We start from the raw sequence: 71,921 nt of genomic DNA, 5'->3' as shown, positions 1-71,921 counted from the left end.
GCGAACCAACACAATTAAAAGTGCCTCATGAGTGCATTAGAGGAATAAGTTGTGAATTAGGACTTTGAATACACAAGGCTGTTTTCACTCCCAAACCCATTCAGTCATTCAAGAATCGGAGGGGAAAAGGTCTTTTTGAAGTCAGCCGGTACTCTTTCTCTTTTTTCCCCTCTTTCCGGGCAAAAGAAGATTGAGTCAGCCTAATCTGCTCCTTGTACATTTAAATGTCTTCTGCAAAGAGCTCATCCTGGCTGCTTGATAAAGGCCCAGGTGCAGAGACAGTGGCCGTGCCTAACTTTGTCTCTGTGGGAGCTGTAAATCACAGAGGGAAGCCCAGCCTTTGAAGATACAAGCTTGCTTTCCCCACTGATTTGTGGCCACAAGGGCAACCCCTGTTCCAGCCCCCCCACCCCCACCCCAAAGAAGTGAGGATTTCAGAAAGAGGCAAACTCATAACTCTCTGATATGCTTGAGGGCCCTCAATCAAGTTGCACAACTACACACTTGATGCGGCAAGAAGCGGAGCTCCTGGCTGACAAAGGTCAAGTGGAGTGAGACTCGAACAACAGGATTGGGATTTACACACAGCCCGGAAGTCGTATGCAAACAGTGATGTTAACAAGAGATGGCTAGCTTGTTTGGCAGCTAACAGAAGCTTTTATTCACATCAGACACCGGTTTCCATTTCTAAGGCCTTTAGTAAAACATAAAGCAAAGGCTTTCAATCCCACCAGACCATCATGCTTTTTGATTTTTATGCCAGTTTACTGATTTATTTTGTGCTCAAATGTCCAACACTGACCAGTCTTCCTGTGCTGGGATTCCAAAAAAAAACCTTCTGCTTTGCTTTAATTCACCCTAAAACTGAAAACATTTTCATTTTAATCCTCATTTTTGTTGTCATTTCAAAATAAATGTCAATTTTTCTTTTTAAACCAAATTAAATGATCATGCACACACACAAGGCTTTTCATCTGTCTGCATCAGGGACACCTGATGATGCTAGAGACAGGGAATTAGCCGACCATCACAAGCTCCTCTTGACAAAGTCATTAGGCGATCGTGCAGACCTAAGGCCGGGCGGTATGAAGCTGACTGCGACTCTCGGGTCTGCATGCTTCTGTTTGTTATTTAGATCCGTATTTACACTTGTTGTTAAGCTGGAGACGCAGCAGTGGCTTCCTCTATGGGCCAAGCAACAATGACCTGAAGGGAGTGGCTCAACAAGGCATTCATCTGAGCCTGGCCCACTCATCAGAAGAAGTGGAGAGAAGTTTTTGAGAGACCCTGCATGAAGAGAAGCTTCTTATCTGTTTTATGTGTGCGCCAGTAGGAAGAAGGTTCGCTAACAAGCTGAAGCTTGATTTTGAATCAGAGATTGTGATTAATTTTTCAGTGCACCCATGTTTTACTGCTCATCCTAGTAGATAAACCACAGCCAGTCATTCACAAGAAGTTGTGGCTAATTTCTCCAATCTTGCTCCACTTTAACACATTTTAGCAAACAAAGACGAAGGCAGCAAGTCAGCAAGTGATGTTCATTTGTGCTTCTTAAAGTGCTGGCTTGGCTCTTTCATCACATTTCATCATTCTATATTTTTTCTAACGAGTTTAATGAGCACCAAAAAAGGAGCAAATGAGAAGACGAGTGCCACTTTTTCCATGCATCAAAAAAAAAACTGCCTCAAATTGGGGCTTCCTTGTGTGCAATTTTAAAATGCTGAACTTTATTTGAAGATAATTCAAGCTGAAATCAAGATCTGGAAATCATCTCATGTATCTTAGATCATTCAAAAGAAGCCCTTTTTTCATTTGATTTCTGCTCCTCGTAATTACATTAACGAAGTGTGCATGGAATGGTAAAAGGGCAGAGTTTAAAAGTGAGCCATGTGCGCCCATTGTGACCTTGTTGTTTGGCGACTTCCTGAGAAGACACGCTGAGTGCTGGACGATATCAGCAGCTGTGTGCTACATGCCTCTGATCTGGGGGCTATTGACTTCCTGAGATTTGAATTAATTACTTGCTTCACAAGAGAAACTGGATTGTGGTGGAACCCCCTAAGAAGTCCACTCATTCTTGGGAAACCGCCCCATGGACTTGCAGATGGTTTCACTGAGATGTGCTTTCCCGAAGAGAACAATTACACAGGGAATTGTGGGGCTGACATAAACCTGGAGCACACAGTCTCCATTCTGAACATTTCAAAACAGCCATAGGGGAGGTTTGTGACTTAACATAAATTAGACCACCAGGGAATGGGGAAATCTGAAGTGGTAGAAGGGCAATACTGCTGAGAAATGCACTTTGCCGAGTGTGTCTGCACCACAGAAGAAGAGAAATGGGACATGTTGGTGTTAAAGATTAAAATCCAAACGAAAGCCTCTCAGTATTTGATAAATAAAACCAATTTAGTCTCATCAGCGCAGTGCTAATTCCTTCTCTGTGTGTTTTCGCAGCATGAATGAAGACCACAAGAGCAATTAATGATGTGAAGAGACAATTACAGTTTGTAATTTTGAGCCTGCGTGTCAGCTCTAAAAGGGATTAACCGAGGGTTTGTTTCCCGCTCACTTATGACTAGCTCAAAGGCCTTGTGTTTGGTTTTGTCAGCGCCAGCAGCCCCGTCCTCATGTGAAGAGTTCACTTGAGCTGTGATGAAGGATCCAGGAACGCAGAGGTTACCAGTGGCTGCTAATTAACCTCATATTGTGCTCACCAACAAAGAAACAAAGGAACAAAGTGTAATTTGAATGTAAGAGATTAACACAGCCACAATGAGCATGGTGCTGGATCATGCACTTAATAGGGATTTTTCACACTGGTCATGACAACATGGGATAAGATCAAAGACAGATGAAGTTGCATTACCAAAACAATGCAGTCTTGTTATGCAGCAACAAGAAGCCATCTGGGCTCTCTTATGAGGAGCATTGACCGACGCAGCAGCACGATGGACTTCCTCAACAAATTCTGCAAGACTGAGTGTGATTGCATGAACTTTATTGCAGCTTAACTCCGTCTGAGAGGAGGTAGCATCCTTCTTCAAACATGCAAAGACAAAGAAGGACCAGGCTATGTGCTCTTCACTGGTTATTGTTGCCTCTGCTTCTGTTCTGAATGTGCTGAATGGCAATTACTGGCGACTTCCTACCCTGCACGGAGCCCGGGCCAGCTGAAGGGGCCCTGACCCTACAATATCCAGAGGGGAGAGATGGGAGCTGTCAAAACTTACACCTCTCCCTGCTCCCAAAGGGAGTTTCTCCTCCAGCTGCTTCCCCACGGGGCTTTGCCGCACACTCTCGCTAATCAGCTCCATTTCATCACTCCCAGGCCCCTGAGTGGATGCGGGCCCTTTTCTCACCTCTGCTACGCAGTGCACCTTTGAAGTTCTGTGTGAGCGTTAGTTTATGGCTGCAGAGGCTCAGATAAGACTTCAAGATATGCATTAGTTTCTCGTCCCGCGTTTAAAGAGGGGAAATAGGAGGCTGCAAGAATTCACAGAATCGGTTACACTTTTAACACCCAACAGCTAAAGCACTTTAGAAGCAAAAACATTGTCGTGTTAAATCTGTCAAGTACCTTCATTAAGCCTACTTATGTAAGTGAAGTTTTTCTCTGGCTTTTCAATTACTTGGTTTGCAAATTTTAACGTGAAATTTCTTTGTAAAAATATAGATTTTTAATGGAATGTGTTGGTCCATCTGCCTTTGACAGATGCCCTTTCTGCAATAAAGATAAATAAATAAAGTGAAATTACTACAATTTAATGCAGTAAAAACAGATTTTGTGTTTTCAAAATCAAGATTTTTTTTACTTCTTAACCCCATGCATATATCTTCTAGACTAGAGAAACATGTAGATCAGGTATGGCTCCAGGTTCTGGCCTACAGAGTCTAATGGATGGTTTTCCCTTTGAAGTCTATCCCACCTTGTCTCAACCCGCCCAGTACTTAAGCCAATTTAACTGCAGGCACACAGAGCAGTGTCACACGTGGGATGGGTGAATGTGAAAGTATGTCAGTGATGGCCGCTGCCCAGCTAGAAAATACAACATCCCAGAAAACAACATTTGCCAACATCGTTTATTTACACAGATAAAACCCACAAATTACAGATTTGACTCAAAATATTTTACAATCTTAACATGTACTGTACTATGCTTCAAATAATAAAAAAAGGTAATCTGCTGTATATTTTCCCATTTAATAAATTCTATGGTTACCTTTGGAGAATTTAAACAGTTTTTGTGCACAATTAGTTATTTTTTTGGAAGAAAAACTTACAGACTCGGATTCCCATTACTATATTTGATTAGTAATTCTTACTTTATTTTAAATCACCTCCTTAATAACATAGACTTTACTAAGAGAACTGATTTGCACCAAGTGGACCCCGATAGGTTTGGAAATTAAATTTCAATGTATTGATATCACAACAGCGTCAATTAAAAACCCTTGAGTTTTTTTGCTTTAAAAAAATCAACCTGCACATATGGCCTCCAAAAACGTTGCCGCCGCTGTCCGCCGCAGCTCAGTGGAATTTTGCTGCTGCCACCCACTGACATAATTTGTTTCACAGTCACCACCCTGCTGCATGAATCAGATGTTGACACTCTAATTTCATGCACACATGGGTGTTTGTCTGAGGCAGCTTTCAGTGAAGCTGCTGTTCCCCTGCTTCCCCTCCAGCTGCCCACTCTACCTGCCCTTTGCCCTCGACCACACCCGTGTAATGTATTTAGCCCAAGTGACACATTGGCACTGATGATTTGAGCATTTAGTGTATAATGATGGCATGCATTACCACAAATGGATATTATGATGATTGCAAATCACACATATTAAATACTTTTTTTCTGCTCTTCCTATTATTTATTTTATTTCAGGACAGGTCAAAACTTTAAACTCAAAGTTTTCTCTTTCCTTTTATCAGGAGAGTCTCGACTTTCTCTGTTTACCTGAATAACACGACTGTTTACCGTGGTAGGGCTTCATCTGAAAATATTTGCTTTCCTTTGTTGTTTGTTCAAGACTACAAGTGCTTGCATTTAAAAAAAAATCCCTAAAATCCATCCGCTAGCCATGTTTGAAAATGTCAAGTGCTTGTCAGGGATTGACACGTTTGCAGAGTATAATTAATGTGAATTTTGTCCAAAGCTGATTACTTTGCTAACTCTAAAAGTCAGCGCTGACAGGCCGCCGTGAGCTCCAAGCTACCTTGTGGTGTTCGTCCTCATTCTGTCAGCTCAGACAGGTAGCATAAACCATTTTCCCCTGAAAGTGGCCAGCTGGATAACCAAGAATACAAAAATACCAAATAAATAAATATATAAAAAGAAGAGGGGGGTGGTTGACAGTAATATCAGTATTTCTTTGTTCCCCCAAACAAATCAAGACAGCATTTTGTCTGAGTGAGCATAAATCTTTCAGATTTTCTCATATCTAAGAAGTTGTTTGTGCAGCCATGGTTTGGAAGGAACACTTGCTTGCGTACAACAAACAGCAAACACACAGTAAATAACAGCACCCTGTCCGTGTCAGTTCCCCACTCGAGGTTAAGTTGAGTTTACTGCGGAGGCCACTGCCTGCATGCATTAAGCAAATCATAAATTATACATGCTAATTACCTTGGGCTTCCACTTTAATGAATTATTTTAATTAAACCACAACAATGTTTTTCTTTTAGTTTTTTTTTGCATGTGGTATATATTTCATCCCCTGCCTGCTCAAGATGACCTTCTTCTTTGTCTAAGTATGATAGTTGACAGAGCCAGGACAGTGTATATAGGTTTAGTTTGCAAATTCATGCTGAATAAATAAAAGTGGATTTTTTTTTTTAATCAAGAAATGGTGGATCTTTCTTGTTTTTTTTTTATCATTATTTTAAAAGATTTGTTCCAAAAAGATTCTCTAGAAAAAAAGGAATATTTCTCTGGACAATTAGAAAAAAATCTTCACAAAAAATTATATTACCTAAATTTAAATTTTACTAAAAGATTTTTTTTACAAGTTATCATAAATGTTTTTCTTTTTAAACATTTTTTTTATTTAGGAATTAGGATCAAGGTAACTTTATATTAATAAAAACGTTTGGTCAATTTTTTTAAAGGCCACAATTCAAAATAAAATTCTGTAAATATGAAAAATTAAAAACAATTTTTTGCCCCTGATTTAATATATTTTGCCTTTAAAAAACTTACAGACATACAATAAAATTAAACAAACAATAGTATTTATAATATATTTAAATAAAACTATGTAAAAAAGTGTAAGCCCAAAGTTTTAAATACGTTTTTAAAATAAGAAGTTTTTTTTTAAATCTTATACAATATTATTGCAGGGATGTTAGAATTAAAGTTAAAACATGCACAAAGGGGGGGGGGTGCACTAACGCTGTTGTACAAATAGTCGTTCGGGGGGGAAGGGGGGGATTTAAATTCCAACAGGGTCCAGCAGCTCGTTTCCTAGTTCCCCAGTCAGCAATGTGTTTGTGAAAAATCAGCCTTTTTGTCTTGCTGAAAAAAGGCTAAATCTACATTGGTGGCCCAGTCGAAGTTTACCATTCTTTGCACTTTCAATACAAGTGAATGGGAGAGAATAAAGTGGCCCGAGTCCCCTTTATTTGATCTACCGGATTGTAGAAAGTGACGGAATCCCACTGTATTTGTTTAATGCCCCGAAAGAGGTTGTTGTTGTTGCTTTTTCTTTCTAAACCAACAATAAATCTTTAGGTTTTTTTAGTTTTTTATTTTAAAGTTTAGAAAAAAAAATCATTTAAGGGGAAAATTTTGATTTTCCGATCAACCTGTTGCGTAAAATTCATCAAAAAAACGAAACATTATAAACAGAATCAGCTCTTCATAGGACTAAAATGGGGGGGGGGGGGGGGGGGGGGCAATGTAAGAGTATAATTTAAGTTTGAAGTGTGTTTTCTCTGTGTGTTTGCTGTTTGGCCAACCCGAGTTTTACGCATGAATGAGGCTGCTTGTGTGCGCTGTGAGCAGAGCATCGCAGCTCCCTGCATCCTAATGAAAGACACATCTACAGCTCCCATTCATTCTGGCGTTCTCAAATTACATTATTACTATCAGGAGTTCATAATAATTATAGTTATTATTTTTTTTTTAAATCAAATCAACTATACAGAAACATTTGATTGCTTACGTCACTTTTAATGGAAAAAAATATTTCGATGACCATTTTTTTGTTCAATTGTTTTGCACACTTTTCGAAAGCACGCATGCTTGCAAAAGAACAAGATAAAGAAACAACATCAACATCAACAAGAAAAAAACAACAGCAATAGAACAACACAAAATTCCAAACGCATGCCTTACCTATAAAAAAGTACAAATGTACACTATCTGACACACGTGGTCACCACAGCTTCTTTTTTTTAAATTAAAACGCGTCACAGAACAATTTCGGCAAAATATATATCTAAAACATAAGAACTAAAAAGTGCATTTTACAACAGTTTGCAATATTATTCACATCTTGCATTATGAGGATGTCTCTCTAGTCTATTTTTTCCTTATTTTGAAAAATATTTAATAGGTGAGTTTGCATTTTTTTTAATACAGGATGAAAAATTGAAGTCCTATTTGGTATCATCACTCCAAACGCACACATGGAGTCGGGGGGTCCTGCAGAAACGGTGCAAGTGTTGCTGTTTATACTGAACACAACTGATCCCAAAGCTGCTGTTTTCTGGGTTGTGTGGCCGTGGAGTAATAAGGTGAAAATAGACAGATCCAAATAATTTATATTTTTCAAGAGCAATTCTTTCGCTGTGCCATTCTGTGCTGACCTTGACACCATTTAAAGCGACACATTCAACACAAATAAATCGAGAACGATAACAACTCGCCTTGATAATTTCCGGCGGAGGAAAGAAAATGAAAAAAGAAAGGAAAAACTTTGGGTTTTGGTTGGAGGAGGCGGCCTGCAGCGGGTCAATGCACGGCCACGGACTGCAGCGCGGAGGAGCTCGTCAGAGTCTCGCTCGGAGTTGCGGGGCTGCTTTGGCTGGTCGCTGTCTGTGGGGAGGTCGGGCTCAGAGACTGCGGGGAGTTCGATAGGAAGGTGGGAATGTGGGCAGGGAGCGCGGAGAATCCGGCCATGGATGTCGGCGTGGGCTTGATTGGCACGGGGATGGCCGGCAAGGACTGTCCTCCGTGACACAGGGACTTTATGGGCACGCCGTATGCACTGTAGTCGCTGCTCGCCATGGAGATCGGGGCCGCCGTGTCAATCACGCTGCTGTTGTACATGTGGGGCCAGGCTGTCGTCAGCTGGTTGTGCAGCGGGTAGCCGGCGGACATGGACTGCATGGTGGAGAACGCCAGACTCCCTGGGACCTTGTATTCTCTGGCGATGATGTTCTCGATGGCGAACGGGTGCTTGAAGGTGGTCGACTGGGAAACTCCGAGGTTGTAGGTTGACATCTGGGGCAGGTGTGTGCCAGTGGCTGCCAGGGCGCTCAGTCTCAGTTTGGCTTGCTGCTGTAGGTAATGCGCAGCATCCGACTGCTTGGTGGGGATCAAAGTGTCAGAGGCGGCCAACACCTTAAACCTTTTTCTGCGTCTTAGAAAACTTCCGTTCTCAAACATGTCCCCGCAGTTTGGGTGCAGAGCCCAGAAACTGCCCTTACCTGGCTGGTCTGGGCGCCGGGGGATCTTGATGAAACAGTCGTTAAAAGACAAATTGTGGCGCAAAGAGTTTTGCCACCGCTGAGTGTTTTCCCTATAATACGGGAATCGATCCATGATGAACTTGTAGATTTCACTGAGGGGAAGCATCTTCTCGGGACAGCTTTGGATCGCCATGGCCGTGAGGGAGATGTAGGAGTACGGAGGCTTCTGGTCGCTGTACGTGTTTCTCCCCGGACGAGGCATCCTCGGTACTGTTCAGATGAGAGGCGGCGAGAGGAACGGCGATCAAGTCTCCCTTAATTCCCTGTCAACAGTTTGCTGATCGACATGAAAACGCGCGCAGAGGGAAGTTTCAGACCTGCCGGCAGCTTGACTTGCGTCTTGCGTAAAACAGCCAGTGCGAGCGCCTCCGCAGTGTGCAGGCGAGCACATTTATGGAGCCACAGCTGCGCTAAATCTTTGTGGCAAAACAAGTCAGCTTGTCCCGCTTGCAGACTTGAATGGACTTCTTCTGGCGTCCTTGATACGACTAGCTAAGCGTACGCCTCCATGGCCTTCCTCTAACCATCTGATAGTTTTATGTAGTGACATTAGCAGAAAAGACCCCCGTAGAGGCGCTCCATTAATGTGCCACCTCTTTGCTATCACATGACAATTGCCATGGGAGAAAGGAGGGGAGGGGGGTGTAGGGGCGGGTGGGAGGAAGGCATAATCTGGTTTCATTTACACCTATTTACATGGACACCTTGGGCCAATGGAAATCATTTCCATTTGAAGACAGAAAAAGGGGCGAAAAGACTCGGTAACCGGAACTGAACTGCGATGGCACTCAGTGTGTGAAGGTATGCGCTTTTACGGACTTAAACGCAGAGATTTCACGAAAGGAGGCAGTTTTGGACACTCAGTTTTAGACTTTTGCGTAATGTGACGATTTAAATCAAATGTTTGTCTTAATTGTTTTTTTACGCGCTGAAATGTATATTTTGAGACTGAAATTCTGCGGAAAAGCGCGTTCCAGTGCGCGTTTTCCCGAAAAGCTAATTTTACGGATAAACTGCTGAGGAGGTGCATTTTGCTTCGACTAATTAAATTCTAATATATTGTGTACAGAATGCACACGACACGGAAAATAATTGGCCGTGGGCAAAGTTCGTTGATGAGCCGACTGTTAGTTTTTCTCGGCTAATTTGGCCCTGAGCTGTGCAAATAACGCAGATGATATGAAAACATCAACTCAAAAGCAAACAGTGCTGTCCAAACTGAAACTTCATGAGGCAACCGGCCTGCATTGTGTTTATGTAAAGAAGACTCAGAAGTACTTCAGAAATGCAAATACATCCTCCAGGATTGTGTGCGGAAAACTGTATAAAATATCCATAAGTCAATTATATGAATGTGAAAACCAAATGGGAAGCCTATTTTGAGCTTGTGCTATTCAAGCGTTTGGCCAGGGCCACCTTTCCGCTTGGAGGGTTTGTAAAGCCAGAGACCACACACACGCACACGCAGATTTACTCATAATTTATGCTAATTTACCCCCCCATAAAACCCACAGTGCACCCCATCACCAGTCTGATGGATTACGACAAGAATCGCATTGCGGGGAACACCGAGCCTCTTTCACAAAAAAAAAAAAAAAAAAAAAGCAAGAGCAGGCTGAAGAGAAGCGGTCTCTGGACCTCTTAAACCACTACTAATCAATTGTTTTCAATTACAAAATTAAATGAACACTTTAAATGTGTTATGTCTTTGTAACATCTGTGCAACTTTAGAATAAAGATTTATCGTTCACATGTCTCTTCCTTGCATTTTCCTTTTTCTTCCATTCTTTGCAGAGTGGCTTTAAACAGCTGTCATTTCTCATTAATGTTCGGCTGGAAATGTTTTGTTCAATAGGAAGTGGCCCTGTCGCCACAACTCAAACACCGCGGATAATGACAACATTCTGCCAAGTACCAAACATGTCCTGACACCAAGTCAGACTGCATGTTTAAAAAAAAAAACAGGCATTAAATGTCTGTTGGTCCCACAAAAATTTAAACATCAGTGCGTAAAGACGCACGATGCGCAAACTCTCCAGCGCGTATTTTACGAAGATCGAATTTCTGTTTTTTATATTTGTTTAAATTGAGAAGTCATATTAATTAGTATTTTACAGCTTAAAGAGAGACCTTTTTTTTTTACTCCTCTTCCACTAATACAGAGTGCCTTTTTGAGCTTCAGGGTTATGGGATATTGGTAGGCCTTTTGTCGAGTGTGCACACTGAAAATACCACCATGACTCTGAATCTGAATGGTTTTCTTTTTTGGGGCTGCTCCCAAACTCCTGAGTTCAAGCAGCAGTAGATCAAGTCTGCACTATGTTTGGTCATTTGTAGAAACCCGAACAAAGGCACGGATAAGCCAAATTGCATTGCACTTGTGAACCGTGCCTCGTTCTGAAGTATCCTTTATAGCGGGAGCAGGAGGGGGGGTTTGGGTGGAGGGGTGACCAAGAACAATTTTGTGTGAGCTTAAAAAAAGTGAAAACAAAGGGCACTTTCTGAAACATCTTAAAGTAGAGTAGTGAGGCGTGACATTCCCAGGGTGACGAGACACAAAAGCTGAGGTCATGGGGATGAAAAAGAGAATCAAACAGCCACTTTCACACGTCTGCCCTCCGCTGCTGCACCCCCTAACACAATAGGAAACAAATGTTGTTAAAAGAGGATCGATGCCATTCACCCTAAAGCAGCGAATGATAGCCAAACAATATTGTCACACTGAATGGAGTTGATATATGCTGCCACCCAAACCCACGGAGAGGGAAGGAGCTGCTATTCAGAGACCGATTAGGATCCACATATTCTTTGAGATAGTGCTTGTAACGCAGGAAAAATATTTAAGAATACACATATATATATATATATATATATATATATATATATATATATATATATATATATATATATATATATATATATATATATATATATATATATATATATATATATATATATATATATATATATATATATATATATATATATATATATATATATAAAACTTGTTTTTGTTTTATTTAAACTCTTTTTTTCTTTTTCAAAATGTTTTGATGTGTGACATTCTGCAGGTGCAGCTGCACTTTTGCATAAAACTCTAGACTCCAGGCGGAGTGGATTTAGGCGATTAAGCAGCCGACGAGTAAACAAATCGTTGCTAGAGGTGCAAAAAAAACGTTCATTCAAATACAAACATTTACAATCCTAAAGAGTGTGAATTATTTTCAATCGAGTAGTTGCAATTTCCCCACATATGTTCCCATTCGATGGCTTGTTTATATTTACAGATGTGTGTATCTGAAGACCTTTGGGTTAAACTTGATTGTGGAAAGAAAGAAAGAATTATTTTTCAAAAGAACGAAAGAAAGAAAAAAGCAGGTACGGGGTTTGTTGTCTGCGCAAACTAAACCCAACAGGCCCGCGCCTCTAATTAAGTCCACGGTGGTTTAAGCCCCCAGAGATGCTTTATGGTGCAATTAAGGACGCGCTGATGATAAGGTATGAATATTCAGCAGAGTGACAATTAATTAGCAGTACAGAGTGCTCTCACAAGAACGCCCTCCATGGGAAATCTGACTTATCTGACTTGAAATTCACTCTACTTGAGGCAATGAGATTTGACCAAAAGAAAAGGGATAAAAGAATAATCTGAAGACTCACCTTGATATTGTAACATGCGTGTTTTTCTTCTCCCCTCCTTTTTATTATTTATTTTTGAAGATCACGGTTGCAGATTTTCAAACATGAGATGCTTCTTGACGACATCAGAGTGGTACCTGCAGAACACCTCAGGGCATTCGCAGCATATGTTCGGATTAGGTTTAATGGTCTAATTACATAAATTAGGGATTCATTATACGGCACATCATCTGTATCAGACATCTCAATCGTGTGGAGGCGGGAACATGTAATTCAATTTGTTTGACTTTATCCAATTAAAAAAAATATTGAGACTTTAAGAGTGTGTTTTTTTTAAATTAATTCATATTTCTGAACTGATATTAAAATCATGTGTAACTATAAAAGAAATATCTGTCAATCAGAAAATATTCTGGAACAATTTAGGAAAATATTAAAAGCCCCCCCCCCCCCCCCCCCTTTCCACACCTCTCAGCTGTGTTACTGTGACATTGTCTCCAGGCACAGGCTTATTGTGTGTGCACTTGTGAGTGTGTGTAAGAGGGGTTTGTCAGTTCATTGACTCCATATGGCGAGAAACAGCAGGACTGATGATCACTCTACCTGAGGTCTATGTCTGTTCTGTCGACTGTAACCAAAACAAGAACCCCCCCAAACCACCTCCCTGATCAGCATCCTTCACTAAAGATATTACAACCCTGCTTTTGCTGTCACTTCATCCTTTAGCTTTTGGTAACAGATGTGATAACAAGTCATCCCGTTAAACCTGCCACTGACAGAAATTGAAGCCAACGAGAGGAGAGATGAGGAAGACTCCCACCGAAGACATGCAACAACATGCAAATGCGAGAAAGATAACGGAAAAGAGCATGAAGGAGTGCATATCAATATTGAAAGCAAAATGCAGAAGCCTTCACTCTGTTCTGAATTTCAATATAATACTTTCAGGAAGAATAATTATGGAAATGTTGGTGCTCCTTTATATCATAGAAAAATTAGGCAAAAATGCAATATTAACTAAAGTCAGATCATAATATATTAACAACAAACTCAAGAAAGACGTTTTGAAGGAAATAGATTAAAGGGGCTTTCAATGCAACTACAATGTGAATTATCATGTCACACACAAAAACCTAGGAAAAAGATGAGAAAGAAGGCTTTAAGATGTACAATGAGGAGGAAGATCACAGGATGAGGGAACATTAATGAAAGCAATCTAAGTTTAAAAAGGTCGAAGGTGAGAGCTTCAAAATCCTAGAATCATATTGCGTTCAAGAACGCCATAAAACACTGATCTGTTGCATTAGGCTGACATATGAGCAGAAGAGATCGATTTTCAGGGTCACTCTCAGTCAATTATATCCTCATGAGGTTAGACCTATACATTTAACCTTTAATGATTCTATTCTATAATCTTTATATCATGATATGTTCATCTGTAACCAATGTTTACAAATACGTAAATTAAAAGGTCTAATTTGACTAAGTTTACAAGTCCTTGGCAGAGTCAGCCAACCTCCTTTTTGGGGTCAGATCAGAGGCTTTGTGTCTAAGCCAGCTAACTGATGTAAATCCTTTATGTTGTGAGCCTGTGTGGTTAGAAGGCATGGTCCTTTGTGAGGCTCATGTTCATTTTAGACCTTGACAGTGATCGCAACGCACTTAACCAACTGGGACCAAATGAGGGGCATTTTGCTCGGTCTTTCATCTTACACATGAGGGAGAATGGTCTCAACGGACTGTCGGCACAGCTTAAGACCCGAGCTGCACATGTACAATGGCATTAACAGGGAGAGTTTACAAAACATGTAAACAAAAAAATACACGTCTCATCCCCACGGGGAAGGTCAACAACGTGCAACTTGGCAGAATTTTTTTAATTAGAAAAGTTGAGCCAGTGCAGCTTATCTATGGACAATAAAACACCCACATTTAGTTGTTTTTTTTCTTCTTTTTTGGTCTCTATTTTTTTTTCTTTCAAATATAAGCGGTAAAGCCCTTTTTCTATATTTTATTTGTGGCCATCTTGTTCAATCTTTGCTCTTGAGTTTCCAACACACAGACCAATCCCCATGTGTCTCTCCTATTAATGTTTTAATTGGTGGGTGATGTATGGGTTAGTAATGTTCAACATTTGCATTGCTGAGGAAAAACAAGTGCCACTGTAAATCACAGAGAGCGTAAAAAGAGAAGGAAAAATTGGTAAAGGCAACTCCTCCTCGCTCTTCATCATGGACTGGCTCAGTGGGCCTCCTGCTGACAGATAATATGCGTGACACATTTCCAGGCACTAATTCATTTGTTTAATAATAGAAGGGGATAACCTGTGCAGAAAAAGGGGCTTGCAGTTAGTAATCCACAGCTAATTAAAGGGGCACAGGAAACAGCCCCGCTATAGGATTGTGTCATATTAATTAAACGCAGACTTTAATACGTGCATCTGTAAAGTGGAGCTCATAAAGGCGAGGCTCAGGACGCATTTTGCATTATTAGACAGCGATATAACTCAAAGACCAAGAAAAATGCCTGATGCAATATATATTTATGTAATAGAAATACATTAGATTAACGCTTCTTTTAATAAGATGATAAAATATGTGGAGAAAGTCTTTTTTTTAAAGGGAACAGATGAATTATGAAGATGAATCGAAGACCCTCAAAGGTTTACATCTGAATATAATGTTGTTGACTTGTTAGGTGCACTTTGAGTGGAAAAGGTGTTTGAAATGGTGGAATACACACACACACACACACGCACACACACACACACGCACACACCCACACACACAAACAAAATAATGCAATTACTTTTCTATCAAACAGATTTCATCTGGAGTTGAGGTTTTAAGCTATTACAATGCACTAATGGAAAATCACAGGGAGAATCCAAAGAAATGTCAAGTGCTGCCGCACATCAAGAAAGCTCTTATTGTTCACAGCAACTGTAGGAACAGACAGAGTGTTAACAGGCTTATCGGCAAGGGAAATGTCCCATTCCCCTGCCTAAACCAAAGCTATTACAATCCCAAATAATTAACTTTCAGCAGAGCAGCCAGTTGTCGTGACAACGAGGATAAGAAGAGTTACATGCAGAATAATTTTGATCAAAAATAGCTGTTCCACACAGAAAAGCAAAAGCTCCTGAGCTTTGTTTCACACAGGATTTCTTTAGTTGAAAAGAAATACATTTAATCCACTGTTGCATAAGCTTCCCTTTATTGTGATTAATGTACATTTAAATTACAGCTCTCAATGTTTTGTATTTTATGTGTGAAGTTTGATTTACCAAAAGGGGTTTAAGTTTGGATTTGCCTGCAACTTTATTTTTGTCAGCCACCTCTGACAAACAGAAAAAGTACCTTAAACCAACTATAGTAAACTGGCCTTGTAAAAGAAGACCCATAAACAGTATTTATTTGAGAGTGTCAACATGATTAATTGAGCACTAAAAGCCATTTGAGACCACGCAGTCAGAGAGGCAGCGAAAAGACGTTTTCCGTTTTAACCATGACTGGCACAGGGACAAGCAGTTATGTGAGTCAATCCAATGGCACAAATATCAAATTAATAATTAGTCATATAATTTCTCCTCAGGAATTACTACGCCTCAAACTGGTTGGTGAATTTAATTATTGGCAGTCTTTTTGTTTCCATGTCGCTCTCATTACTATCAGGATTGATGTAACATAAACTTCATTAAAAATTAAAGCTGGACTCTTAATTATGAGACTACACTGACTGAAGTTAGAATTAGTCAACTCAGTGATGTGCAAATGAGAGCATTATTTAAGAAACATGCTGGAAGTAGTTATGCTAATTTTTAAGAGTTCACAGTAGCAGACCTTTTCACTTGCAGTTGCATATTCATTAAACACACTATGCAAATTTAATGTAGCAGTCTTAGTAATGCCTTGTTAATTTATTCAGATTTATTGAGAACAACTTGTAAAAAGTACCAATTTAATTACCCTATCTCCTTGGAAGGTAACAGATATGGCCGAGGTTTTAAACTGTGTAAATCAGGATTAGTGTGGTTTGATGGGGAAAATGGAATGAAAGGACACTGCTATTAATGGCTATGATGCAAAGACATCATAATTCAATGAAGACACGATCCAGGCAAAGTGCAGTCAAGCAGCCAAAAAAGGGAAAAAGCAAAAGTATGAATCTAATGAATCTTGATGTTTATTCTGTCCCCCCACCAGAAAAAAAAGAAAAAAACTTTTATTTTGTTACTCTATCAAATAATATTTTAGGTGCAATGCTGCAAAGTTTCTACAATTTCTATCATTACATTTTTACAGAAAAACATTTAACTTACTTTTTTATCATAGAAAATTAAGTTGATATTCTATATCTCTAAGTAAAAAAAAAAAAAACAGAAAGACACAAAGTATCAATTCCTAACTGAAAAGGTGTATATTTTTAAATTATATTTCACAGATGGAGTCATCCTGCCTTATGAAATATCACATGATTTATATGATCAAACATACAGCAACATAAATAAATATACTGGCAGTGTGGTTCCAAAATAAGCCCTACACAAACACAAAAGTTTAATCTAAAACAAGAAAAACAAAATGATGAAAACTAAGCTATAAATGCAATGGGGTCTTCAGAGAAGAGGCACAAAAAACCCTTTTTAGGTATGTATTTAAGGAGCTGTTTTAAAAAAGGTATAAACAACACTTAAATTCAGTTTATTTATAAAATCCCAGTATAACCAAGCTTTATTTGCCATGAATGCTGTATTTCACTTTCAGACAGATCTTTTAAAGATTATATTAAATATTATTTTTCTGTACCTGTTTTGATTAAGGGTGACCTGCCATGCCTTTTTGGTCACTGATCAAAGTTTGGACTTTTTGTTTAAGAATGTTTCATCCCTCATGAATTTTACTTGTGTCACTTAGTATATTTTCACTTGCATCACAATGTCAGATAGTAAAAGTCTTGAACCGTTCAGATGCATCCGCTTGTGGACAAATAGATCCATATAAATCTGTTTTTTCCTCATCTTAGCTGGTATCTGGCTCTAAACTGTACATATGGATAGTTCCAATGTTGCTCGCTATTTTGGTTGTACCGGTAATGTTAGGTTGGGGAGTGTGAGGGGCTGTAAGCTTGAAAGAGTGTGTAAACTAAGGAAAAAGGGGAAATGGAGGCACCAGTGGTCCTGGAGGGTGAAGTTTGAATGAACTCCTGCCGCTCTGCAGAAACTATGTCTTAGAAAAAGACATGTTGGTTGATTTTGGCTTAAAATGACATTATTATAAATAAAAGACCAGTGGGAACGCTTTGAAAATAGCTCAAAAGATGATCTAAATGGGACTTTAAGCTCCAATAATGTAGTTAATTCCTAATCCATATTTGCCAATGAATAGAGAAAATTATTGATATTTCTCTGTTATTGAAAGAAAAACCTGAAATGGTCACTAAAATATCTTGAAACTGACAAAAGTAATGATAGATTTAAAAAAAATCCTTTCAAAAAAATAGAAATGACTGATTCTACCATCCAGTCAGAAGGTCAAAAATGTGTCTGCAGTAGTTTCTCAGAATGAATTAGTAAGGGCAGCATGTTTCTTCCAGTAGATGTTCAAGAACCCTAATTTTAGGGTGGCTTTTTCTTAAATAGGGCAAGCAGGCGTAAGAAGGAAGTACAATTTGTATTAAGGTTGGTTGCCTCAGCTATCAAAAATTCTTACAAGGAGAAACATGGGAATCTTGGATTGATCTGTAGGATAAAGAAGTTGTAAAAGATTGCAGTCGTTTCTTGTTCCCAGAAGTCACCATACAGCAGTGAATGGATTTTTCCCAAACAAAAAGCAATTGTTGATGATTTTTCTGTTTACTCAAAATCTATTCAGACTGAAAAGGAACACAGATTGATGGTGTGATGTGACAGAAGCTGGGATATTTCAGTGCAAGACAGCTGATTCCATGTGTTTTACAGGTTATTGTCTTGATACCTTTTACAAAAAGCCCCACCTCAAACAGCTGCTTTGAGGTTTTCTTTTGTCACTCTCATAGACTCTAGACGGCTGATGGTGGTTCATGTTCAGGAATAGTTTCACCTGAAGTTGCAGAACCTTTCTTATACCTGTCTTCTGTTCTGTGTGTTCCAGAACTCAACGCAAACCAGGAAGTACCAAATATTGCAGTACCTCAAAAGAGCACAGGAGGTAGGTTTCAAAAGGGAGTAATTCTTTCTCAACTCAAATGTTAAAAAGTCCATCTTTACACCTTAAAAAAATATGTACATCCTAGTTTCTAAACCAGTGTTCTTCGACCGGTGTGCCGGAGATGGTCAGGTGTGGCTTGGGAAATTGCCCTCATTAACTGATCTAAAAAATTTTTCCATCTCCAGGATATCCGCTCTTATTTCATCCAAACAGGTCCTGATAAAACACTGAGTAGTTAGGGATGTGAAAGATCATAATTTACTTTTTTCTTTGTGTTTATTTGATTTTATTAAAGACATTTTGATAAGAATGACGGGACAGCTATTTAGCCGCAGCTTCAGCTCTGTTTTTTTGGAAAAGTCCCACCCCTTTAACTGTCTCTGTCAATCATTTTTGGACCCCTACTCATACATCATCAGTCTGACCAATCAAAAGTGGTTAAAGTCTTCACCTCCTTGTTCCGATTCTGCTCATAAAGTCTCTCAGTTCTAACAAAAATACCAGCTAAAGCTCGTCTTTAGCGGTGTAGCTTTCCACAGAATCCAGTGTCAGACCGTGGAACAAGTGAACAAAACAATGAAGCTCAGAGACACGAGTCTGTCTGCCCTCGGCGGCAGTTTGCACTACATCTCCCATGATGCATTGGATTAAAGTGACAGCGTCTCAGCCTACAATGAGTCTTCCCTGTTAAACGTCTAAAAACCACAACGAACATGCATCAAACAGTTTTTAAATCTTCTTGAGGTCAATGGTTTAGTTCTCCTTCAAAGTTTGTGTTTATTAACAGCCAAACATCCCAGAGTTTGGTCCAAATCATCCTTCTAACTGAAACACTTTTCTAATAATGTCTGGACTGAAGAACAAATTCAGTCTTCAGTCATTATTGAAAAATGAAAAGTTAAGCTTAAATAGAAGTAATAACAACATTTAGAGAAGAGGATTAAGATGAAGTGGCCAACAGACACAATTAAACTAAATTAAAACCATTTAATTATCTAAAAAGAAATAAAAAAAAATTGTTAAAGTTTTCAAAGACTTCATTTTTGATTTAGACAAAAGAAAAGCTAATAAAACTTCAACATGTTCAGTTTTTGTGTGGCTACAGAAAACATAAATATAATGTTAGTATTTTTGTGTAAAATTTGTTAAACAGTTGTGATCATATAATTGTTCAAAAATTACAGTTGCCTTTGCACTAACATTGAAATCAATATTTAAAAAATAAATCAGTATTTAGAAAGAATATGTTTTGTTTTTTGTGAGGTTCCATAAAATTGCATGTTATCAAACTGTAGGGAAAAAAACAACTACCAGGGTAAGATGTCAAAATATTTAGTTGAAAATTATTACGTAAAACTAACTTAACTTTTATTAAATCTTCTAGAAAAAACAGCTGCAACGTCCAGCTTTTTCTGCCGCAATTATCACAAAAATGCATGTAATACTGCAGAAGGACTGTACATCAATACAAATTATAGAGTTTCTCCCTTTTTTAATTTTTGGATGCTGGTGTGCCGTGGGATTTTGTAAAGGATAAAGTGTGCCTTGGCTTAAAAAAGGATGAAAACACTGTTCTAAACATCTGATGTATTAATTGTGTTTTTTTTTAATTATCCAAGGCGATTTTAGGGGTTGGTCAATGGTTTTTAAGATTGGGTAGATTTTTTTTAGAACTTATTTTATCAATATTTAGAGGTGTGTATTTTGCAGGTAAGTTGGTGGATATATGAGTGAAACTCACAGAGCTTTAAAATTTACTTTATCTTGTCCAGATGCTGCTTTTTGGAGGTCAAATGGTCAATGGGCCATCTCACTTCAGGTCTTTATTTTCCACAATTAAAATTCAATTCAAATTCAAAGCTTAATTCCAGAAATCAAAACACAATTCCAAAAAAATGAAAGGAAATAAAATGTAATTTTGCGGAAAACAAAAGTACTTTCCAGAAATCAAATGGAAATAAAAAAAAAACACAATGAGAAACCAGAAAAGGAAGGTACCATGGGGCATGGCTGATTGGATGATGATGTTTAAGTTTTGACATTTGTGTTTTTTAAATATATCTAGTGCGGGTTCTTCTTTTGTTTAATTTTTTGAAAAATTTTGACTTTAGGAAATGGCTTTTGTTTTCAAAACTTGTTTTTCTTTCTTGTTTATGGAAACCGGGAAAGGTACTACGTAACATCACTGACTGGATGATAACGTTTGTCCATCATTTCATCCCAAAGTTTTTTGGCATTATATAATACTAGATTTGCTCTACTCTAATCATTAAACTTTCATTATTATGCAAAGACTGAAGATGCATTTGAAAAAACTGCAACATTAAAACTCCAAGTCATCATCCAATCAGCAATGTCCCATAGCTTTTTACAGTTTCTTAGTGTTTCGCTTTTTAACACTTCATTTTGATTTCTGGAATTTAATTTTGTTTTCCAAAACGTTTAATTTTTATTATTTCATTTTATCTATTTGTAACTGTGTTTTTGATTCTGGAATTCAGCTTTGTTTTCTAAAGTGAAATGTTGTTTTTTAATTATTTCTTTTGCTTTTTTGACTCTCGTGATCTTTAACAATTTTTTTTTTTTTTATTGTTGAGTGATTTGTTGGGGTGATTTGCACTTCAGGGCTACAGTACACTTCAGTTGGTGATTGCAAAGTGTACATCTATGGTCTGATTACAGACCTGTGCTGTCCTCCTGTCCATTTATTTGGGCATGGTTGTGTCCAACCAGAACGTCCTGTATTTAATGAGCCAACACATTGTTTTGAGGTGATAAAAATTTGGTAATACAAACTTAAATTTATTTGAATAAAAATATTTTTTTATTTCATGAAATATTTAAGATTCATGTTTCTGACTGTGTCTGATGTATGGAGGCATATTAACAAGAGATGACATTTCAAACAACACAGCAATAAACATTTGCATCTGAAAGCATATTTACTGTATTGGACTGCTTCCAAACAAAGAGAGTTATAGCACAAAAACAGAAGTGTTAATTAGTTTGCATTTTTAGTTCAATATACAATCCCCTCATGACAAAAATAAAAACATGTTTGCACACACGGCTTGTTTATTGAAATAAACCTCCATTATATCGTGACATTTACTTATAAAGCAGTTTTTTATCTGCCCGTTTACAGTAAAAGTGTCCGCGCCAGTGTGTCCGAGATATATTTAAACAGATAATGTGGTAGTTAATACTCACTACAACAAGAACAACATCAAAAAAACAAAACAAAAAACAGATAGTTCTAAGTAGCATGGCCAGTTTCCACTGACTTCATGTTTGTCCCTGGGGACAGAGTTGAAAGGTTGAACTCCACAAACACATCCTCAGGGAATATAGTGGGGAAAAAAAAGGAAAAGCTGTTGACGGGCTCTGAAGGCCACCGAGATCGGTGGCAGGGCCGAGCTCTCCGACTGCATACACCACTTGAGGAGATAATTACACTGGCTGGGTGTCTATTGCTCGCGTCTGTTCAGGGCTCCCTGTTGTCCCTCAGGAGAGCCTTGAGGTGTGTGTGTGGCGGACTGTGTGTGCGTGTGTGAACATTACTGGATCCTTTCAACCATCTCATAGCTTTGCTTATCAAAAGACTCGTTCACTTGACACAGACTTCCAAACAAAGACACTAACCCCATTAAAAAGACAAAGGCCATCTCCACCAGTTAAAAAAATATTAATCATAATAAACCTTGCAATGAAATTACTCAAGATGCAAATGCAAGCCCACATTGATTTGCTCTACTATTCCTGTCATTTATTTAGATTTTTTTTGTAGTTTTAAAAATAAAATCAAAATGAAATCCTTAAAGAAAAAAAATCCTGCGTTATGTTCTATTTAGGTTTTGTGTTTTCCCATCAGTATCATTTAGACCAGGTTTTATTGGACAATTCCGCACAGCTTTTTTCTATTTTTCAACTAACCCTCAGCTCATTTAACAATCCATTCATTTGGTTCGTCTTTGTCAGGTTCTCTGTTTAACAGCCTTTAGTTGTCCTTCGTTTATAGTCATTACAATTTTTTTTGTTTAAATTCATTTTTGCTACCCCAACAAGTTCATGACTGTATTTAGATCCCTAAAGTCCCTTTCCAATCATTTTTTGATCTATTGTCAAAGTGTTCCCAGTGGTCTTTCAATTATGATTGTGCTGTTTTTAGCCAAAATCAAAAACGCTCTTTTTTTTAATGGCATTTTTGTCTTGTGCTTCTGATTCACACCAGTTAGAGAAAAGAAATGCTTTGAAATGTAATTTTAGCCTTAGTTTTCTTCATATATGTTTGCCACCATCAGAAAAATGCCACAAGAAAACGTTAAACACCCTAAAAACACAATTTTCATTAGAGTGAGCATTTTTTTATACCCAGTGGGCTTAGACAATTTTATATGGTTTCAGTTATTGTTTAATAAAAAAAAGATGTTTTGACATTTAAAGTTGTATCTTTATGACTTCATGTTCTGAACACAGCAATACACATCTGTGTTTGTGGTTATGGCCTTTTTCTGATGGCATTTAGTTACACGCCAACTCAAGAACAAGGTTAATAGCAACAGCATCCATCCACAAGCACACAATATTTAGATTTTAAAAGGCACATATTTACATACTGAGTGGTTTGTCATGTTGTTTGCTCATTTTTTATTTTAGCGTTTAATTTGTTTTAGTTCCACTGATCCTCCACATTATTCATTCACACATGACACTGAAGCCAAAATATGTATTGATGTCCATTCCTGCTACAGCTCAAACAAGGAGATGGCTTAATGCACACTCTTTATCATCTCGAGGGTTGTAACTTCAATTTTTCTAACCAAGAGTGACAGATGCGAACCATCCCGTTGAGCATAATTAATCTGTGTTTAAAGGAAGGGTCTGCCCATGGTGGAGACATAGCCCAAGGTTTGAAGGCCTGTGTCACAGGACTGCCTGTCTGGCCCCCATGCATCTCAGTGTAATTATCCCATTGCTGTGAATAATGGTACGAGGGGGATCCAAGAGATGCTTTGATAGAGATGAGATTAGTTTAATCAAGTGCATTGCGTGTGCTGGGCCACCAAATTTCATCATCGCCCCTCTCAAATGACCAGACCCTCACCCCACCTGCCGAAGCCCCGTTTACGCCTGCCACATTAGCCAGAAAAATTTATGACGTTGTTAGTTTTAAGTGCTGTCTCTGTTAGGACAATGCACATTCAAAGTAGAACAGTTTGGGGCAAAAGCATTTATATAAAACAATAAACCCTAATTCTTTAGGGTGAACTTTTTTTTGGTGGCCCATTCAGGATACCTTGTGCCATAATTCCAAATAAAACATGCTCAAATTTCTTTTTTTCCACTTTAGGACTGAAATTGATGCTTTTTGCACCCCACAAAAACTGAAACATTTTCAGATTCATTAAGAAGAAAAATTGTTGGTTAAGCAGCTTTGGTACCTCCCATCAGAAAGTCAAACAAGGGATCCATCATTGTTATGCGCGTTACCCCCTGTGAGGCACATTTTTATGTAAAGAGGGAAGAAAATCACAGGACACTCAGCTTTATATAAATAGAACTAAACATCTCAGGCGAAAGTGACAAACTCAGCATGCACCAAAGTTAACAGACTCCGGAGATGATTTTGGCCAAGTAAAATGGTAAACACAGGCGGAGAGCACGGCATCAGTTGCTGCAGCTGGTATGAGTCAGACGACAAAGCTCAGTGCCACCCGAGGACAGCAACTTTGCAAACAAAGCCTCAAGTCAAGTCCCTACTTTGACTTTCTCTAAGCTTAGTGTCAACACAGCTCTGTAGCCCCCTATATGCCAAAAGAAAATACCACTGTTGCAGCACAATTTGGAAGCCATTTATCAAGCAAGACACAGGATTAATTAAGCCTGAGGACTGAAATAGCCTCCCTTTTCACTCATCAAGGTGTACCCTTGGCATAGAGGTGGGGGCTCTGGTGTTGTTGGTAAGGTGTGCAGAGGGGGTGACAGTGATAGCACACCACAGGTTTACCCTGGGACACACCAAAAAGTGCCATGTAGATTATATCTTTAGGTTGGAAAGCAACTCCCGCTCATTTATTTTTGCTGTCTTGAAAAATAATCAGCAGGAAGGGAAACTTTACCGGAATATTTCACAAAAAACGTAAGTATTTGCAAACACTATTTGTCTATTTTACTATAAAACAACTTTTTCCCCCCCTGCAGATAGCCAACAGACATTACAGTTTTCTACTGTTGTTTTTAGCTAAGTACATTAATAATAAGACAAATTGCAACAGGGACACTAAAATGAAAGAACGTTCTCTTGTGTGTATTTTATATGTTATGATTGGCCTGCCAGAGATATGACACACATACGTTCATTAAACCACAACATCCTGTCCCTGACTGAAGAGGGTCATGCTTTTGATGAATGGACTGTGTAGCGCATGGCTTTAGGCTACAATTCAGCACCTCAAGAGGCAGAGGACGCAATTCTGGATGCGGAGAAGAAAGACAAGAAAGAGAGGTGGAAATGAGGAGGGGAGAGATGAATTTGGATTACCCTGGAGTTCTGTCTCCCCAGAGTCTTGCATCCAAGAAACATTATGAATCTAATGTGCCATTATTCTCTACCAACCCCCTAAGTCTAAAACATCTGTCCTTGGGGTGTCTCCGGTAATAGACAAGGGCTTTCGGACCCTTCGCTAAAACAAGATAGCAGCTTCTTCAAGAGCCCTTGACGTCCTGCCGACTTATTCTGCAAGTGTTTCCACAAAATCGACAATGCCTAGAGAGGATAGCAATCAGCAGGCAAGCTCCTGCAGAACATTTAAATTGCAGCGGTGGTGGCTTTTTCAGAAAAGTTTGACCTTTCCGAGAAGATTAGAGGAAGGCTTTACCTGACATAACAGTTACTAATGCAAAAAATCTAATGACCTTTGTTTTTTTATTACAAAAATTAGTTTATATTAGATATTACATAAATAGTGTATATATTAGAGTTCTAACATGTGAAAATAAGAAGACTGACTAATGACATGCCTATTTTATGTCTCATTTTTCTGTAATGCTAACAATTGAAAAGTTTTATGAAATTTAGAGTTATAAAAATGTGACAATTTTTCATTTTGTCTATAGACATAAATGGACAAGAAGGCAGAGATAGAACAAAATAAACTAGTGAAACATTCCTATCCATTTCAGACTTTTGCTTTTTCACAGTTTCGATAACAATAATGAAAACCTTTGCAGATAAGTGCTTGAAGGAGTTAATAATCTGACAAAAATTTGAATTTAGCCCTTGTGCGATCCTAGGCACTTTAACATTGGGAGTTGGGTCATCTAGACCCACTTGACAGTGCGCTGAACCTTTTTTCTTCAATGATTTGTGATCTTCACTGGTGTCCATGGATTACATGAAATCTTTCCACCTTTATCCACCTTTGTCATGGTAGGGAGAACACGTCAAAGTAAGGGTGGGGTCATCTAAGACAGTACAAGGGTTAACTTTTAAGGAAAAGCTAAAATAGAACCAAGAAACTAATTTAACCTCCTGACTATACAGAAAAAACATTTTGTCCAATCAAATCTTTTTTAAATCCACCAAAGAGCACAATTCCATAACCCCCCCCCCCACATTTGATATCACTGAAAAGCCCCAATTGTCCTCAGTAGATCCTAATAGATCCTAAAAGGATTTAATTCAGTAGAATGCAGTGGTTTGGAGATGTTCAGGTATAGAAATGTCCTCTATAGAAGACAAATTTACATTGCTGCTAGTCAGGAGGTAAAAAATTGGGAATTTTGTCTGATTATAAGACCTTTTCTTTTGAAACCTCACCTCAGGAACAATAATAACAAAAAATCTGTTAATATACAATTACACATGCAACATCTATTAATTTATTGTTATCATGAAATATCTACCGTCAATAGGTTGTAGTTAATGTGGTGTTTCTACTAATTGAATGATATTTCACCAAAGAAACAAAATATTTGTCTTTAGGGCTTTAAGGCCCAAAGCTCTGATTAGAAATGCATAATGCTCAATGAAAAGAATACATTTTGACTCATCAATTATTGAAAAGAGGAGGAAAAATTGTTATGAGCACTCATTAATTTAAGAGAAATAACAGCTCATTGGTATGCAGGACGGCATTGTAACAACTCTGCTATTAGAATCACCCTGGTCTTATCCCAAATGAGGCCATGCAGCCTTTTTGAGTAAAATATTTTGTCGCTACAAAGATTATATACGGAACAGATGGCTGAAGCTGCCCCTTTCAATTCAGTTTCTATTGAGCAATTAAAAGTTTCTTCCTGTTTTTCTCCTTCCTCCCCACCCCCAAAGTACAGATTGCAAACATGACAAGAGGTCAAATATCTGCAAGGGAAAAAGGAGAGGAACAACTGTTCCACCAAGCTGCTTTGGTCACAGCTGGTGTACACACGGACGAGTATTCACCTGAACGAGGACTGATAATCACCCCGCACCGAAAGTGAATAATTAGTGCAATAATTACCAGGCTTAAAAGAAGCTGCTCGCTGCCCTCTCTCGCAGTGCCATCCAGAATAACAGGTGTTCCCAGTGCCTCGAAGGGACAGAGATTAAAGATTATTTCGTTATCCTGGGTCTCCTTCGGGCACAACTGTCTTGTGTTTTATCCTGTCAACCGCAGCAAGACTCGTGTGGGGGCTCATTTTCCTCTGGCTTGGCAGTTTTGGGAGCCGGGCGTTTGACAAAGAGTGAATGTTGTTTAATCTGGGACTATGAGGTGTCCTTGAGCATCCTGGATGTTTTCACATGTCCTGCAGCTTCATGGAGTAAAGCAGCAATCATGTTTTTATTTTTTTGATACAATGTAAAGTGATGTTAAAAATATGTATTTTTATTTTTGCCAGATTTATTATAAACTTAAGAAATGTAATAGCCCCACTCCATCCATTCCTCCAATAGTGACCAACAAATTGATACCTCTAATTTTCTGTCAAATTCTGCTAAAAAAAATTAAACTGGTGGATGTGTTCTATGTTTTGACTAAAGCAATAAAGCAAGTGAGCCTAAGGGTGTTTGTTCTTGTAAGAATTACTTAAAGACTTGTCAAGATGCCACAATTCAAGCTTGGGCTCCCAGGCTCTTTTGGTGTTGGTTATTCAGACTTCCTGTGTGTTTTTGAAATTGCTACAGCAGGTGCAACACACATTTAGAAGCCAGCACATTCCATGTTTGTTTCTCATGCCTAAAGTGTATTTTTTTGTGTTTTTATCTGAGAAAATTGTGAAAAGCTTCTGAAAGTAGTCTGTAAAAGGTCAACATATTTTCGGAAACACACCTGGAGCTGTTGTGGCACGTGGTTTTTGCTCTACACAAAAGGAATCTGCCACAGAAATAACCGTTTAAAGGAAGATTCCTGCTGCTTTCATTCAGCGGTGACTGGAATATCTGAATGTCTATTCAAAATCAAGATGAATGTGTGGTTGAAGAAGACATTGGTTGAATATAGTATCAGCGTGACATGCTGCACTTCATCTTTTGCACTGCCCTGTTGTCTTATAATGTTATACCATTAGTTTCCCTGACATTGATTTAGCATTCAGCCATCTTCCCCATTGACCTGTGCTGTGTTTAAAAGTAACCTTCTTTTAGCCCTACCCATCATCCGTCACCTTTGAGCTGTCAAGCACACACAAATTGAACACAGCCTACCATGGCCACCTGACAGCAAGACACAGAGGGCTACCAAGCAGAGACATGGAAATCAGCTGCATCTATCACATTAACGTGGTCTGGGAAGGTTAGCGATATGTTCCTGAAAGATTACCGCCTCTAATTTCTTCGGGGAGCGTGGGACCTTGGTTCTGCTGCCAAGTCGGCTTTTCAGGTCAGGGCTCCCTGAATGTTAACTAAAACCCGCAGGAGCAGGTCAGCAGGCAGGCCAAGGGACCAGAGGAAAACCTGGCCCTCCTCTCGGACTGGCAGACAGGAAGTCGTGCAGAAGGTTGCCATTTATCTATGGCACAGTCCTAATGATCCATTCAAGTCAATGTCTGCAGTTAAATAAAAAGGCTATCTAGACATTACTCCCTTGTCGTTACAGAAAAATAAAATTCTGAATACCACCAAACAGCTGCTCCACTGTCAGTTTGATGTTCTCATAAACTACAAGTTGTTTTCTTTAACTTTCTTTAATTATTTTTGGTTCTTTTTTACTTTAACCCAAATTTATAAAGTATTTTTAGTTACTATTTTTATTCCCTTTGTCGCAAGCAGGCCATACCCTGGACAATAAAATAAAATATTTGAATTTATGAAAGGTCTGTTCCTAAACGTTTATTTCCCCATTGTGTGTGGAGAGATGTTAAAAATGTGACAAAAATGATACAAAAAATACTTTGGAATCAGCTCATTTTTGTGTTTGTACAATTTTATTATCAAACTGAATTTTTTAGACACATCTGTGGACAACAAACCCAATAAATCAGGATTTTTCTGCTACGATGCACACTAAAAAGTGAGTCATAATCTGATTTAACTAAGCATTTATTAATCAGTCACAAAGAATTTGTATAAATCTAACTGTATGTGATTGTTCTTTTTAGTCTTAGGAAAAAGACAAATATTGTTTGTAATAAATAAATATTTTCAGTAATAAAATATAATTCATCTCCGCGCTATTTAATTTACTTAAGCTTACAATGCAATGGCCACTTAGGAAATGCTTCACATTTTGGCAATAAAGAAGACTCAGGGGAACAAAGCTTTGCAAGTTATTTATGCAGTCTAGTATTCTCAGATGTTCGCAGAAAATGCACAGAAGTCCAGCAAAGCTGTTTTGTGTTCCTGCTTCTTTTAGTACATGCACAGCAGAGATAACAGTGTCATTTCATACACACATTCTCTTTTTGTTCAACAAATGTATTTGTTTGTTTCTAAATTAGTGGCATAACTTACTAAAGTTGAGTTCTATACAAAGTAATTCTATTTTATATTATAGTACTGTCAAATATTAGATGGCAAACCAGACTAAATTTCCTTGTTTTCCATAGTCAGTGAACTGCATCTTAATGGTTTCACTTGCATTCACTGAATCATGCCGTTAGATTCTATTTTTCATGCCTTTATGCTTCTCTGAGCTAAATGAGGCTTGAACACCAAGAGGATCTGTCATGGTTAACTGTATGGTTTTGTGCCAAAGGTCACTGCTGTTTTTAAAGGGTTAATATGAAATACTCAGAGACAAGAGGACCCATGCATATGGATGGCAGTATATATTCCCCTGTGCCAAAAACAAGGCAGAAGATTTTTCTTCTTTGGACAACTGTGAAAGTTCCAAAATCACAAACCGAGGTTTTGTCTTGACAGATTCAGGACAGAATCAAAAACCAAGTTGACTAAAATTTTTCAGATCTCATATGTATCTGCAACAGCATAAACTGCAGATTTTCTTTCAGCTTCCTCTCTTGCCAACATCTCTTTTTACACTTACAATCCATGGGATCAATCACCCCCCTCCAATGAAGGAAATACTGATTATTAACAGTTAAAGTAGTAAAGCCGGATGCTTAAGGCCATGAAAACACTGGGAAGGCAAAAGCTCCTTATGCAGAGAGCTGTGCTACAAATCAGCAAACGCAACCCAAACAACCATCACTTTATGGGAAAATGAGCAAACACTTTTCATCCCTATGACATGAAAGGCTCTATTCCAACATGCAGTGAAACAATAAAATATTGAAACATCTATGAAACATAAAAAGTGAGTTCTTGCTACATCTGTCTCTTGCTAATTGAGTTGCTACCAAGAATGCTAGCACTCTGGAGAATAATTTGTCAGTGCAAAACATGGAATGGACCAATTTATTGGTTGCTGCAGGCTGCAGAGTTCCAACGGTCTTTGATCAACCTTTTTTAGGTCAGTATCTCTCGAAATACAGAGAGGAGAATTACACACCAGACAAAATATTTCATCTTTTTTAAAAGACAAGGAAAAAGTGTTTTCTAGCTCCACTGTTTGGCTGTAATTGTGAATAAATTGTTCAGCAAGCTCACAGCCAGAAAGAGAAAATAAAGGTTTTTTTTCTGTACAATATTTATTGTTTTGTGTGGATGGAAGCTTTTACATGTGAAGCAAAATGAGTAATTATAAGTTTTAGTTCTCTCCTCACTCCCTGCATGTACTGACAGTAGGCTTCTCTGACTCACTAAGTTAAAAAGTGCTTCAAAGATTGGTTGACAGGTTGATTGGATTTTGACATTTTTCGGCAGGCATTTTGACAAGACATGCAATATATCATGTCTAATGTGATGTTATATTTTGCTCCGCTAATACAGCATCTTCTTTTTGGATCTATTTTTCAAAATCCTTATGTAATTTATTACTCGTCATTGCAAAAAAAGGGTAAAAACTTCTTAAAATTAGAATAGAATGTCTTTAAATAAGCACAACAATTATCTGTCAATGGGGTAAGAAAATTATATTACCAAAAATTGATTTTTTTGGAAAGAAATTCTAGCCACTAAGACAGTTTTATAAACTAGGACTATTTTGAAAAACTTTCTTATTAAGAACATTTTCTTGCAGAAAATAAGACAATTTTTCATTGAAAAAGGAGTCTTTTTCTATGTGATTTTTTCAAAATCACATCAGAAGGTTTTTATTAACATCTCAATACAGTTTTTCAACATGGAAAATTTGCACATTGCATTTATTCTGGTACTTTTCCAAAAAATCACCCATTTCGCAATCAAAATCCAAGGAAATGTCAACCCAGCATGAGGAGAAATAAACGCAATAGCTTATAAGGATTCATTCAACATATTAGGTCTATTGTACAATATTTAAGTGGCTGCAATTTATTACATTTTAACTGTCAAAATATGCTTTTTGCGTATTCACAGATGACTTTTTGTGACAAAAGTCGCGCCACTATGAGTGATGATGATCAGTGGTTTGTCAGTCTGTTGTCAAACTACTCAAAATAGTATCAGTTATTGCCACTTGTGATGGAAATGCAAAGCAAAAGAGAATAGAGCAAAGCCATCAACACGGACTGAAAAAACAAACTGGACTGCAATGGATTACTGTGCACAAGATCTTCTTTTTCTTATTAAGCACATTTTGTGATGAAAAGGGCTGAAAGTTTTCATGCTGGTCATCATCCCATTTATAAATGGTCCCTGGGTCACAAGGCTGAGAACAGTAGTCAGGTTGGCGATAAAATGAACATTTTTAGAGGTACCTTTAAACTGCTGAATTGCTTTAATTAATCAGGAAATCGTACACTCAGTGGAGGTATATTCTCCTGTGTCCCCTTGAAATGCTGCCTCAACACCAAGCCATCACATTAACGGTCTCCACCCAAATGAATTTATATGTAAATTCCATAATATTCCTTTCAGAGACAAACTGCGCTCCTCACTTAAATTCTTGTCTCAAAATTTTGCAAAAATGCCGCATAGTGCAGTTTGGCAGAAAGAAAGCACTTTGCTTCATAACCACAAATAAAAAAACAAACAAAACAAACCAGATACATCAAAACCAGACATCTGATAAAAAGCCTTTAGAGATAACCAAAAGAAATATATGCCTCCAATGTATTTTAGCCACAACAAGAACAACAAAAAACCATTTTTGCTTTAAATGTATCTGAGCTCCATAATGGAGAGTTCATGTGATTTATTTTTCTGAAAACATTTCAACAAGCCCTCTAGATAAGGTACCAGGTTGTGCAGTTGGCTACATCATTAGCTCACACATACAGGGTCTCAAAGGACCTTTAATTTGAGTAGGAAAAGTCTGTTCCGTTGCTATGAGGTTAAAGAGTGGGTGACAAGTGAAGAAAATCAAGGCGGAATGCATTAATTAGGTAGACCTAAAAGCATATTTATCAAAGGCTAAGCCATGTGGGAATTATCTCAGAAAGAATCTAATAAAGACAAGACAGGTTAATAGAATAAAAGGCCTTGAATAAAATGTGTGCTTATAGATGAAAAAAAGCAAGTGTGGACGAACTCTTAGGTTGTACAGATTAAGACGACTCCTGGCAACACGGATGACCTTCATGTGGTTTGACAGAGACAATTGTCTTCTAATGTTCACTCTGATTAGAATGTCAAAGCCCCTGACTTTATTCATCTTGGTATTATTCCATTTAAAAATTGGCCAATATTTGTTCATAGAGCAAAGGCTGATTATAGGAACATGAATATGCTGATATCAAAAATAAATATTTAATGAAAACCCATGATCAGAAAAAAGCGGCGACCCATGACGGAAATAAACAGACTCCAGCTGAATCGTCTAAATGGTGTCAATCATGTGTGAATGGGGAAGGCTTTGTTCCTGGGCAGCGATGACTTACGGTCCCTCGGTGGCAATTGAGACAGACGGGCTGATTGAGAGAGCTTAACTTTATGATGGAGCCGTGGAACGGCTAACAGGATGTGATGGCTCGCGTCCGTCGATTTAAACTGGGAAATAAAGCTGCTGGGCCCAGCTGCTTGGCCATTATTCACAGAGGTAATGATATCTGTCTGGCTTGGAAGTAAGAGATAGTTTGTGCACAGGTTAGTAAGGGTATCACTAGCAAAGTTGTACTTAAACAGCAACTTAAAATTTTCCTTCATTTGTAAATAAATATAATATGCAGACAAATAATCATAAACTCTAAAAAAACAAAGAAAGGATAAAAAAGCCTTTACTTCTAAAATGTATCATTTCTTAGGTTTTAGAACATATTTTTTTCACTAATTTTATTTATTTAGTTTGTAACCCACACAACGTTCAGGGTAGACTTTAGTCAATTCATGTGGAGGCGTTACATTCAGAGGACTAAAAGATCTAGCACCACTCCATTATCTTCATCAAGATAATTAATCAATTCAGTGTGCACATCCAAGTCTCTGAGGCATCTTTGAGATAATGGTTCTCACTGACTTGAATAATTATTTGTTTGCTGATTTAATTATTTTCACATTTGGAAAACAAATGAATGTGTGCTGGTAAAAGGTTCTTGTGTTTCCGTGTTAGAAGATTTACAAAAAGAAACAAAGCCCAACATCTTAAAGCAAATGTTAGCAGGCTTGAACAATAACAATACTTATTATGTAAGCTCAACTTTTCTGTTCATTGCAGGTTGCTCTTGTAAAAAGCTAGCAGCAATGCAAATCTGAATTTTCATGATCACACTTTCAGTGTCCTGACTTTACAACTTCTACACTGTTGTTGAACTTCCCATTTCAGACCATCGCAAGCGCGACGGAGACCTTGCAGCTGCAGCAACAACTAGCTGAAATTACGAGGGGCAATTTAATGGCACACACTACTATTTATCATGCTGTTTTAAATGTTTTGCTCATTTGTTTCCATTAAATATTTTATCTACCCTTTAATATTCATTTAACTTCCTCTTTAAATTTTTCACCAGTCTCTTTGCCGTTTCTTATCTCCATGCCTCCCTTTTAGGCTTTGCAATCATAAATAATTATTCATCTACATCCAGAAAGAGATTGCATAAAACATGCACACGAGTTCTTTTTGTCTTTTCTCATTAGTGATATACTTCGGGTAGCCTAAATACTTCCTGCTGTACCCCACTTATGGAAATTGGTTGGAGAACCCTCCTAATGATTATGATTTGCAAATAAGAAACAACCTTTGTTTCTGTTTCTAACATCCATCCTTCCTTTCATAATAAAATAAAAGGGGTCTGCTCAAGGTCTGCAGTCCCATTACTTTAAAAGAAATGTTTTTTAATGCGTCCTGAAGAAAGTCGTGCAGCTCTAGCTTTTTGTGTTCAAACCAAAGTCAAGTTGTGATTTATTTATGTATTTGTTTTTTGTGTTTTGATGTAGATACTTTTAATGATTATCTGTAATTCCATTACCACCTCAAATATTAAGTCTTATGATGGGACCCAGCAATGAAATAATATATATAATGTTACATCTAACGTTACTGGTAAATATGCAAAATATGCTGGTGCTAATTATGATTTTGTGACAGTTATTGATGATATAAATAACACAAAAAACAATTTTTTAAACAGTATTTGCTTTTCTGCATTTACACATCTTTGATTTTCTCTAATTGCAGACTTTATTTAAACAAATACTTTAAAAACAATCAAATAAAATAAAATGTAAGCATATGAAAATGTCTAATTTCTTTCTTTCCAAAGGAACAAAACAGCATAGTAGGAAAACATAACACTCTTAATAAGAACTCTTAACATTTTCAGTGTGTTGTTACATATTTTAGCCACAATACTATTACAGAATTAGCATAAAAGTATAATCTTGCTTACCAAATTGTGGCATTTTTCTGCACAGTTGGTGTATTTGTCCTAATTTCTCTGGCTGTTTTATCTTAAATCAAGATGAAATAATAACCTTGACTCAAAACGCAAAGGAAACAAACTCTTACTTTGTCTGGATTACCCCTTTGGATTTAAGGTTTAATGATCTTGCAGAGTAAATAGCAATGTGTTAATTAAAACCTAGACTGAAAAATCCTCCTGCTCATGAACGAAACATGAACCAGGTTAAATAATTATATTAGATTAAGTTAAATTAACTTTTCTTGTCACATAAAAGTTTAAAGATTAAATTATTAATTACACTAAAGGAACAGAGCAGGGTTTTTTTTTAACTTTGGCTGTCCTATACCTTTTTGATTATTCATTTTAAAAATGTTACAACATCTGAATGAATTAAAAGAACATTTTTTCCTGATAAATTAAGATTCAATGAGTTTCTTACATAACACTTGCATTGGATATTTTTTCTTTTTCCCTCCAAACTCCTGTTATAGATTATCTTATTCCGCCACCTAGTGGCAAAGGTGGACCACTGCCAAAAAAGAAGCAGACTTCGTTGATGAAAAATGAGGTTTTTTTTTATTTAATTCTAAATTCTCAGTTTTAATGTTATAATACAATAAAAATGTAGACTTTACAACCTTTTTTTTATTTTGAAAATCGTTTGTGCAAATACTGTAGTTGAATATAATTTCATGCAAATTTATATTTGAATTCATTTCCTTTATTATTTATGGATTCAATTAAAGCTTTTCAAGCTTAATTTTTTAATGTAGTTAAAGCAGTATTTACACCTGAGTGATGTGCTGACTTTATTTTGGCTAACTTTGAATATTATTTTGTCTGCAATATCTCTTTGGTTTTGTTATTTTTTAAGAGCTAATACATTTCCATTAAACTCTATTCATTTTAAAAAATTCATTAAAAAAATTAAGAAAGATTTGTTCAGAAAACCGCACAACTTTGATATTATCCCCAAAAAAGCACTGGAAACATCATATTGTAGATTTGTAGATTTTAGAGATTTCTTTCAGGCACAGGAGTTATGAGACTGTAATTAAGAAAAGAAAAATGCCCAAGCTTCTTTTAAACCTTAAAAGGGTGCACAGTTTTACATCAAAACAATAAACCTATGAAGTAGTTCAAAAGAGCAGCTTTAGTCGTTGGCTAAACCTGGTAACGTATACCCGATTCTTAGGTCAATTTAAAACAAACAAAAAAAGGCCCCTCTCACCCTCCGCGAGTGGTTTCTCCTCCAAGCTCGGGTCCTCTACCAGAGGCCTGGGAGCTTGAGGGTCCTGCACAGTATCCTAACTGTTCCTAACACTGTGCTTTTCTGGACTGAGAGGTCTGAGGTCTTTCCAGGTATCTGTTGTAGCCACTCGTCCAGCTTGGGGGTTACTGCCCCGAGTGCTCCAATTACCACAGGCACCACTGTCACCTTCACTTTCCATGCTTTCTCCAGTTCTTCTCTGAGTCCCTGGTATTTCTCCAGTTTCTCATGTTCGTTCTTCCTGATGTTCCCATCGCTTGGCACTGCCACATCCACCACAACGGCTTTCCTCTGTTCTTTATCCACCACAATCTGTTAGTTAGTTTGCCATTACCATCCTGGATCTGGAAGTACCACAGGATCTTGGCTGTTCTTTTGTCTGATTTTGGTTTCCCAAATTCTAACTGTCAGTCATGAAGAAAACTCCAGTGCTGAATTTATATATACCGCAAATTTATCGTTATCGCGAAATCAAGCTGTGCAATATGCATACCGCAAAAGACGGCAAAAATTGCTATAAATGATTACCTTAAATGTGTTAAAACAAACTCATGGCAGCTTGAAATATTGAACAAATGAAATAAATCCCTTTATGCATTTAACCAATCAGAAGGACCCGTTTATATTGTTGATCAATCAGATGAGCCCTTTTATGTTTGATGTTTGCCTCCTACGTCGACAAGGGTCATTTGGAGTATAATTTTTAAACTGTTGCAGTGAAATGGAAATTATGTTTTTGGTTTTTTTGCTATTTGTTTATATACCGCAAATTATATCGTTATCGCAATATTAATTACCAATATCGCATATCGCGAGTTTTCCTCATATCATGCAGCCCTACCAAGGATCCAAAAAAAGTATTGTGAAATAGCCAGAAGTTAAAAAAAAGGTAACAAAAAACAAACACAAAACAAAGATTAAATGTCTGAAGTGATCTAAACTAATCAACATTTCATAAACAAAAGCATAAACAAAAATGTCATAAATGGAAATGTATTATATAAAATTAGGAATATATCCCTTCAAATAACAAAGCAGATGCATTCCTAAAAAACAAACTGACAGAGGGTCACCAGAAGACAACAACCAAATCTTTATTTTATTGTATTTTGGGTTGGTTGTTTTAATTTTTTGGGTAATATTTATTCATGCAAAAAGTTTTCAAAATTAGGTTTGTAGTTTGATCATCTACTTTTATGAATATGAACTCTTCCACACACACACTATTTGTGCCCTGGGACCGTCCTTTTCTTCACATCCGCCCCTGGTGTCTGCCAGTTATGGCTAGTTAAATGAACTGACGCAGGTTGTATACACTATTGCAGTAAACCGTGCGAATGTGTCGTATTTAGTTACTGAGTTGATTTATTGCATTGTATTTTTTTTTTTTTTTTTTTTGTCGTATCTGTAGCACTGTGATAACACGCTGCCTAAGGTTATGTAGCTTAGTTAGTGTAGCTGAAAAGCTATCTGACATTAGTTCCGTCCGCAGCAGAGAGTTGCATTGTGACTTGGAGGAAGGAAGGAAACGGAGAAAAGTTGGTTCGCTGCGTACAACTCACTGCCTTTCGTGAAGAAGGTAGCACAGTTTTGGACTCTCATATTCACACCGTGACGCATTTAGGAACGGTGACTAAAGCTTGGTACCCTCTGTGATATTTCACAATGTTGAGTTTGTTAGATATGTCGTCGCTTATTATAGCTAGGTGTTAGCAACAGGACTTTTTCGGTTAGCTGCGCCGTAGACGAGAGCTCAGCTAGCCAAAAAGCTACAAACTTGGGAGGAAGTCGCGTAAATTCTGGTCTAGCTTGTTAATGATTGAGGAACCGGGCTGATTGGGGGTTTCAAACACTCAGTCAACCTGACCAAGTACTAGTTTGGCCAGATATTTACCTCATGGCATCGGAAGTGATAGAAGGTGAAGCGGTGTTGACGGGTTTGACTGATATTAATTTGAACAATAGCAGCCCAGATGTAGTCACACCCAGCAGAAGTTCCGAAAACATGGACAATAGGGAGACGTCTAGCCCGTCATCTTCCGGAGTGTCGGGAGATGACGAGGATTTAAACGAGTTACAGACAAGTGCAGCCTCTGTTGTTGAAAATGACAAAGAGTCGGGAGAAAGTCCAACCAAAACAAAAGAAGTGTCGCAGAAACGGACGGGTAATGTGCAGATACAGCCGGCAGGAAGGATGGTCTCTACCCCAGTAACCCTTCACCAGTCACCGTTAACTCCTGAACCCACTGGAAGGTCTGTATTTTTCCTGTTTGGGGTATGTAGTTGCCAACTTTGGGTCGAGTTTACACTATTTCTGAACTTACTAACTGACTTGCTTTTTGTGTGTCAGCTGCTGATAATATTCAACTAACTTTTTTTGTTTTTACCTAAGTTCATCATCAGTTACTTCAAGTCAAAAAAGAGAAACGCATTAAGATTCCTCACAAAAACACACAGTATACTCTACAACTGAAGGCAATAACCAGAATACAGAACAAACCTTTATGACTTCTTTGCTTTTCAAACTTAGTTGCTCCAATGCTGTGGCTTTGACAGTCATTAGGGATGCAACGCTTCATTTAAACAATGATTTGATTCATAGCATAATTTGTCGTTACTGATATGATTAATAGTTTATATTGGTTCATTTTGAAGAGACGATTCACTGACCTAATATCAATCCTTGACATCTTCATCTTCAGCCAAAATTTCCTCCAGTGTGACTCAGAGATGAATAGCTGGCTACTGAACAGTGCACATGCAGTTTTCCAGATTCCTTGTATTTCTTGCAAGATAATCAAGTGTAAATGCAATATGTGTACAAACAAACAAGTAAACTAGAATTAATGGCAAATCTATTCACATTTTAGTTTCCATAAGTGCCGCCCACCGTTTTTTTTTTCACATCAAAATAATCCAAAAGGGGAAAATTATTAGAGCATTCTACCACACTGTATGGCTTTACACGACTTTGTAAACGGAAAGTTTTTCCACACATTTGCAGCAAAGAAATGATGGCTTGATCATTTTTTGCCGCCATCACGTTTGTTGTACGCTGTGATGGACTTGGTCGCGTTTTTACTTTGTAGTTAAATAAACCTACCGTGTCTCAATCCAAAGGGTATTTTACTATATTAATAATCGATTTATTTCATTTTGAAACAATTATGGTATAGGTGATTTGCCTCAAATAGATCGATCTGCTTGGATATTACAATTCATTGATTAAGTCAATTATTGTTACACCTCTAACTATCATAGCTTCCCATAATTGAAATAAGATTTTTACAAAAACAAAAAGCTTTAGCAGAGACAAGAGCTTTAATTATTTGCTAAAAGGCTCCAACTTAATTTCTAGTTTTGTCCCTGGATGTAGAATTTTAGTGCAGAAAACAAAACAATTGTACCTTTTGCAGTGAAGCACCACTAAAATAACCATTTTAATTATAACATCAGAAATTAACGAGTAACATTTTAAAGATAAAGTAACTGTGAAGTAGATTGTTTTTTCACACTTATTTATCTTTGCTTTAATGGAATACTCTGAAAAATTCATGTCTTCAAAAGAATATTTAAAAGCATTTATCTATGTACTTTACTTGAGTCAGCTAAATCTGTATGTTAGCACTGCATGATCCATGTTTTCATTTTCTAAACATTTATTTTTTTCACGTTAGTATTTGTAATGATCCTAATGTGTTCCCACTCATTTTTGTGATTTGTGTGATTAAATTATGTTTGTTCATATGTATTTTTTCTATTGAAATGTGCTGCCTGTTGGCCAGGACTCCCTTGGAAAAGAGGTTTTTAATCTCTATGGAAATTTCCTGGTTAAATAAAAGTTAAATTAAAAATATTAAAAGGCCTGTGCCATTTGCATTAGTAAATTAAAAATAAGTTTGTTGCACACATGCAGAGATGAGCTATTCTGAGAGATCAGTGTGTCACCCAGTCACAGATACAATAGGCAGCTTTAGTTGTGGTTCATAAACTAATCTCTTAACTAAAGCTCACAGGTTTTCATGAATAAATAGAGCTGATTTTAAAGTAAACTACAAGCTTGAGCATCCGAGCTGATTTTGGAGACTGTAAATTTTATTGTGTTTAAAAAAAGTAATTGACAGAGTTTCTAAGTCTGACAAAATGTCATTAAACATTTTATCTTTGACTAATTTATTGTTATGGTCAGAAAACAAATGCTGCTGACAGAAAAAAAGAAAGCTTTCATTCATTTTTAACTTCTATTTTTCAATCTATTTATGATCTTTCATTCTGAGGAGTAGAATCAAGAGTTTAATGTATGTGATTTAGGGAGAATATTTACCTCATATTCTCTTAAATTGTTTAATTTAAAGTTAAAATAGTCAGAATTGCCTCTGATTGACATGATTTAAACATATGTCATTCGAGGGCTAGGTTGATGAAATCGATGAATCATTTGGTGTCTAAAGGACCGGTTTTTGCTCAAATCTTCTTAGATAAAGTGTAATGCTAAAGCGCGAGCTCCACCTAGTGGCCAAACTGAAACGCCCTCCAGGAGAGGCAGAACAGAATAATCTGCACATTTTTGTTGGAGCTTCTTCTTTTTACAATCTTACAGTATGTGAACTGTATCAGATTAATATGTGACTAAAGTATCTTTAAAACACACATATGTAATTGTATTTCTATGCAAATATGTCTATATGTGTAAACTGTAAATTCAAAATTGAATCGAATTGAAACGAGTGAATCGAAAGAATTGAAGAAACCGTGAATTGGTTTGATCTACCCTCTAGTGAATCAAATCAATTCTGGAAATTATTGGTGATACCCAGCCCTATGTCATTCATTTGCCATTTTGCTGACTTTTTCTTTGAATCTTCTGCTTTTGTAGTCTTGAGCGTCAAGAGTCGGTCACCACAACAGAGGCCCGTTTAAGAATGGAAGGAGTTGAACTGAAGGAAGAGTGGCAAGATGAGGATTTTCCACGGTACTGTGTCAACCGTGCATGTGTCATGGCATAGCCATACATTTGCATTGCGTTATTGTTGTTGGAACTTCATCAATCATGCAAATCCTGAAACGAGGTTCTCTTTGGAAAACTAGGCCTCTCCCAGAGGAAGAGGAGCTGGAAGAGGAGCTTTTTGCGGGAGCCTCAGAAGAAAGAGATCCTGGTAAATTAAAGGCCGAGCTGCATCTTCCGTTTACTGCACATGCAGAAGAGAATGTTAACAAATTGTTCATTTTCAGCTTTTTCTTTACTCTCACATTAGCTTAAAAGAAAAAGGAAATATAAAGAGGAACTTGAATCTGCATGTAAATGTAATAAAAGATTCTTTAACAGTCCCCAAATATTAATGCATGTCTTCCATTTCAGGCTATACAGTGAAGCACGACAAGAAACCACGGAAAAGACTTTCTGCTCCTACAATCAACCTTGCACTTGACCGCAGTGAAGGTTCCATCCTGTCCGATGAGCTGGACGAAAGCACAGAGCTGGACCTGGACGACATCGACACGCCGTCCGACAACAGCAATGAGTTTGAATGGGAAGGTGAGCGGTTTGATCCTCATCAAAGCAACAGAAACATCTCGGTTTTAGCATTTTCACAGATTTGAAGTCCCGCCTGCAAAAAGTCTAAACATCTGTCCTATCTTTTAAGATTGACCTTGTAGATAAAATGCAAGCAATCTTCAAGAACCAGGAGAAATCCAGGAATCTAATTTTAACTAGTTATGTTAAAAACCTGACGTCTAAAGGGGTTAATGATCAACACGTGCAAATGCTAGTTCAATTTCTCTGTGCATTTTATTTTCCTGTGTTTGTTAGGATTGTTTTCTGTGTAGCACACCCCTTTTTTTTTAAACATGTATTGTTAAAAACTGCTGTGTTTATGTGTTTCCACCCTGCTGCCTTTCTTTTTTATCTTGGAAGAATTCTTTCCCTTTTCTGCCTGGAAACAGGCTTCAGACCAGCAACAGGTTTCTTTCCTCCTCGTGGTAAGGTTTCCTGAACAGCCTTCTTTATTGTGACAAACCCCCAAGTCAATCAACTCCTGATCATGTCCTTCAGATCATTTCAAACTTATTTATTTTTTAATTGACTTTTCTTTGTCATATAGTTTTACTGGTGATGGAGCTGCTCTTATAATGATATTTATATTTTAAATATTTATGGTTGTACATAATCAAGTACTTATGTTGAATGTTGTCAGAAGGAAGTATTCACCATTTCTTTCAAAACTGAAGCTTTGCTAAAATGATGCAACTCAATGTAAAACATTTTGATTTGATGAACGTTTGCATTCACTGGTTTTGCATGAATGCTGCATGCTGCCTATTATAGTCATTGAAGGGGTTCACTTTTTCCATCAAGTTGTATATTTTTTATTCTTAAAAATCATGATTTTAAAATGTTTTAACCACTTTTTTGTCTTTTTAAAAGAATCCAGCTTTACGTCAGCCAAACTTCAGATTAGATCTTTTGAGATATTTCAAGTTTTTTCTTAAGTATGAAATGTTGCATATAGAAATGTGTATTTATTTATTTTAGTGCCCCCCCCCACACACACACATTTTTGACATAATACATGTTTTGAACGGTTTGCCATAAAGCTTGTTTATTCCTTTCATTCATCTTTGTTTTCCATTTCTTAAAATGAGAAGTAAAATTGAGTCATGGAATTCCAAATATGATTGTTTTAAATCAGATCAAAGCACACCGCCATAATGCTCCAGATTCAAACCAATAAACTGTTTGTTGCATGGGATTCAAACATTCCAAATATCATCTCTGAATCAATTTTTAACACATCTGATCAGAATTTGGTTTTGCTCGGGTGCAGCTGTTTGCTTCAAAAGCCTCTTTCTCGTCTCAGATGATCTTCCCAAGCCCAAAGCTACAGAGCTGCTTCAGAAAGGCGTTCAATCCGTTCCAGAGTTCTCAGCCTCTGAGGAGCGCGAGGAAGGTCGGCGCTGGAGAGTGTTCCGGATTGGAGACCAAGATCACAGGGTGGATATGAAAGCCATTGAACCTTACAAAAGAGTTATCAGCCATGGAGGTCAGTGGTGTTCCTGTACGATCTACCCGAGCAGAAAGCCGCACTGACTTTTGTCTTTTTGACTGTTGAATTCACAGGATAAATGTGTGATTAGACCTCAGTCTGAGCTCTGAAATGATAAAACGTTAGCCTTTCTCCGTGAAAGTACGGGTTCGAATGCTAAAACCTTTTTTCATTTTTCTCCACAGGTTACTATGGGGACGGTTTGAATGCCATAATTGTGTTTGCTGTTTGCTTCATGCCGGAGAGTAATCAGCCAAATTACAGATCCATCATGGACAATTTATTTAAGTGAGTCTTCATTTGAGTCTCTATTGGATCGGGTACATTAGAGGAGCACTAATGAGGAGTTTCTACCACAGGTATGTCATTGGAACACTGGAGCTCCTGGTTGCTGAGAACTATATGATTGTGTATTTAAACGGGGCCACTTCACGGAAAAAGATGCCGACCGTCGGCTGGCTCCGAAAGTGTTATCAACAGATTGACAGGAGGTCAGTCTTTGACCGCAATTCTGAAAATGGAGAGAAACGAACAGATTTTGCTGTAAGGTAAATCCCATTACTTTGTACTTTGTACAGATTACGGAAGAACCTTAAGTCTTTGATAATCGTGCACCCCTCGTGGTTCATCCGCACCCTCTTGGCAATCACTAAACCTTTCATAAGGTATTTCTTTTTTAATATTAATGGAGCAACAGTTGTCTTTTTCTCAATGTGGTTGTCTTACATAATTTTTTTTTTTACAGCTCTAAATTTACCCAGAAAATCAAGTATGTTTACAGCTTGACGGACCTTGCTGAACTTGTCCCGATGGAGTATGTGTCAATACCAGATTGTATCAAACAGTAAGTAGCATGTTTTTCCAAAAAATGACAGGCTTTTAGTACGTTAAAGTCAAGACAGCAGGAAAATGTAGGTGTAGACTAATTCATTTAAGAGACGATTCATTTTTTTATGCAATTAATTAATTAATTGTGACCTGTAATTATTAATCACAATTATTCTTTACTCAATAATTGCTTTAAAAAGCCACACACTGGGAGCAATGTAAGAGACATTTTCAGGTGTGTTCAAATAAAAAACATCCATCCAAGTAAACAGTTACAACAGAGAACATGGCAATTGTTTAAGATTTGAAATTAGATAAACATGATTTTTTTTTTTTTTAAGACGCGCTAATTTGACTGTAATCAATTGCAAATTGCACGATAATGTGACATCCCTACTTTAAACAAATTTCTATTGTTGATTCAAAGCAAAACTTCAGCAGAAGTAAAAAAAAATGTTTCATTGGCTCTGCTCTTTTTGGGCCCATGTTTATTTCCAAAACATTTCTTTTGAGTTTTAATTGGCAGTGAGAGTCCAGGTGTGATCCTTCAAACTCCTTGAATAGACAGTTCGGACTTCATCCGCCGGTTGTGACCATATCTACTAGATACAGTCCACTGAGTTGCAGTCTTCTGTGCGAGTTACTCTTGGGGAACTATAACTAATGTAGCCTAAATCATTTTAAATGAAAGGGACAGTTATCACGTCTCAGGGGGCCGGGATGAAATTAAATCCTCAGATGAGAGGTGCATGCTTTGACCTAAAACAGAACCATTACCATAAAAAAGAGAATTAAAAGCAAAGTTCCTTTATCATTCTGACTCAGATGATCTTAAGACAATAAGGCACAGACAAAATGTACCGTAATAAAAACAGTCCTGCGTAAAGCTCCGTACACAGGGCGTGTGATCCACCTTCAGTAATGTGCTCTCTCAGCCTGTCATTGTGGCCCCGTGACAGACTGGCGACCTGTCCAGGATGTCCCCTGCCTTGGCCCGCAAGTGGCTGAGATAGGCTCCAGCAGCTCTGTGACACCGAAAGGGACAAAACGGATTAAAAGATGAATGAATGAGCCTGAAACCCTCATCTGCACCTTTACACAGACTTAACATCTAAAGTGGTCACTTGAATGCGTGTTGTGTATGCAGCTGAACAGTTTTTGCCCTTCAGAACATTTTCCATCAATGTTTTTAAAGGCAGTACACCACCTCAACCTAACACATTTAGGAAGAAGTGTCTGCTCTGTTGAATTTGCTGTTAGTTGTCATGTTTCATGTGCTTAACCCAGTCTCCCTGCCCCCTCCTAAAGGTTTGATGCTGAAAAAAATAGGAAAAACCCAAAAAGGTATTGGCACTTTCTTCAAGGGTTGGTCACTGCATCCTTTTTATTTTTTATGGAACTAACAATTAGAGAATCTGGTAGCTTTCAGAGATGCACTAAGGCACCCGCTCTTCATAGATTTAGGATTTATTGAGTTTGTTTTGCATTCTCTCCAGTTCAACAGACATTTTTTTTCCAGGAAAACAAATTGTTGTTGTCTAGTCCAATTCTGCAATATTCCCATAAAAAATCTTTCTACTTCAAAAAAGCATTTGGTGTAAAACCCACTTATGAAGCTTTTAGTACAATCTTTCTCAGTGATGTTGATCATTTGGTGGAATCTGGATTGTAGGCAATGAAACAGGCCTAGCGTGGCTAGCATTTGTTAGGTCCGTCAAGTCTGTTTAACTGAACAGATTAAGACGGAAAGGAAGGAAGTATCTCATCTGAGTCACTGTGGTGTGCGTGTTTGCACTGCTGCACATTCACCTTCATCTTCTCTTACAGTAATGTCCATTAACCATCCCTCACTGAACACCACCCAACCTGTTTACTCCCCTGTGCATGACTTGCTCCACTGCTTTTCCCTGCCGATGTTTGATGATTGTTAGAGGTCTTTAGCTGGGTGGGCACATCGATAATAAATATCAGGTACATTAAACTTGTCACTTTTGGGATCTTCACTGTGTGTGTTATCAGCGTATTAAGGCATGAATTCGCTCAACTTTCTGGCATTTGACAACAAAAGTGCATGAGTTTTTAGTACACTTTCTGTGTGCAGACGCGACATGTGACAGACGGTAAACTAGCAGGAACAAATATTCATTTAGTGTCTTCAGCAGAACTGTATTGATATTCCTGCTCTTCAGACCCATCATGAGGTTGTTGTAAAGTTCTTATCAGACACCCATCTCAACCTTTAAAGGTGTGGATCAGTTTAGGAGTCAAGGTTCATTGAAAGTGGGGTAACCCAATACACCTAACGATACACCACCAATACACCCCCTGACGACTGTAAATGAGAAGTGTCCTGATTACTGGATCTGTTTTGCAGAATCGACCAGGAAATGCACAGCAAAGTAGGGATTGCTGCCTCTGCTGCTCCGAAGTGACTCTGCAAGACGTGCAAAAAACGTTGGGAACTGCAGTCGCATCCATGTTTTTCTTCAGAATGATCTGTAAACGCATCTTGCATCATGAAAGTGGCTTTTTGAAGATTTCCTGCCTGTTACATCATCATGTCTTTTTTTTTGGGCTGTATGTTTGTATCAAGCCGTTTAATGCTCTGTTTTTTGGAATGTTTTTAATCCTTTTATTTACCCCCGTCTGTTATGTCACCTTTGGGTTATTGGTGTTCATTCGTTTCTGTTGTATCTTCACCGCTAAAGTCACTCTGTTACAAGTGGTTAATGCATGTTCTGCTTTATTACATTTAAATATATATATTTATATTCAAATGGTGTCAAAGGAGAGAGATTAATATATTTGTATGGTCTGCTTTTTAAATGGAATTTTAGGTCTCTGAGTCGTAGAGTTTCATAGAAAGCCTTTTGAATGGACCTTTTTTGCCAGTGCCTACTGCTGACGATCTCAAATCGTGCCTGGAGAAAATAACCTTTTTTTTTTTTTGGGGCCACATTTTAGTCAAAACGTCGTTATGCCACTTTTCTCATCAATGGTCACAAGTATGTTGCGTATGGAACTGGACATAAAAGCAGAAATCTTCAAACCAAACCAGCATGTCATGCACATTCCTGGCCAACAAAAGGAGTCCGACAACAAATTACAGGACTTCCTGATTGTAACCGTGTTCTTGAATGCGCCCTCTAGTGGTGGATGGGTATTTGTGAGCACAATCTCGTCATTATTTTTACCAAAGTAAAGACAATAAGTCACATCTCTGTTTTGAATTTTTATTTCGTTTACTGAAAATTTAAGATACAAAAAGAATTTTAATGAAAATGTATTGAAAAGCTGTATCCACCAAATGAATGTGCGTAATCACATTTAATGCCTGATATTTTAAAAGGTCAAAATGCCTTCATTTTAAGCACAATAGGAGGAAAACAAAAGTATATAACTCAAAACTACAAATATGTGGTTTTTAAATGTTACATTGCCATTCATAAACATCTCAACATTTTTAGCATTACCAAAACAGAAATATTATAGTTTATACATTTCAAGACTTTTGTTTTTTATTGCATCAGGGTGGAGTGAGAAAACAGCTGCTCCAAAGATCACAGCCAAGATAAAAACAAATAGATGAATAAGCTAAAATAAAGTATAGATACGAAGAATGATTTTAATTTTTACTGATTTCAAAATTCACATGTGGTTTGAATCTCCCAGGATAGACATGGGGTCGTGACCTAAAGCTTTAGAACGAAGAATTGACTCCATACATCTGATGGCAATATCATCCACCTCTGGATCAAACTTGTTGGCAAAGAGGTGGTGTGTCTGGAGAAGCCACAGGAGGTCCCCGACTCCATAAACGCACACCGCTCGCCGGTAGGTCCCGGTGCATGGGGGATAAGGGGCTCCTTTTCTCACATCTCCTGTATGATAAACCCACTTCACCGCTCGGGCAAATGCCAGCATGTCTGATGTATCATACTTGCTGTTGAAAGGCAGAGATCCAGGAACTTGTGGCATCCTCTGTAAAGTCGCCCACAGGTGTTCATCGGGGCTGTATGTGTCCTTTTCCCAGTCAATCAACCGCTGAGCTTCTTCGTCCTTCATCAGGTGCTTCACAAACGCTCTCGACACTATAAAGTAGGCATTACCTGAATACATGGGGCTGCTGATTGGTGGGGGGCTCTTCTTCACCCCTGTCCTGATAACAGATGTGTCTGTGACGTTGTGGTGATACTCCCACCGTCCTTTCTTATAGTCATTGGTAACCTCAGTTTCCATGCTGTTTCTGCCATTGAGGAGTTTCAGAGCAGACACCATCTCTCTGTTGGTTTTGATTGGGAAGTCTGTGCCACAGGTGTTCAGCAGGTACTTCCAGGGAACGTCAGAATTCAGGAGGTCTTTCATGCAGTTCAAATCTGCCTGCACTCTGGACCATGAGGCATACACAACTCTTTCTAACTTGCTGGCTATGAATATATTGGGAAAGCAGGAAACAATTCTCTTAACTGCAGTTTGATACTCCGGAGAGGATTTCTGGTCCACATGTACACAATAGACGTTCTGAGGAGCATAGATGGCTCTTAAGAGTCGCTCAAACATCTCAATCTTCTCATGGATCACCATTGAATATGCAATGGGAAATTTTTTTTCCTCCTCACTAAGAGGTTCTGTGATGAAACCTCTCTTTGCAATGAAAGCTGGACAGTCCTTTGTTGCATTCAGGTAAAACTCTTCAGACAAAAGACTTTTTCTTTCTCTGGATACTAAAAGTAAGTCCAGTTCAGGGTTTTGGCTGCCCACATTTCCAGTCAAGATGGCCAAGCAGGCAGGCAGGTCAGCCAGGAACTGCTGTGAAGTTTTGGGACCAGATGAGGGCTGCTTTTTAGAATCCCATTTCCCCCCCAAAAAATAAAGGAATCCAGCAATTAAAATGAGGATAATCCATATTTCCATGGGTTTTCTGCGAGACATTTCCTTGATTTGACTGACATCAGATTTGTGACTCCGTCCTCAGAGCAGCTTGGTCTCTGAAGGACGGGCAGCAACACTTCATTAAATAAATGAACCTGGAACCCTCGGAGGTGTGTCTTACGAAAACACAAAAGGAGGATCCTTCTTGGAAGCTACAGCTTTTCCAAAAAGGACCTGACAAATGACATATCCTGGTGGATGTTTGACAGCAGTGTTTGCTATCAAATGTGGTCTCATCAATGATGATATCAGTCATTCTTTGTGTACAATCCAATCGACGGTTTCACAAATCCTTCTTTAATATCCAGTTCAAAAAGGCCATAGGAACACATTTATACAAATTTACAATACATGGTTTTCTTACACTGCTTGATCACTTGTCTAACAATTTGCTTTATAAAGATACAGGCACTTTAATTAATAAAAATTGATACTTCCACGTGAAAGCATACAAAGTAAAAGTCCACAATGAACATAAACTAAATTACTTTGAAATGTTCTTTCCTTGCTGATGCAGAGCACCCAAAATACGTCCTGTACACTCCGGAAACATCTAAGACTGACCAGGGAAAGAGTTTTCAACTCCATCCGGGCCTGTGTCTTGCTCGTGTATGAAGCTGTAGCGCCGGAACACTGATCCACCCCTGCTGGTGTACACCACATCCACCTCGTCTCCACTGTCCGGCTCAGGCACCCCGTGGGGCATGTTGATGTTGGGGTTGCTGTTCAGACTCTCGTAGCTCCGTTTCCAGCAAAGCCTCTTTCTGGTGTAAGCCTTCATCAGAGCAAACAAAGCCAGGGCCAATCCGGCAGACAGCATCAGGGCAACAGGCAAAGCAGCTGAGGTGTGCTTCAGATCTCTGGCGGACATGCTCATGTCTGTCGCTTGGCCGCCTCTTGATTGCAATTGTGGGGCCTCCACGCAAAGAGCTGGAAATGAGAAGACGACTTTATTTTGGACTGCTCATTGTCAAAACACCTGAGGGGGTTCCTTCTTCAACCGTTACCTGAGCGGCTGTCACAAACACAGCAGTTGGTGGAGTTGTCTTCAGCCCGACAGCAGCGAGCACAACGGTTTTCAACAGCGTGGAGGGCAAAGTCTCTGTGGCAAGTCAGGCACTGGTCTGGTTTAGGGCCGAAGCAGTGCCTGCAGGAGGTGTCACAGAGCTCACAAGTCTCCTGCAAAGAAAAAATAACACCTATAGAATCATTTAAAGATACAAATTCAATTTTTAGGTTTGTGTATCTTTCAAACAGAGTGACACAAATCTGTGTATTGAGCTAAATATATATATATAGAGAGAGAGAGAGAGAGAGAGAGAGAGAAAATGATTTTCAACTATCCAAGTTTAGAAATTTTGGTTACCACTAATCATTAAAATATATATATAAATACAAATCTGACTCCTAAGTTGGACTATCAAAACAAAACAAAAAAAGTTTTGAAGGACAAACATGCCCCAAAATACGTCAGTCAGGTGAGCACACCTGTTCAGAGAAGTATTGTCCCTCCTCACAGCGCGGATAGCAAACTTTGTCCTTTAAAATGTTGCCCCAGTCGCATGTCAGGCAGCTCTGAGGCGAGGAATCTTTAGATGCAGTCATATAAAAAAAGTCAAACAAATACAATAAATGTTGACGCACTGCAAAGATAAATATTGGTTTCATTTCCTTCTCCGTACCAGTGCAGGTCAGGCAGCTGGTGTGACACTGTTTACAGCTCTCCTCCATTTGATAAAAGCGGGGAGGACAGCGCTCAACACAAAGCCTGGTTCCTTGGACCTCCAGGAGAGGAGCTGGACAGGTTCTGCAGGACTCCGGACCTGCTCCGGTGCAAAGCTCGCACGACTCATCGCATTTCTGACAGTGGAATCCCTCCTTGTAATATCTGTGGAAACATACCATGTGATCAGCAAAATCTTCTTTTGACTTTTATTCTTAGTTAGTACAGAAATGATCAGATCAGAGGTTAAAAAACCTACATCGAGTTTAAGACCAAACCTGCTATGCAGAAATAGTAGTAATGCAATATTTCATGTTATAAAAATATGAATACATCAATATTATAAAAACGAAAAATATGTTTTTTACATGCTAAAAATACAAGGCTAAATATTATTACTGCTTTGTAAGAAGTTTGGGATTTGTTTCTAACTTATACATTGTCTTTCCCGATTAAATACAACAATGGTTTGAGCTTTTGTTTGCTACCCAGTGGGACAGTGTGTGAGACAGAGTTGATAAAGCCTCAGGTATCCTGAAGAACAAGTAAGACAGTCTCTTGGAGAAGCTGCAGTGCAAGTGGAACAAGCGTGGTCACACGGCAAACAAAATCCCAGTTCCTGTCCATCAGCTTCCTGCTTTGCATTGTATGTACCACTTGGACATCCTGTCACACAGCTGCCATCTAGAAAATAGCAAAGACAACAAAAAGGCATTATCAATAGAGAGTGATAAAGAAGAGAAGACTTTAGTTGTTCTTGTTTTGCTGGAATTTATTGGTTTTGTGAAAGTCATACATTGTTTTGCGTTCGAGGTCTCTTCAGTTTAGCTTTCCTTTTCTGTTCCTTCAGTGTCTTTATCACACCAAGCTTCTGTCACCATTCAGTGCAGAAACGTTTGTGAATGACTAAGAACTGCTTTCCACAATCTGCCCTCTCATATTTTTTTTTTTCCATAAAATCTTATTGGTTTTGGTCATGTCTAAGTTTGACACTTTTCGTTGTCCATTTTCTTAACCCGCTATATTCTTTTCGGGATCACGGGGTTGCTGGAGCCTGTCCCGGCTACAGTGGGACACACCCCGGAGAGGTTGCGAATCCATCTCAGGGCTTAATTTGCCATCTATTAGTTTTTATTTACCAGATTAGCCTCAATCTGCACTCTGGTTTTCCATTATCCGCTTCCAAAAACACAAATTGACTTTTAAAAAGCTCATCTAAATTGTAAAACAGAGAGGCTGTGCATTTTGGTGGATTGTCTTTGTTATAAATCTCAGCTGTAATGTCACATTTAATGCAAAATGAATGTGACACGATTATTTTTTCTTCAGTTTATTTATAATAGTAAAATGTAAGTTATTAGCACCATGCAAAGGCCATTTATTTTCCACTTTTTATGGTGAATTTAAAATACAATTAAAGGTCCTGATGATTCATTGATTCATTTTTTAATTTTGTGTGCTATAAAATATATGTGCAATACACATATGTGTATATTTATACATACTGTATGTGTGTGTTTAAATTCTGTTTTTATAAGACTTTTAATACATAATTTAACTGAATTATCATTTGTTTATATTTTCATATAATTTAAGACATGCTTTTTGAAAATAATATGTTTGAGGAAAAAATATTGCTGAAATGTATTTTGGCTTCATCCCTATCTGACATTTAGTGTAATTCTTTTTTCTTATATAATATTTGGATTTACTAAACCAATGACCAATCCAGATGTTGCTGTTATGTCATAAATTTGGTTTTAGCAAAGGCGAATTTGAAAAAAAGTCATTGCTACGCAGAAACTTTCCAAGGTCCAGAGAGGACGTTAGCTGCTCAGACTACAAGACAAAAGCCATGACTCAGACTGAAGTTACATTATTCATCAGGCATCAAGACTGTTATCAAGTCCCAGAAGACTTTACAGCTCGAAGATAAATGATTCTGCTCTGTTATCTCAGAGCGTAATGAATGCTGCTTTAACTAATCAGTTTTGTGCTGATTTTTGAAAATGCGTCCTCTGTGCATTCACTTAAACATTAGCTAAAACTGCTCACTGTGTAAATATCGGGGGATGGCGCAGGTCTGGCACTCATTGTGGCCGGGTCCCTCACAGGAGTAACAGTGCTGGTGGCACCCCATGCATGTGAACTGGTCGTCATGGAGGTAGGTCCTTGGTGGGCACGCCGTGTCACCCGTCACACCGCACAGTAATGTGTTTGGATCCAGCACGAGTCCCTTCTCACACTGGGTGCACTGGTTTGGATCTGGGCCTGAGCAACTCATGCATGTTTGGTGACATTCTGAAAAATAACCAGACAAGTTAGACCACCTCACAAAAAAGTCATACTGGAAGTGTGCATTAAAGTTACAATTGTGTTGTAATGGTTTGGGGTTATACATCTGTTACACACAAAGATCATAAAGGCCACCACTATAAAAGCTTCAAATAAAATGTATGGAAAATTTGCTGACAGCTTTGTGAGCTCATTGATGTGGCAGATAGGGTTAAAAAATACAGAATGAACATAATGGAGGATAAATGTTTAATTTGTGAGCACAGAGACTAGAGTATAAATGAATAAATACTTTGACGTCAAAACTTTGGATCACATACTGTGTATGTAGTCAGGCTAAGCTAAACCTGAAACTCAGGTGTAAATGAGACACCTTTGTGTCAACACACCATTAAAGTTGGTTTAATGACCTACCATGGATTGTTTCATAATTCCCAATCTAAATTATTTATGTTACCTGTGTCTGAAATGTACTCATTTCCCACATGTTGCTTTAGTTATACATACATGACTCAATTATAAATTATATTTAAGTCTACAAATAAAAAAGACGTTTATTAAGAATAACTTCCTGTCGAGGAGTCAATATTTAGTATGGAGTTGCTAGAATAAATATTTGACATGAACCAATGCTCAGTACATGGAACAGCAGGTGGATGAGAACAGTTTTTTCAGTAGACTGGAAGTGCATTAGTTGTAGTTTGTGTATTGAGGTTTTTATAGCCATTAGATCTTTTAAGAATTTTCTCTGCTTAAGTTGGATTTGGTCAAACGATATGTATCTTCTGCTTTGGTAAACTATGTTTTTTCTATTACCTTGGGAACCTAAAAAAATCTTTTTTTACTTTACACCTTAGTCAGAACTGCCCTCATGGGTGGAAATGGGCTGTCTGCAGGGAAATAATGGGCAAATCTATACAGGGCACACAGGTTTTATTTTTAAGTTTGTAGAACACTCAGAGAGCCCACAGCGAGAATATGTTCAACCATGTTTCTTTAACCCCTTGTGCTATCTTAGATGACCCCACCCTTACTTTGATGTGTTCTTCCTATCATGTCAAAGTGGATAAAGGTGGAAAGATTTCATGTAATCCATGGACACCAGTGAGGATCACAAATCATTGAAGAAAAAAGGTTCAGAACACTGTCTAGTGGGTCTAGATGACCCAACGTTGAAGTGCCTAGGATAGCACAAGGGTTACACGGGCATGCTCCAGGCGACAAGTTGTAGCGAACGCTTAAACAACACATAAGGGTAAGTAAGAGTGAAGTGGGTGAGAAGCACATTGTACGGATTTTTCATTTTTCAATCTTCCCCAGAACCCCTGCGCACTGAGCTAGGGGCCCGTTGGTGCTGTTAAGCTACTTGTGCAAGCTCTTTGCAGCCGGACAGTTGGAAATGATGAAATCTGAAAATTTGAGCGTAGTTTGTGTGGGGCATCCTTCAGGCACTTACGTTTCACCTGCAAACCCGTGCATGCAGCATTTGTGCGCAGTCAGTAAGGAGCCAGTGGACTCAACTTACTAATGACTAGAGTGTGGTGTAAAGGGTACTGTACAACAGCCTCCTCCACACATCATAAGTGCATGTAACTGACACTATTCTTACAAATACTTCATGATACATTTACAACCGGCACGACAATTGAACATTTCATTTTCATGACATCCCTTAACCCTTACACTGAGGTCAGGTCAAAATTGACCCGTGAGAAAATGGGTCAATTTTGACACAAACACAATATAAGGGTTAAGGTGGCCTAACGGGCCACAGTGAACGACACACCTGCACCCCCTTTAAGATGCGGCCGCACCTATCCAAGATCCTCTACGAGCCCAGACGAACCAAAAACTGAATTTAGTTTACAAAATATTATGTAGACAGAGACTGTTACATGCAGGGGTTTTTCCACTGTTTTTTTTCCTCCTGCCTCTGCATTTGCTGCATGGGTTGCATATGCTTCCTGTGAGTGAAGACACCTGGTGGAGACCTGGCGAGCTGTGCAATCAGGCCCCAGAGCCAGCCACCAGGCACCAGCATATAAGCTCCTGTGGATCACTTGAGAGCAGAGATCTTTCTGGATCACAACCTAGATGAATGTGAACAGCTCTTTATGTTGGAGAGTGTGGGAGGTTTACGACTGGGTACCCTGTACACCACATGTAGCTTTCTTTCTGTTAAACACACTAGGTAAGTTGGTTGTTGCCACCTCTTGTATGTTTCATCCCCTCTTTGTAGATAAGTCAGTGAGACTTTTGTTTTCTGGTTCTGTTCTAGAGCAGTGATAGTTCACTGTGTTTTGTTTTCTTTATTTCATTCCTTTGGCCCAACCTTGGTCCCTACCTCCCCTCCTCTTAAATATAAACTCTTAAATGTCATTCATTGTGTGTGTTTAAGATACTAATATGTGAAAATGTGTATTTATGACATTAAAAATCAACGAGGCTCACCTTGACACTCCACAGCTGTTGCCTCATAGTATGTACCAGTGGGACATTCAAGGAGACATGCACCTTTATATAGCTTTGGACTGAAAGTTGCACAGGTCTCACAATCATCTGCCTCGGGGCCTGAACAGCTGTCGCAGGTAGGGTGGCACTGACCACAGCGACCCTCCTCCATGTCTTCATAATAACCCTCGGGACACCCAGCCTTACAAAACCCATTGAGCATTAAGTAGAGGAAAGAGCACTCTGTAATGAAATACAAGAAAGGGGTGAAAAGATCAGTAAGTCATCAGTTTTCCTCGAAATCAGTAGCATTCCGAAACATAGGAACTCACTGAAACAGTTCTTTTCATCAGTGCACACATCACAGTGGGGAGGACAGTGTCTGCAGGTGCCATCTTCTGCAGGGTATGTGCGCAAAGAACAGTTCAGGCCACATGTACCAGCATCTAAGAAGTGGCCTTCAGGACAAGACAGACACTGAGTTTTCGTCTCATCACAAGTCAGACAGGAGCTATCACACGGTTCACAAGTCCCATCTGGACCTTCAAAGGAACCACTGTAAGGGAAATCAGGAGACAGAAAATTAAAAAATGAGAAGGAACTGCAACATTTCAGAGCTTTCTGTTTTTAAATCCAAGTGCTTACTCTGGGCAACTCGACCAGCACTGTCCCAGATGGAGAAAAGGCTTGTTGGTGTCTTTGGAGCAGCTGATGCAGTTATCCATAGTGTCCAAGCACTCCTCGCAGTTTGATGAGCAGTCCTCACATTGTTGACGGACAGGGTTTAGATAGGAGCCTGAGGGACACTGCCGTACACAAGAACCCACCTTATCCAGGTAATATCCTGTGACATGCAAAGTGTGCATAATGTAAAATGTGAAACAGACGGATGTTTTGGGTCAGTGTAGTAACTGTCAATACCTTTGGAACAAGAAGAACAATACTGGCCCTCTTGACCAAAGCAGGTGTTGCAGGTAGTGTTGCACTTGCGACATTCACGAAGTTTCCCTGAAATGAATCGGTGAGCATTAACACAAACCTGATCCAAACTGGGATAACACTCCATCTATTAAAGTAAAATCATATGCAACATCAGACCATTTAAAATATTTACATATTGTAAAAAACTGTTGTAAAAAGCTCTAGATGTATGCATTTATATTATTTATAGGACAAATAAACAAACTGCTAAAATGATCCGTTACCTCCTTTAGGGTTGGGATGTTTCACAGCTTTTTTAACTTTGCATCCCTTTTAAAGATTATTTGTTTTATTATATCACTCTCACAATTTGAAGTTAAGGAACTGCTTAGATCATTTGCTATATATTTGCTTTCATAATTGATCAAACTGAATAAGTGATGTGGATTGTAATTTGTTGTGTTCAGCAAAACTAACTTCCTGTGAGACCCCATGAAAGCACTCGGTAGGATGTAACAAGAATGGTGTTCAAATATATGCAGTTTTAAGTGTTAACCCTATCTTTAATATCAGCCAAACAATGGCCTGATATGATTTAAATTTGTTGTTCCATTTTAGAGCCGTATATGAACTTAGTTTGTTAAAATGTCTTTAATAGAAATTGGTTTCAATTTCTATTTATTAAATAAATTTAAATTTATGTCTTAGATCTTTATTCGTGTTGCATTGTTTGATTCGGGCCAGAGTGAGTAGTGAAAGATGGAGAGCTTAGTTTAGTTACCGTAATCTTTTTTTTTTTTATCCTCTTTAATAGAGTAGGCTGTGTTGGAAACATTTAATCCAGGTATGTTCATTGTGTTTGCTCATTAAACCTGCAGCATTTTCTAAATCCACATAAAAAAGTCTATGTTACTGCCTCAGAATCATCAATAAGCCTTAAACATTCCAGACCTAAACTTTCATGCTGGATAATGAATGTATTGAATCCATAAAGAGATTCAGGTTTCTAAGCCAACAGGAAGTTGGCTTGGTGAGAAAGTCTTTACATTACAGTCGTTGGTGAGGATAAGAGTGAGTGTGTTGAGATATTCACAATCATTTGCCCTTGATGGTAGGCCAATTGAAAGCATTATTCATGTAAGCCATAAATATTCAATCTTAACATTCATAATATTATTTTCTGTATGTTTTTTTCTATTTTGGTCTTTATACGTGTAAAAACAACTGCACTCACCTCCTCTGATGTCTACAGCTGCATTGCTCCAAAAAACCAAAGGTGAATCATGTGGCTTTTTGGTCTACTCTCTAAAGACTCTGACTACAAGTCCATAATCCTAATTGTCTCCCTTTAAGTTAGGGACATTTGGATGAGGAAGAGTAGAAATATGATGTTGCTTTTCAAGAATTTCTGTTCCAGGACATTGTTTGTCACTGCATTGCTGTCACTAAAGCATCAGGATGTACTAGATGTGATATTCTCTTCTGAATGATGAGCCAATGAACATAGATTTCATTTGTTTCTCTTTAAGCCACTTTCTATTCCGTGACATTGTTCTTGCTGACCGGGTTTACATGCATCTCACAGTGAATGTTCTTACATCATGAAACGACCAATCCTTTACAGAACTTTGAATTATAGATTTTAGCTGTTTAAATCAACCAGGTTGAATTTTCAGCTCTTTTTCTTTCAGCTGTATTCGTATCTTCTTGTTCCTCCAAAAGCTGCCTTTGTTTAAGTGTTGTAGCCTGTGACGGAACAGCCTGTTCCTATTTCAGTTTTTAGGCATGCCGATGATGCAGAGGAACTTCAGGTAGCTTTAGATCTTTTGATCTTTGAGATGAAGTCGATACAGTATTTGGGGGCTAAACACTTTTATCCACTTTTTTTGTTGCTTTTTCTACACATTTTTTTTTACAGATTTTTTTCTATACATTTTTTAATTCAAGAATGTACATGTTGAGTAAAATCCCTTACAGGGCCTATATCATGCTATTATTAAGCCTCTCAGAGCAAATTACATCCATATATATACTAATATATTACCTTTGGCATACAAAGAACATTTTTTTAATGAAATATGGGTTATTTTTGCAGCTCATTTTTCTATCCAGAAGTAAGACGACTCGATCTCTGAGGCTTCGGCTTTGTGTGGTTGCCGCCCATTTTGTGATGTCAATCTAGACTTGATCTTATTATTCGCAATGCTTTCCCCATAGCCTTTACTGTAAGTTTTTCCGTTGTGAATAGATCTGTTGAATCTTCCATGGATCTTTGATAACAGATCTCAGTTTTTTTTGCTTTTGCTAAAACACAGTGAAGTGTCCAACCTGTTTCTCAGATTCCAGACTAAGGACAATGGTTCACAGGTCATTTGCCCGTTTTGCAGCTATCCACATAGAAAGAGGTTCCAAGTATTAGCGTTTTAAACAACCAATATTTTGCTATCGTGCTCAGCCTATTTCCTTTTGTCTATCCCCATCAGCTGGGGGGGTGGGGGGTTATGTGTAGATCTGGGGAGGGGGCTTTGTTTTAATTCCGTGCTTGTTTTATAATAATTATTTTGTCTTGTTTAGTGCAAAACACTTTGCATTTGTTTTTTTATTTTTATTTACACATTATTTTTATTTCACAGGGCAACTATCCATTCATTCATTCATTCATTCATTCATTCATTCATCATTCATTCATTCATTCATTCATTCATTCATTCATTCATTCATTCATCATTCATTCATTCATTCATTCATTCATTCATTCATTCATTCATTCATTCATTCATTCGTAAAGCACCTTCCACCACCATTCAAGGAGCCCCAAAGTGCTGTCCAGAATATTACCTTAATAAATAATAAAACGCTAAAACGATCAAAACATTAAAACAAAAATTAAGAACATGATGATAAAAAGATAACAACTGCTGAACAAAACATTAAAAACATAATAAAAGGTCAGACAGGCAGAACCCATGGTATGGTAGTGGTGGTTTAGGTTTAAAACCCCAAGAAGATAGTCTTAATAGCCGGTGGCAGTTTGTTCCAGAGATTAGGAGCCAACACAGAAAATGCAGGGAACTTGCCTTTAATTCTCAGAACCAGAAGCACACACTGGTCCAAAGAGCACAGAGGCTTTGGGAGGATATATTTTAAAAGCAAACTAAAGAGGTAAGCGGGAGTAGTACCTGCCTGTGAACCTAAAAACAAGAATTTTAATAAAATCAAAAATTTAACCAGCAGCCATTTCAATGAGACCAGGATCAGGGTTATTTGCACCACAGATAAATCAAGCCGCTGCTTTCTGAACCAGCTGCAGCTTCACCATCGACGCAACCCTTCGTACAAGGAGCTGCAATAATTTAGCCTGGACAAAACAGAAGCATGTGTAACAGTTTCAAGGTTTGGCTTTGATAGGAGAGACTTGATCCTAGCCAAATGTCGCAGAGGAAAAAAGCATTTAGTTGGAGGTCCAGTTTCAAGGTAGCATCAAGTCTCACTTGATTTGTAACTACTGACTACCAGGCTTTGAATCCTCTGATAATGCAATTCCATGCTTAAAAGCATTTTCAAACTTGTTCTAATCTAAGGAGTATGAGGTTTCCTTAGTAATGCTGCTGCCTGGAAATCTTTTTAGCTGTTAGTCACGGCCCACACGTGTCTATCAAACTGTCTTACCCAGCTCCACTCTGTCTTGGTTCGAAGAAAATAAGAGAAATACTTTTCTGGTGATACAAAGAAAAAAAACATTCTAACCCCAAGAACTTTAACTTTAAGATGAGTTTGTCTCATATAATCAAACTGCTAAATAAATACATAAAATATCTTTGCTTATTTTAGTCAAAAATGGAAGGATGTTCATAGACTGAAGTGCATTTGGTTACAGTGTCTTAAGCTTATCCTCTCAAATATCAAATTTTTAAATTTCATTTTTTTTTTAAATCATGACTAGCAGCTAAATGTGGGTCACTCACCATCATAGTATTTTCCCGCTCCACAGCTAACGTAACACCCTCTGGGAGAAGGGAGAGTCCCACCAAGACAAACGTCACATTCTGCTGAAGAAGGACCATGGCATGTGTGGCAGGAGTAGTGACAAGGTTGACAGCGCCACTCACTGGAGTCAGCAAAGGTTTGCGGTGGACATTGTTTCTTACATTCTCCTCCTGATGCGGCATGAAAATATAAGCAATGACACAATGATCATAAATCCCTGCAGCGCAGTATCTGTTTTTCCAAGACAACATTTCACAAAAAACTAGCAGAGACAACAGAGCACAGTATAGTACAGGGGTCTGCAACCTTAAAGTCCTAAAGAGCCATTCCGATCAATTTCCTACAACCCAGTAGGAGCCACAAAGTCTTTATTTACCCTTTAGAAAAATAAGACACTGATTTGCATTTATGTAAAACAATGATAAAAATAAATAATGTAAAAAATGTTTGACTGGTGAACTTCGAATCTGCACCCCGTGTGGATTGTTGGAGCATTCTGGGTACTGTAGTCAGGATCCTGGTGGCGTGATGTGGACATGAGGTATGAGGACATGAGGAAGGTCTTATTTATCTAGCTGTTTTGTTTCACGTGATGTGCTGTATATGTTACTTTTTTTATAGAAACATTTTAATATTCTTTAACCAGACAGCCTAAAAGGAGGGGTCACATGTAGCTCCGGAGCCTAAGGTTACAGACCCCTGGAATAGAAGAAGTAATTCAGTTTTTTATGCATTTGTTCTTTCCTCTTTTGGTTAAAATCCCTCAACAGTGTGTTCTTCCAGAAATACTGCCTTTCCAAATTCCATCTAAGTGCCAACGCACAGAATAAAGACCCAGATTTCTATGAAGCTGGACATTCTGATTGGAGAGAAGATTTAATTTGAACTGTGGTGACATTTTCATTACTTTTCTAAACTTACACTCTGAATATTTATATTATTCAGAGAAAATGTTCACTTTGTTTTAACCCTTAAAGTATGAAAGTTTGATGGCTATGTTTTACAGTATTCATTTCTTATTTAATTATTTCTACAGAACATGTTCCCTATCCTAACTCCAAGTTTGCACACGAATCATACATTTGAATATATTTTCTTACAATATTTAAACCCAATTTGCAACCCAAATGAAGACTTAAGGGCTTCTATTTGTTTTGCCATACAGGGGAACAGTGATCTGAGCTCATAATATAAGTAAAAAACACATTAAAACAAGCTGTGATTGAGTTTTGATACTGGTACCAGTGAGGAAGTAATCAGGCTGACAGGCCAGGCAGTGAGTGCTGTTTCTGCAGTCTTCACATGGTGCGGGGCAGGACACACAGATTCCACTGCTGTGATCTAAGAAGGTGCTCCAAGGGCAATGTCTGCGGCACTGGTGTCTGGAACTGTTCACATATTCTCAGCTCATAATTCTTTACAATGATTATATTTTTTAAATGAAATGAAAAATATTCCAGAGAAAATGGCAGCCTGCTGCTTTAAGCAGCCCTTGTTCACATGACTCTGAGGTTTGCTGAATTGAAGCCAGAGATCCCAACATGCATTGCACAATTCACTGCACACCTGCAGCTTTATTGTTGACTTCAAACACTCTCCTACCAAAAAGTGCATTCAATCAAACAAAAGCAACGAAAAGGCAAAGACAAAAACATTAGGTTGGCTGTTTCTTTCAGTTTGCTGTGGTTCTGTTCTTCTTTGGATGTTCAGTGGTTAATATATTTGTTGCCCTAAATATTCTCATCAGCCCTTAATTTTATTTAAATAAAAAGTTTAGACACTAAAAATGTTAAACTACAAGACGAACAATTCAAATGAAGGTAAATAAGATATAAGCAGAGTTTTCTGATATACCAGCACCTCTAATATCCCCCTTTCAGTCACCCTCGTCAAAGAGAGACTCAGTACCAGCAGATCAAACTCGGCTCCACTGGGTTGCCTTGGATCTGGTGCTAAGATGCGGCAATCGTTTGAGGAACAGCTGGAGGCGTCAGACTACATCCATCAACTTGCTCACAAAAGCAGCAGAGTCCAGGATCCGTCTCAAGCTAGGAAACGGTGACCCTCTCAAGAATCTCCAGGATGTTTAAGAAACCCTCCGAACAAATATTAGACCGTGCATTCCAGACAAGCACATTTGCATTTTCCCCTGGGTTTTTCTGTGTGAGCCTTTCACTGCAGCGACAGCGAAGCAGTGAAAAAAACGGAGCTGTTTGTTGTATTCAGATGGAAAAAAATGGGAGGACACTGAAAAAAGGAGCTAAATTATACTAATAGTGGTTAGCTGCACGTAGTTTTGCCTAATTTAGCTGTACTTGCCTGGCACCTTGGGGAGAATAGTAAATGCCAACAAATGCCAAGTGTCCATTACGCTGTGATTCTCTCCAGTAAGCAGTGCTTCATGCAGGATTAGCACTGACCTCACTTATTCAAAGCCATGCTTAAATTCCCTATATATTACATGAAACTGCAATATCATTAAAATTAACTTTTTAGAACAGATATTTTTTTTCTGATGCCAAGAAATGACTTACGGAGTAAAACAGCTCCTTCAGAATAAAACTACTTTTAGTATTCACTGCACAGACTGCAGGAATAAATCTAATTTTATATAACTGAAGCATTTTTTCCTCACAAAAAAACCTAAAGACAGTAAGTTTTTTTTTTTTTAAATTGGTACATTTTCTGTTTAGTTTTTGTTTGCAGTGATCCTGATGAGGAGTTGGTGAAGTCAGGAGTGTAAAGGAATTCTAACACACTGACTCAGCTAGCTTACAAACAATCTTTTATTCTCTGTTTTTCTGTCTCTTTCCTCATAATTTTACTCTGCTGGGTCTCTACAGAGCTCCAATCGTGGCTCAGGTAACAGCGTGTGACTGAAACCTCAGATAACTTAACTCACACAATACCAGGAGGCCTAAAGTCAGGGGAAAATGACACAATTGGTGGTTTGTTCTGGCTTTTTAACCACTGTTGCTCATTGGATTCAAAAGATAAGGCTGTGTAAAAAGGAACTCAGGTTGAATTTGTTTTAAGGTGTAGAAAAAGCGTAAGCTGGACAAGAATGAGGCATAATATTGACTTTAAACCCATTTAAAGTAAAATACAATGCTCCTTTGAGGCTTCTTTGCAATCATTTTAATGTCAAATTGAACAAACGAAAAATATAACTCTAATTTATGTAATTCTTTGACTCAATTTAGATAAAATAAAAACTCTATTTTTCAAAATGTATGGCGAGACCTGTTCATTATTTAACACTTAAAAGGAAAACAAATCAAGACTTTGTACGTTCTAACAGGTAACAAGAGAACAGGAAAAAAGACTTCTTTAGAAAATATGGCAGAATGAAAAAAAAAAAGACTCACAGAACGTAACCTTGAACACAGCTGTAGCAGATCTCAGGGTTTTCTGGACAAAGGAGAAAAGGCGATTAATTAGAATTCCTCTGCAGATGCAAACTGCATGGCACACCATCATCTTGAGCTTTTTTAACCCCCCCGTGATCCACTCTACTTTAAGTGGACAAGCAACTCCTCTGTGTGTCTGCTATAGAAAGCCCCTTTACCTGAAGAACATGTTTCACAGCCGCTTTCACAGTCTATGCACTCGCCTGTATCAGGATCCTCCACCTGCCCTGAAAAACAGAGACACAACAATGGAAGCCACTCTTTTATGTTTCAATTCAAACACGGCGTCTGGTTTTAGATGTACCTTTGTCACACAGTGGTGGCTGGCAGACGCCATTCTGGAGTTCATAGTACTCACGACATTTGGCACATATGTTACCATCTGTACAGAGTTCACAATTGGATATGCAGGGCAGGCAGGCGTAATGACCCCTGTCAGGATAGAACCCCCTGGGACAGTGGATACGACAGCGACCTTGGTGGAGGAAACGCTCCAGTCCATCTTCATCTGTGAAGCAGAAGAGGCAAAGGGGGGCTTATCATCAGGGTTTTCATGAATATATCTCTACTACATAAACAAACCTGTTAATACTTAAAAAACACAGAATCGGTTCATCATATTCATGTGTTTCTTAAATCCTCAGCATGTTTTAAACTTTTTTTTTTCATTGTTTCAACTCATTTGATCAGGTTCTTGCATTCTTCCATAAAAACTCACATTGGCAATTAACAAATTTGATCCAAAGATGGAATGAATATCTTTCCAAAAAAAATACAAAGAGCTGTTTTTTAATTTTTAAATATTGTTGTTATATTATATAATATGTTATATTATATATTAATATAATATAATATTTTATTATATAATATGTTATGTTATATAATATTGTTTTTAAATATTATTGTTGTTCGTCCACACACATAAAAACAACAGCTTTTGCTGCTTTTCTGTCAACAATCAGCAGCAAATTCACCTTAAGGTACCAATAGTATCACAGAATGAATTTTAGGAGATATAACACAAGACACTTTTTTATTTCCCAAGATTTTGATTTTTTAAATATGTTAAATTTTCAACTTTTATCCTTTGCTAGATTGGTAAATTGCTGAATTGCCGATGTTACTTTTGAACGTTGTTAAAAAGAGATTTGGACTTAAAAAGACATTTTTAAAGACATTTCTTTAAGAAAATTTTCTGTAAAACACTGCTCTTAACACAAATTTTGTATTTCAGAAACCTCTAAAAAAAGTGACACTTTTTAGTTCAATTGGAAATAGCAAACGTTATGCATTTTCTTTTAATATATTTATTCACACCTTTTATTTCAAAAAGATGATATTTACAAATCAAATCCTGTAAATAAATAAAAAAATCAATTGGTTGGTTAAAACCCACTTTAAATTTGTCTGTATAAAATCTCAGCACAGAAATGAAGAACAAACAAACGCGTAACCTAAATGAAATAAAAGAAAATATATTAAACTAATCTCTCTTGAGTAACTCAAGGAGAAAAACAGCTGGTTGATGCAAACAGCTAAAGATAGGGTTTCTAACAGATACAGGGAGATTTCTCCGTGACCAGTGATCCGCCAAACAAAAGTAATCAGGAGGACAAGAGAGATTAGGGCTGTGGGCACAAAACGAGCCTGCGAGGGCCCCCATGATTAATACTCTGCCACAAGCTGGCCTGAGCCGGAGCACCTGAGGTATCTTCCAACACTTAGTGTACAGCACAGTTGTCAACAGCATTACTGCGCAAACCTTGTGTGAGAGTAAGGGGCTGCAAACTGCATCTTTTCAGACACCTCCTCCTTCCATCAAATAGGGTTTCATTGGACTGCACCAATTAATCAAAACATCTTAAGTATTAATTTAAAAAAAAGAGTCATTATAAACTATAATTGGTTTTGATGAAGTCCAAAAGAGTAATGTGTGTTTTAAATGAACAGCAATGACCAACTTGTAGCCCAAGGGGATAGTTTTCCCCCCTCTCTGAATAACAAAGGCCCCATTCTGACATGATCAGATTACACAGTGTAAAAGGAAGAAAAATGATCACACCTTGGTTTTCTTTCTTTCTTTTTTTTTCTTTTAAAAACCTGGTTCAAAGGTGTGCCTGTATAGCAGAAAAACCAACAACCTTTATAAATGTTTAACATGAACTCGTAAACCAGAATGCCTCTCCTTGAGAAAAAAAAAAGCCTTTGATAACCAGTGAATAGTTCTTTAAAAATAAAAGATCAAGATGCAGGGGGGGGGGTCACAGCACAAAACAGGCAGGAGCCAATTTCAAATTTTGAGCACAATAAAACAATGCATTAACGTCAAACTTGTATAAAACAAAAATGAAAGAAAGTAAAATAAGACGTCAATTCCAACATTAAGAAAAAATATACTACCCTTTTTCCCTTTTTTGTATTCATTAAACCCATCAACAAAATGTTTGAACCTTATTTTTCCCCCTTTCTTTTCTGTAAAGTCCCTCAGAAAACGAGCACTCACAGACTCCACAGGTCGTGCACTGGAACAGCTCGCGTCCGTCGCACTCGGCGCAGGTGTGATGGCACAGCACGCACTGGCTTTTAAACCCAAACTGCCCGCTCGCACACCGAGACGAGGCTTCACATCCGACGATTTCGACACACAGGGCGAGGAAGACGGCCAGCGAGGCGACGAGGTGCCTCATGGCTGCCGTGGCGGTGAGGGGAGGCGGGCTGACAAAGGCGCAGTCTCCGTGCTGCAGGTAGGCTGCTGCGTCGATGAGTGCGCCTCTGTGGCTCCAGCCCTCTGATGATAACTTGCTGGACCAGTTCACTTACTCACAGACCTTCACTTTTTGAAAACTCACACGAGCATGATTGATTTGTAATAGCAAATATTCACAAAATTCTTTGCACTAGTTTGAATCATGAATTGTTTTAGTCTTATAAAACAAACGTCTAAGGGGGAATGATGATCAAAATGGTGTTTTTATGTTCTTGTGGCATTTTTCACATGATGATGGACATATTTAAATAAAAATGAAGATTAAATTGCATTTCTGACTATTACTTTATTCGGAAATTTGTAAATCAGAAACAGGTAAAAATGCCTTTTGAAAAAGCTTGGAGTTGCTAAAATGGGCCACAAGCACCCTTCTTCTCTGCTCCATTCCGATGCATCAAATTGTAGATTGTAGATTCATTAACGTCCTTGTCCGGGCTGGCATCTGACAAACTCTACAGCTGGATAGCTCTAATAGGGCTCGCCATTTTGTTTTGCTCTTGTAATGTTAGGTTGGGGGTGTGGGATGCTTTAAGTTAATGGAAGTGTGTGTTTTCAGAGTATAGGGATGCCACAATTCTTCTCAATCAAAAACCAAACTACATGTTATGCCATTAAACCGAATCGTGAGGAAAGTGAATCGTTGCATCCCCACTGCATACCGGTTTACATTGAAATCGTTAAACACGTGCTGTGCGAAAGATAAGAAGGATTTAGTATAGTTTTGCTTTATTGCATTGCATCAGGCTTAGAATGAGCCAACTGAAGATTTTTTCTCATTATTTGCTATTTAGCAAATAAACTAAGGATTTTTAGTTTGTAGTTGTTGTTTTGTAATGCACACATCGTTTATCAAACAAACGTGATCCAAAGACTGAAGAACCAAATTGTGGGGAAAGTAAATCATTGCAACTGTAAAACAGTGAGCCATCAGTAGGGAGGGGAAGGGTGGTGGGGTTGCCTTTTTCTAACAGTCCCGCCCACAACTCAGAGGGGAATTTGTAATAAACTCTTGCCATTCTGCAGAAACTGTCCTAGAAAACAACCCTTTATTTTAGCAAAAAAAAAAAAAAAACATAATAAAAAAGAGCACTGGGGAAACAATAGATCAACAGATGATCAGAGTGGGACTTTAAAATAGAACAAAATATGACATTAGAGCTGGTTATAAATCTTATGACAGCCTCTGAGTCCACACCTTCTCAAGATCTACATTTGATCTACATCCACTGAAAAGCACCTGTTGTACAAATAAATAAAATGATGCATGCTTTTTTGAGTTTGTAGGCAGGCTTTTGCAGCAGGAACACACAACAGCTTTCCAAAAGGGCACAGATGTCATGCAGTTTGATATAATCAGATGTAGGTCACCATGCATTGCCACGGTCTCCGGAAAGTCTTGTGGAACTGCTATCGGACTCTCTGCATTCATGTTCGTCACAAGGTTAGATCTTGACATCCCAATCTGGCTCGTGGTATTTGTTTTCCTAAGTCTTCCTGACATAACCTTGAATTTGCCATCACAGCAGAAACATGAAGTCCTTGCATGTCTATCCTTGGCAGCACAACAAGTAATACCATGTTTAAGAACAAGAGAAATTAAGGTCTGCTATCTCTCAGCTAAAGTATGAAATAATCAGTTAGGATGGTTCAGTGTCAACGAAAAGTCCATTTAGGTACGAATCAATACATTTATTTAATTTAAGTGGATGGTTGGCATAAAAATGCATTTAAGTAAAGCTGAAATGTATGAAACTGTGTATGCATAGATGTGTGGGAATGGTGTGTGTTTTTTTGTATACATGTTCATATTTTTCTGTGTTTTGTTTATAACAATTGTATAGATTGATATATATATTTTAATATATATATTCTTGTTGAAAAATAAGATGCTTTGTCATTCATAATTACTTAAGGAGAAGGACTGAGAACTAATATAGTTAACTGTGTGCTATTGTATTTAACCTATTATTATTTTCTTTATTATTTAGAGGACATTTTCTTTTTGGAGATTTTGTTATCTTTTTTATGATGTTCAATTGAAATAAATGTTTTCCCGGAATCTAAGACTAAATCAAGTTTTTGGGGCCAGCATTTTTTGTTTGTTTCTTTGTAAAGGTTTTTTTAGGCGTAAAGAAAAAAAAAAAACTGTGAACACCTTTTGTATGAGTTGTCAGTTAAAAAACAGCAAATTTTTCACACTTCTTCGTATTGACTTCAAGGCTGTTGGGCAGACGTTGGCTCTGGCACACAGATGTTGTTTCTGCAGGATAAATCTGGGGGTTGAGAGGAAACCAGCACCAAATAATCTCACATAGCTCTGGTATTAACTCTATCTAATTTCTAGAAACTTAATCCCCCAGTCAAAAGTGCGCATGACTGAGTTTTTCAATACAGAGACTGCAGTGAAAGCCTGTCGACCTGTGCCTTTCATCTGCAGACAGTGCATGCAAGCATAACAAACATGCAGTTTCTTTACTTTCTAAAATGAGTCAACATACTGCCATGGAAGCCTTTAATGCAACCAAAAGGTCATTAATCAACCATTGTAAAATTTTCAACAAAAGAATTTAAATGTGCCACATCAAATTAAGTTTAATAATGATATTGAAAATAATAATAATAGTAATAAACAACTTTTTTGAAGAAATATTGTGTAGGTGCTTCTAAATATCCTTATATAGAGAAGCAGAGTTTTGGGCAATATGCCAGTATATTAAAAGAAGGTTAGGGTTGTAAACTTTATAAATTAAATTTTCAATTTTTTGTTTCCATTTCTTAGTGAGTTTCTCTTTTTGGTTCAATTTTAAATATGAATGAGAAAAAAGCCAGAGAAAACTGTTGCAAAACTAAAAGGGTGCAGATGGGACTGGGGGAAAACAAAAGGGGAACAAAGAATTTTTTTTAAAGTGACAGGTGAATAAAACTAAAGCTTTCAAGCTGCAGGACACTAATGTTGTTTAAAATCCTCTTTCTATTCATAACCAGTTGTCTCACACACAACACTTTAAAAAGTACATGTCACACCACTATATTGAATTGGATTGTTTTGTTTTTGTAGAACATTTGGTGTGGCATTTTTTTCAATCGAGCTCTTACTACGTCACAGCTTTCTGTCATAACTTGCTCTAATTTGACCACCTTCTATTTTTCTAGCAGATTCTAAAAATGTCTTAGAGTTCAAGGTCTGTGGACTCTGTAGAGTGAAGGGATGTGCAATGCTCCCTATCTGAGCTCAATAAGCATTTTAATCTTCTAAAATGACATCAAGGAAGAAAACATTTGTGAATGGAATACCGCCGCCATTTAGTGTATTCTGGTAGTTTGATGACCTCATTCTTTGGCTCATGGCATTACTGAACTAAGGATGGGAGATACATCAGTAAATTTGCCTTTTGTATCACTTTGGAAAGGGGTAAATTTAGAGACACTATATTAGATAACTTACCTCTATCGCTCCAGAGTGCAATCTCTATGGCAGCCAGCATATTTCAGGGTGTTTTTTTTTTCAGTTAACTTGACAACTGGTGTTCTACATAGCTATTATGTTCCACTCTGATTTTTTTTTTGTTCTTTTGCTTTGCATGCAAAAATCATCTTACTCTTGCTATGATCATAGTCATAGAATATACTATTTTCAATCTGATTTTTATTAAATATTGATTTTTGATCACAAGCACTAAAGATAGTTTTTCAACCACGTTTTCCTGAAAGGTTGAAGGATGTCGCTATCATTTTTTTTAGTTATGCATTAGGCAGTTGGGCTATACAAATGCTATACAAGCATACGACTGTACAAGTGTATACCAGTTCTTAATGGGCCTGCACAATAAATAGCAAATTCATCATTATCGTAATATCAAGCTTTGCAATACGAATATTGCAAAAGACGGCAAAAATTATGATAGATGGTTACCTTAAATGTGCTAAAACAATCTTATGGCAGCTTGAAGTATTTAACGAATCAAATAAATCCATTAATGATTTTGACCAATCGGATGGACCCCTTTTGTGTTAGATGCCTGCCTCCTATGTAAATGAGGGTTATTTGGAGTATAATTTAAGGTATCTTACTTAAATTAAACTGTTGCAGTGAAATGGAAATTATGTTTTAGGTGTTTTTGCTATTTGTTCATGTTTAACAAGTTATATCTTCATTGCAATATTGATCACTAACATCACAAATCATGAGTTTTCTTTATATTGTGCAGCTCTAGATCTTAGCCTAAATTTGGTTGTTTCAGCTGTCTCTTTTTTTTTTACAATAGTTAGAGCCTTAACATATCAGCATCATTTCCATAATTACAAGATGTGTCTTTTAGCATGACTGTTTGAGAAATAAACAGCTACTCTTTCCTTTATTTAAGGTTAAAAAAAGTGTTTTCAGCTAGGTTCAGATTTGTTTGGTAGGCTGCTTCCATGTAGACTTTAAATTCTAAAATGGAATCTGGGTTAGGGTTTTTTCACATCTCTGGAAGTAATTTGGTCCCAACTCCTGTTTGCAAATGCTCTTTATGTCTTTAGGGTTTTTGGTTGTGTTGTAGTTTTTTTTCCCAGTGAGATGACGTTTCAGAGACTGGTGGAGGCACTCCACGACCTCCTTCTTCTTGAAACACTCCTTTGTTGCCTTGGATGTGTGTTTTGGTTCATTGCCATTCTGGGATAAGACACCACTTTAACCTAGTTATCCTCTGAACCATTCAGATGTTCTCTGGGGAACTTCAAACAGGCCTATACACAAGAACCATGCAACTGCTGCAGGATTTCAGAGGTTTCTAGCAATTTTCTTGGTCACTTTGGCCCCAGCTACTTCATTATCATTGGCTAGATCCTCTATTGCAGTTCTGAACTACCTCAAAACTCTTATTGTCATTGAAACTGTATGAGTGGATCTGAAAATCACGTGTTTAGAGGTGTTTATTTGTTTCTCATTTATTTGGAGCTAATTACATCAACATTTTAATTTCTCTCATGGTAGCAGTGGTCTGCGAACCCATTTCTGCCTTATAGGACAACAATCTTGTTCCTGACATAACATGACAATTCTTTGGTCTTGGATAAGGTCAGATTCTTACTGGTGTATGATTAGTTACACAAAGACATGCTCTCAGCGGTTACCTGTGCAACACATGGGGGCAGGAGAACTTCAACTTATATATAAAAAATAGATAATAAAGTAACTTTTAAAAACTTCATGTTAAGATAAGTTCATCTAAATGTTTTGATCTTTTTTTTTAAATATAAGAGTAGAAGAAATAAACATTGCGAATGATTCGTCTAAGCATATAGACTGATAGGATTGGACTTAAGTGTGGATGCCATTTTCGTTTTACAGTGTCCAAGCTCATTTCACTATTTTTTTAGCTTAACTAAGAGGTGATCATGGTATCAGATAAGTAAAGGGTGATTACATTTAGCAAACACATAATTGAATGTTGATCATTTTAAAGTTATTGGCAGTCAGTAAAAACCT

The 71,921-nt window shown here is 37.9% G+C and overlaps 4 protein-coding genes across 6 annotated transcripts; 1 reads left to right on the top strand and 3 right to left on the bottom strand.

The window, feature by feature from the left end:
• Positions 1–7,955: 7,955 nt before the first annotated feature.
• foxb1a (forkhead box B1a) lies at positions 7,956–8,897 on the bottom strand. Its single transcript, NM_001160449.1, has one exon. It carries the CDS (start codon positions 8,895–8,897, stop codon positions 7,956–7,958), a length of 942 nt encoding a protein of 313 aa, NP_001153921.1.
• Positions 8,898–37,304: 28,407 nt separating this feature from the next.
• On the top strand, positions 37,305–47,182 carry bnip2 (BCL2 interacting protein 2). Of its 3 annotated transcripts, none has more exons than XM_011476112.3 (11): positions 37,305–38,344; positions 40,968–41,063; positions 41,180–41,247; positions 41,451–41,627; positions 42,952–43,134; positions 43,323–43,425; positions 43,497–43,628; positions 43,716–43,802; positions 43,883–43,981; positions 45,274–45,309; positions 46,340–47,182. In XM_011476112.3, the coding sequence occupies exons 1-11, from the start codon at positions 37,989–37,991 to the stop codon at positions 46,395–46,397; spliced, it is 1,395 nt and encodes a 464-aa protein (XP_011474414.1). In that variant the 5' UTR covers positions 37,305–37,988; the 3' UTR covers positions 46,398–47,182. The 3 variants fall into 3 exon arrangements, 2 of the variants coding, with proteins under 2 accessions (XP_011474414.1, XP_004069684.1); XR_002290410.3 differs by lacking the exon at positions 45,274–45,309 and adding an exon at positions 45,793–45,936 and having other exon boundaries at positions 37,306–38,344; positions 46,340–46,742; XM_004069636.4 differs by lacking the exon at positions 45,274–45,309 and having other exon boundaries at positions 37,306–38,344.
• A 6-nt stretch (positions 47,183–47,188) lies between these two features.
• On the bottom strand, positions 47,189–49,030 carry gcnt3 (glucosaminyl (N-acetyl) transferase 3, mucin type). The gene has a single exon (XM_004070005.4). The coding sequence runs from the start codon at positions 48,895–48,897 to the stop codon at positions 47,614–47,616; it is 1,284 nt and encodes a 427-aa protein (XP_004070053.1). The 5' UTR covers positions 48,898–49,030; the 3' UTR covers positions 47,189–47,613.
• A 148-nt stretch (positions 49,031–49,178) lies between these two features.
• On the bottom strand, positions 49,179–66,500 carry LOC101155027 (proprotein convertase subtilisin/kexin type 5). The gene is made up of 16 exons (XM_023955796.2): positions 66,188–66,500; positions 63,989–64,192; positions 63,843–63,911; positions 63,643–63,685; positions 61,517–61,662; positions 60,253–60,444; positions 56,288–56,374; positions 56,012–56,210; positions 55,699–55,922; positions 55,367–55,609; positions 52,676–52,921; positions 51,109–51,304; positions 50,580–50,785; positions 50,386–50,486; positions 49,905–50,076; positions 49,179–49,827 (listed from the first exon to the last, which is right to left on the bottom strand). The coding sequence occupies exons 1-16, from the start codon at positions 66,369–66,371 to the stop codon at positions 49,451–49,453; spliced, it is 2,889 nt and encodes a 962-aa protein (XP_023811564.1). The 5' UTR covers positions 66,372–66,500; the 3' UTR covers positions 49,179–49,450.
• Positions 66,501–71,921: the final 5,421 nt, after the last annotated feature.

Source organism: Oryzias latipes, chromosome 6 (assembly GCF_053564925.1).
Source record: "Oryzias latipes strain Hd-rR chromosome 6, Olatipes_Hd-rR_3.1".
In the NCBI taxonomy this organism is placed as follows: Eukaryota; Metazoa; Chordata; class Actinopteri; order Beloniformes; family Adrianichthyidae; genus Oryzias; species Oryzias latipes.
Note: the sequence above shows the minus strand (reverse complement) of the source record. Positions and strands in the feature narration are given on the sequence as shown.

Bases quoted from the DNA above. Each gene is read 5' to 3' on its own strand.
- gcnt3 (XM_004070005.4), bottom strand. From the start codon at position 48,897: ATGTCTCGCAGAAAACCCATGGAAATATGGATTATCCTCATTTTAATT.
- bnip2 (XM_011476112.3), top strand. From the start codon at position 37,989: ATGGCATCGGAAGTGATAGAAGGTGAAGCGGTGTTGACGGGTTTGACT. The intron at 43,803-43,882 runs GTATTTCTTTTT...TTTTTTTTACAG, and splicing joins ATCACTAAACCTTTCATAAG to CTCTAAATTTACCCAGAAAA. The intron at 43,982-45,273 runs GTAAGTAGCATG...CCCCTCCTAAAG, and splicing joins ATACCAGATTGTATCAAACA to GTTTGATGCTGAAAAAAATA.
- LOC101155027 (XM_023955796.2), bottom strand. From the start codon at position 66,371: ATGAGGCACCTCGTCGCCTCGCTGGCCGTCTTCCTCGCCCTGTGTGTC. The intron at 63,912-63,988 runs GTACATCTAAAA...TCTGTTTTTCAG, and splicing joins GCCACCACTGTGTGACAAAG to GGCAGGTGGAGGATCCTGAT. The intron at 56,375-60,252 runs GTGAGTGACCCA...GATTCATTTCAG, and splicing joins AGCGGGAAAATACTATGATG to GGAAACTTCGTGAATGTCGC.
- foxb1a (NM_001160449.1), bottom strand. From the start codon at position 8,897: ATGCCTCGTCCGGGGAGAAACACGTACAGCGACCAGAAGCCTCCGTAC.